The sequence below is a fragment of the Aphis gossypii genome, chromosome 3 (assembly GCF_020184175.1).
Source record: "Aphis gossypii isolate Hap1 chromosome 3, ASM2018417v2, whole genome shotgun sequence".
In the NCBI taxonomy this organism is placed as follows: Eukaryota; Metazoa; Arthropoda; class Insecta; order Hemiptera; family Aphididae; genus Aphis; species Aphis gossypii.
Window position 1 is genome coordinate 41,331,771 of NC_065532.1, and position 72,089 is coordinate 41,403,859.

At 27.8% G+C, this 72,089-nt stretch overlaps 1 protein-coding gene and 1 long non-coding RNA gene across 2 annotated transcripts; one reads left to right on the top strand and one right to left on the bottom strand.

Moving 5' to 3' along the window:
* Positions 1–3,367: 3,367 nt before the first annotated feature.
* Positions 3,368–14,309, top strand: LOC126550882 (uncharacterized). The gene is made up of 5 exons (XR_007604938.1): positions 3,368–3,433; positions 6,333–6,426; positions 7,234–7,443; positions 13,908–14,135; positions 14,192–14,309. It is a non-coding gene; the product is annotated as an uncharacterized LOC126550882 (long non-coding RNA).
* Positions 14,310–16,785: 2,476 nt separating this feature from the next.
* LOC114123427 (uncharacterized) lies at positions 16,786–55,230 on the bottom strand. The gene is made up of 6 exons (XM_050203425.1): positions 54,529–55,230; positions 28,389–28,600; positions 26,763–26,898; positions 25,950–26,083; positions 18,786–19,029; positions 16,786–17,578 (listed from the first exon to the last, which is right to left on the bottom strand). The coding sequence occupies exons 1-6, from the start codon at positions 54,617–54,619 to the stop codon at positions 17,478–17,480; spliced, it is 918 nt and encodes a 305-aa protein (XP_050059382.1). The 5' UTR covers positions 54,620–55,230; the 3' UTR covers positions 16,786–17,477.
* Positions 55,231–72,089: the final 16,859 nt, after the last annotated feature.

Consider the following 72,089-nt stretch of genomic DNA (forward strand, 5'->3'; position numbering starts at 1 on the left):
ATTTTTTTTTAAGTACCTAAAAAAAATACCCAATACTCAAATTATACAGAAAATTGTATTTTTGAGAGCATATTCAATTAACATAACTTAACCTAACCTATCATATTATCAATTATTTGTCTCAAAATAATGTAATTCAATTTTATTTTTTAGGTTAAACTAATAAATGATGATACCAATATGCTGATCTCTTAAAAATATTATTCAATATAATTTTTTCAAAAGGTGATTTTTCTATAAGATTATTCATAAATCATCAAAAACGATTTTAATTTTAACGCTTTTATCGTTGTTGCGCTTGGGCTTGAGAGAAAACACATATAGTATGATAATATCATCTTTACTATAGTAACTTCATAAGCATTATTCATTCTTTCAACTGTGAATCTGAAATATTTTAAAGTACAACACTTGTTATTATTGTTTGTATATAGTATCTTGGCCTGTAATCAAAAAAAAAAAAAAGTGTTTGTTCAGTGCCGCCAATTGGGCCTAATTCGAATTACTCTATAAACTTTCTAATATAATATAATAATATAATATGACTTTCTAATAGTCTCTAAAATTTGCATTAAAAATTTGTCGAGTTGTTTTTGATTCTATCAAATACAAAAAGTCTCTTTCTCACGCACACATTCCACATTATGTTCTATTAAACATAACAATTATAGTATCATTATTATGCCATCAAATGTCGTGCGTAAATTAAGACGGCATCTTGTCGGATGCTGTATAATATGCGGAATGATTAGATCCGTACTATATCCTTTACGTAATATACGCCTACCTCCAACGTACCGCGCTCGCCGATGGCCATTACCGACCAGCGAACACATAAAGTGTACAACAACGGTATAACATAAAGTATTTCGGCTCTAAACACTATAATGTAATATAATAATATATATGTGTATAGTTTGACACGATAATTAACTCGGTCATAAAACAGCGGAGAGTCAGTGGCGGCAGCACTGCAATCGGTTAATGGTCAACCCTTTCTCAAATGTGCGCCCGAGCAAGTATATTGTACACCACCGCCCGCGTCAAAGAGATGATCTCTCATCCGCGCTTGCGACCCACTCGACCACACCCCTGCCACGTGCGTGACAGCTCTGTATAATGATTATAGCATTACTCAATGCCGTTTTAAACCGTTTTGCACGTCAATATAACGATAGGTATACCTTAAACGAATAATAGCGCGTTAACAAAATATAATCAGACATCGCGAAATAATACATATTAAACACAACACGCGTCTTTGTATTTAAATAATATAGTATTACAATTATTTGTCATTCATATTTTAATGATACACACAACTTACGTTCTGCGTTATACTAATACTCGTATATAGTGATGAATAATAATACGTCGACCTGATCTCGATCATTTTTTAAATACTGTGTAATGTTTTTCACTCGGTATTTGCGGTTGTTTACGAAATAACGATCTATTAAAATACGATAATAAAATAAAATTCGTATAATAAATGCATACATCACTCGATTACCGGAAGTATGAACCGCGGTAGGTTATAGTATGTGTTATGGATTATAATTTATACCGTGGTATGATCATCGATACCGAATTCGATGTCGACCAGTTTAACTCGTATATTTGTATAATATACGTACGTCCCTATAATAATTGTTTTAACTTTTGAGTTTAGTTTTAGTTAGACAACTATTAAGGATTGTTGACGGTTTAATTTCACGATAGGATCTATTATAGATATATCGTGTAAAGAGTGTTACATTATGAAAATAATATACTTAACTACCATTTGTACACGAGTCTCAAATCCCGATGTACACGTTCACATTTCATATAATTACCATCCATCATTCGATCCTGTAACTCTATAATTTATTTGGATGGACAGATTTTAATTAAACTTCAGTTTTCACTAAAACTTCGCGACCGACAAAGATTAATTTACGTTCTACATCTCTGTCCAATTAGTCGATTAATGTCAGCAATTTTAGTTGCTTCTGCTACTCGCGCTACGCTCTTTTCCTACTCAGTTGTTTATAAATACGCACAGACTCGTTACGTCAAAAAAAAACATTTAACATTTTTCTTCACTTTCAGTCGGCTTAAAATATTTATTAACTACCGTACACTTAATTAGTACCTATACTTTGTAGTTATAAAATAACTAGTTCATATACACACAAACATAAAAATAAACTGTATTATAAATGTGGATAATTAATTGTTAATTACTATTTAATTAAATATATTGAATATGAAACAAAAAAAAAACAGTTCTGATTTTGAGACGATTTATGGAACGAACGGTGAAAACTACTTCAGTGTTTAAAAATCTAATATTGGTTTATAAAAAATAATTCTATCTCCAATTGGGTAGTTTTTCGCAGTTATTACCTAGTACCTACACACATTTCATTACAAAGTAGTAAACAAAAATCTAACATGAACCATTTTAAGGTTTGATTTACATCAAGTCAATATATTCTCCGTCGAATCAAAACTATTGTGTGAAACGCAAAAATTGTATGATCGCTATATTGGATCTGCAAGCGGTAGAGGTCCTGCAGGACGAACGGCCCTGCTGGGTGTCTAGGTCACCCCGAGAGATTTACGTTTCAAAAACAACTTTTGTCCCAAATCTTGTTATATATACGTATATGTTGTGCACGCTCGCGGCGTATGTATATAATGGAATTTATTGCCTCCTTCTCGCCAATCCTCTGACCTCGCCAAAGTGAATTCAGTGGCTCTCGCGTGATTTACTGTGACCACTCTATATATATATATATATGCACAAATGGAGTGTCAGGGGTGGTGAAAAAAAACTCATTACCCGAAACGTCGTCGTTCCCCGAGCGTCGAAAAAATAAAATGTCGTTTGCCTTTTTACGCGCTTTTATAGTCGCCACAGCTTGCGTAGTGGATGTATATTATAATATATTGTGTATATTATGACAGTATATATACCCGAATATAACGTATTTAATGTCCAGTTATAGGATGTAAGTCGCCGCTGGTCCAGTTGTAACTTGTACCGCGCGATGGTTACAATTATATCATAACTGTAATAATTGTAAGTGACGACCGAGTTTATTTAGTGCACAAGCGTACACCGAATACAAAAATGGTCGTACGATTTGTTTTATTGTTTTCGTAATATTTCGGCAAACAATTTCAATGATAATAATTATTAATTATACGTTATTTTAATAGGGTTCCTAAGCATTAATGTCAGCCGAACAAAATATTACAAAATCATTGCAATAATTGAAGACTGCGATCGAAAAAGTAAAAAAAAATCATAATAATTTTTAATGTCATCGTAATTGTCCAGTTATAAATTGTTTTAAATTTAAATGTATTTTTGTAGATATAACACATTTTCAAGCCAATAATAAATGTCCATAATACGAAATTATTATAGGTGATAATCGCGGTAAGTTATTAATTTATCGTTTATTAGGAAATTTATTTTTCATAATATTATCTTCGACGATTTTCTTTTAAACTCTGCACATACAATTAATGCTCATATTTTTTTTTATATACCGTTATTGGGAAATAACCTCGGGAAATAATAAAGATGCCAATATTTTACCAACCATGTATGTTTAACGTTAACGTTACCTAAAGCGCCTGTATAGGCTTCAATAGGATAATTATATTTGTTTTCGATATATATAACATTTATTTTGCAATAACCATTGAATTTTCACTCGGCTTAGTATAATAACACTTTGCCACAGTAGACGACACTGTCTGTTTTGATTACCTCCAAACTAGTTATTTATCTCATTCCTTATCCGACAGTTGAGCGTTATTCAATTTACACGCCAATAACATAATATCATTATTTAATGTATTACGTACACGATCCGATCTCGTGACTTTGGATTGTTTAGGTGGAGCTTTGTACTTTGGTGGCTGGCGGAGGCTGCACCTGTTAAATATTATAATAATCGCTTCACAATAATTTCCCGTGTTATTATGATCGAATCACTTACACAATGTTCGGGCATTGATTGATAACGTGAAACTTCCATTAGACATTCAGACTATGTACATTCTTTGTGACGACGCGTCTCAAAATTATGCACACTTATCATCGATATTTTAAATTAAGACAAAAACTATTAATATTAAGAGTCTCGTTTTCACATTTATTGCGATCCCGAGAACGAGCTTTATTCGTTTACCGTGTCTGATCGATTTTCGTTTAGAATTATTGAAATTTTATTACGTTTTTTCGGCGATCGATCAATTCCACATAAAATATTAAATCGTATTACACAAAATTTAAATTTGAAAACTTACGTACACTTAATTATTGTCTCATCCATAATCATACGTCCTGAGCAATGTGATGCTGTACATCGTTATATTTATCATTATCGAATATTCTTAGTAAAAGTGGCATATTATATATAGTTGGTTTTTACACCGATGTTTTTGCGTCTTTTTTTTCTGTTTATGATCGCGTTTTTAGATCTACGTACGGGATATATAGGGCACTTTAAAAAACTTTTATATATAATAAATAGACAGATAGCCACTCTATCAATTGGAAATTGGACACATGTGGTTCAAGTGGGTAGGTTTTAGAATTTCTGAGTTATTTTCTATGAAATTGAACGGCTAAAAAAAAATACTGTAAAATATACCACTAATCTGTTTTAGATTCTGAGCGTAGCGATTAATGTATTGATTTTACAATGGAGGTTTTTTTTTTGTATGAGTAAAATGGTTCCATTTTTAACTTTGAGAGTGGATTCGATTAACAAATTTAATCTAGTTTCTATATTTTAAATATAAAAATATAATATAATTCTACTACTTTTTTTTTTTTTTTTTTGTAAATGGAATAAACAAACAAAAAAATTAAAGAAAATAGGGCATTTTTACACTTAATCAAATTTTGATTAAACTGATTTCTTTATTCTATTTAAAAACGAATAATAACAGAAACCTGCAATTTTCACCAATTATTTTTATTGTAATTTTTTATACTTATATGGCGTAGGTATAATGTATATTTTAAAATGCTTTACCTTGAAAATTGAATATAAAGTTCTTTATAAGTTTCTGAACATAAATAAAAAAAAATACTACCTAAAAGCCAATTATTTTTTCTGTAACTCAAGAACATTTTACCGTAGATATTTGAAATTTTCACCAAGTATTTAACACGTTCAATGCCGCGGCCTATTCGCCGTACGTTACCGCGTCGCCGCAACAAATTTCCACCCGGTCGACTATTCTAGTATATTATGTTATTTGTCATATATTCCTGTTACACTCTGTATATCATTTTAGAACCTACACATATATTTTCTTATACTTTATAACTAATAATATTATTTAACTAATAACATCTAATAATACGTATTAACCGATAATATGCATTATATATATATATAGGTATATTAGAATTATACTAATAGTAATAAAAGCCACTCTGTCTCTACATCCGGGAAAAATTGAATTTTATAAATAATATCTTTAATTAAAATGTCAAGTAATATTTATTACTTTATTAGACGACGATATGCAATATATGTTGGTATTAAACAAATAAAAGGAGCTCCGTCTCTACATTCCGGGAAAAGTTGAAATAACAGGTGTATTTTTAGACCAAATATAAAACCAAATACACCATTCAATTAGTAATGTAATCACAAATGGCCAGAAGAAAAATTCAATACAATCAAACAACTCCAGCAAAAGTTATGAGACATTAAAGTCAATAACTAATTTGTCGACTACGTGTCGACAGCGGCGTCCGGGGCAATGCATATTTTGTCGACTACGTGTCGACCGCGGCATTGAACGTGTTAAATAGTATTTATAGATTGTATCATTTATTATAAAAGTATAGATAGTTTAAATTTCAAAATATTTTTACTTTTTTTGAGTTATTTATATGCATGCAAAATCTTAATTTTTTTTTTTTATAAATTATTTACGGGGTCAAAATTCTTGAAAGTTTACTACAAAATTCCACATAAGATGATTTTATATCAGTATATATTATCTTTTTTTATAATATGCATTTAAATAATATATCCTGGAATAGTTTCAATGTTTATACTGTGATACACAACCATATACGTAGACTTTTTTTTATTCGCTTGATGAACAATTTGTATGCATACACGCCGAGCGTCGCTTGACGTGCATACCATAAAATTATATTATAATACCGCCTAAATTAAACTTACTGTGTAAGTTTGAATAAAGTAAGACAATGATTAAAGTTTATTAGATTTTTTCGCACGAAGAAGTTTTTAATATTTTTGTTTTGTTAATTTCGTTTTTTTTTTTTTTTTTTTTTTAAGATCGCAAATTTGTCATTATACCACAAGATGTTATTGTGATCCAAAATCTAAGAACTCAACGACTTGGAGAGATGATAAATCGTACACTGTTTTGGTAAAAATATTGTAGTTGCTATATTATTTATCATAATATTAAATATAAAAAAAAAATATAAAAACGATAGTAAAAATAACGTTTTTTAATCAAACTTATATTGTTATTAGATTTGTTATTTATTTATCTAATTTATCAAATGTGACGTGTTATGGGTAAATATAAAAAAAAAAAACAATTTTTTTTAATACAATCCCTTGATGGTATATGAAATATATATATATATATTATGTTATTGTACATTTGTACGATTCTAATCAATCAATGAGAAAAAAAAAGTGATACTATTGATTTTATAAAATCAATATTAGATATTGATACTGGTACTTATCTATAAATAACATAATGCATTTTACCTATAATCTATAATGTTACACAGATATATGAACGCAAAATGTCTATCCGAGAGTTTTGCGAAAAAAAAAATTGATGTTTGACTCGATATTTATTATTTATACATATTTTATATATAAATAATAATAACATCGATACTGTCATTACGTTGAGAAATCTCCGGTATCCCATACAATATTTTGTCGTTTCTTTATATAGCAATATTATAATGGATTATGTATATTTTTGGCGTAAGTACTCGAGATCACTCGTTTGGGCGTAAAAAATGACGTCTTGACGGACCATGTTATTATCATTGTGAATTTTTTTTCCTTAACCGTCAAACGTGTAAATATTATATATAAACCACCGGTAAAACAATATTTTAATCATAAAATATTACACGGTTTTTTGCAGTATACATTCGGCAATTTTGGTAAATTTGATAAAGTTCTTCGCTTTTATTGTGTATAGGTACGATGAAACACGCCGAGGCGAGATCCAACTACTGGGAGGACTTATATACTTATAGGACTTACATTATCATCATCAGCGGTGATACTCAGCACGGCTTGAACACCAATGCATTATACCAATATCGATTTATTTTAAATAATAATTCATACACGTTTATGGTAATATGCAGGCGTTAAGGGCATACAATATTGATACGCTACTGGAGAAGTGAGTCTTTTTTTCAGTTATTTTTATATTTACGATTATTATATAATCGTTATACTGTTATTAAATGATTACGATAATATTGGTTGTTAAATATTAAGAAGTCGTCGGAGAACTTCAGCTATAAATTACTCGTATACTCGTCTAAATATATACCTATAATAATATGAAAAATATAAATCGCAGTGATTATTGTCATATTATTTTATATACTCATCTCGGTTTTATGTTTCTCCGACTAGGTACAGCACTATAAAAACAAACTTTATAATTGTACCTTTAAAACGCATAATACATTGCGAAAATTCGATCACAATATAGAAGACGACTGTTGGCGAATTTTTATATTTTACATTATGACACGAGTATAAAATATTAACATCAGTCTAAAACATTGTTATGACCGTGGTCAAAATTGGGGTTATATTTTATCGTCGACAAAATATTATGCGTAGTATATCATAGTATGGTATTTACATAATTCGACTGGTAGGTAGGTAAAAATACCCGAAGCGGGTAAACACCAAAAATATTATTGCATACCTGGTGTGTGTTATATTTACCCACAGAAAATTTCTATCCGAGAAATAAATAATAGTTTCAAGCTTCATAAAGCTATATTTTTTTCACGTGAGTTAGTATTTTCAGACTATAAACAGTGAGGGATGTACCGTATACACGATTTACATTACTATGTGACTGTACGACCAAAAAAAGTGTCTCAAATCTTTCATATTTGAGGTGATTAATGGTAGTAGAATTCATTTAATTACTAAATTGCTATTTATGGGAGATAAAAGTTATAAAAAATTACTGGTATTTATTTTTCAATTATAAAATAAACTAAATATTGATTTCGATATTTATTAATTGGAAACTGAACCACTTACTAGGAACCTTGTATTCAATTTCAAGCCAAAATACTTTAAAATGTATATCATATATAAGTGTAGAAATACTAACGAAAAACACAAAGAAACAGAAATATTTACATAACAGCTGTTTTCAATGAAATCGAATCTTTATTGAAATCTCCAAAAACATTTTACTTTTTTACTAAAACTTGTGTTAACATTTTATAAATAAAATACAATTTACAATTTACAATTTCTGAGATGTTTATAAACATTTAGATAGGTAATAATATAAATAACATGATAAGTATTTTTAGTAAGAAAAAAATTAAAATATTTATTACGAAGTTCATCATAAGCGGAACTATCAACAGTTAAAAAAATACACACACACAGTCCTAAGTTGTTAAATAAACGTTTGGAAGTTATATCACATTTAATCATGAAAATGTACAAATTGTATTAAAACTGAAAATTCTTAATATTTTTATTTTTGATAGATACCTAAAGCTGAGAGCTTTTTTAATAATTTCTAATTTTCCGGCATTTTTATGAAACTCTAATACTATTATAGAATACAGTAAGAATCATTATTGTTTTAAAACTGGTTGTAATAATTATTTTTAACGTTGTGTATTAAAGGATGTGGTAACAAATAAACTGGTAACGTATAGTAATAAAGGGTTGTAAACAGTTAAATGATAGGCATGAACGATCGAGCAGTATAGTAATTGACGTAGACGGTAGGAGAGTAGTGTCAATAGTAAGATTGCTACGAGAGGGGTAGTAGTCAAACTCTATAAGGAAGAGTTATGTTATTGGTATTAATTTAAGTTAAGTAGTTGCTATTAATTTAAACAAATTATAAGTTTAATAGTTTGTTTACGTATTTCAATCATTATTTCATTTGTGGCCATACCAAGTTGATGAACAACGTTATCATCTATTTCATAAGGTTTATTAGATAGAGCTGCAGGGGTCTCCAAAATTTTTTATTCAAGAGCCACAAAAAATATCATCATCTCTTAGCGGGCCAAAAGTTTATACACATACATTATAACAATTAACACATACAATTTTGAATTTTTAAATGTTAGATATATATCATCTCGCATATTTATTATCCTATGAGAGCCGCGGGCCGGTTAAAATTTGTTCGAGTGCCGTAGTTTGGAGATCCTTGAGATAGAGAAACAGACTATATTTTATTGGAACCGTTATCCTAACTGTTAGCGAGTGAGGAAACATTTTTGTATATAGTATATATATATATATAAAAAAAAAAAAAAAACATTAATATTAATATAAAATAGACATATTATCAGAACACAAATATTATTTATACAAATAATTATTTAATAATTACTACCTAAAAACTGTCTCAAAAATTTCTTGATACCATAAATATTCCTTTGAGACACAGCAACACACCAAAATATTAATTAAATATCATTCTTAGCATGTATTGTATATTATGTAGAACATAAACGTATTCGCCATGTTTTCAATTAATTTTACTTTGTCATTAAATTCTTTGAGTGGTTAATGAATAAATATTTTACAAGACACAGACGGTAATTGTAAATAAATTCTTGGTGCAATTAATACTGTTTGGTCTATATTACAGCGTATTGAGTATAGAAACCGAAATTTTTCTTCGTTATCGATTTCGATATTTTATGAGTGTAATATATTATGTGATGACATAATATTATGGTAGTGGTTTATACATGTTGGCTACTACATGATTTATGGCAGCGGTTCTGAACCTTTATTGGGTCACGGACCCTTTTAAGATATAAAACTATACGGGCTATCTAAGAAAAACAACCTTTGTTTTCGATTATTATTTAATATTAATAAAAAAAAGAAATCTTGGAAACACGCTCTGATGTATAGTGGGTTTCAGATGTACCTCTTCATTCGGTCATATTGAATAGGTAATGGATAATATTATATTATGTTAAATTATTCGATTTCAATGATGAATCAACGAAAACAGTTTTAGGAGAAAATGGTGAGTTGAAGTTGAACTTATTTTTTAATATTTGTCTTTTGAACAAAATCAACACAAAATATATGATTATTATTAACTTATAACTTAAACGTAAATATACCAAGGTAAATAATATACTGTAGAGTGTAGATAGTAGATAAGTAGTATAAATTGATTAAAATTAGTCTAAAACTTTTGAAAATAGGTATCATTATATATATAAAATAGTGTAAAAAAAAAAAATTGAACTTTAAACATTTATACGTAATATATGCAATATATTTTTGAATTGTGATTAAAGTAACAAATGTACTAGTAACTTTGCTATTATGTATTCAGACATATTATATTTTTTGAAAAATAAAAATGTTTTATTAAAGAAATTTTGAAAATTACTATCACACTTATACATTAAAACTGGTCTCGAATTTTAAATATTGATTATGTCATGCATGTACTTATATATTATTATATTATAGTATTTTTATGAGAGGTAACTAAAATTAATATATTATATAATATGAATCCATGTAATGCACCATCGATATCTACGTAATGTTTACTATAAAAATGGTATGCATTTTCAACTCCGGTGGTAGCTGATCTTTAGGGGTCCATGATATTATTTTAAATGAAAAAATTGAAAAAAAAACGCATTTAACTATTATATTTTATTAATCTAAAGTAGTCACATAGTCAAAATCGGAGGTTTTTAGATCACTTTCAAGTTTCAATGATTCAAATCCTCTGATCAGTCCATCAATTAATATTTCTTATTTGATTAAATTAATTATTATGTTTCTCTTATTAGAATATAATATAACTATAGTCTATACATTATGTATTTTAGTATTTTTATGTTTTCCCATTATATTTTATTTCGTCACGTGAGTCAATGAATCTCGACGATAATAATCGAATCGAAAAACATAGAATGTTTTACAATTTTAGTTATCGGAGTAAGCTACCGTGTGTTCATACATTTATGTATGCCATTTAAATACAATTAACACAAAAATTTGTGTATTAAAAAAAAAATAAACAACTGTTATTAAATTTTTCACTAACAGAATTACATAATATCTATGCATAAAAAAAACGGGGTTTTTACAACCAAAACGGTAAACAATACTATACTCCATTTTCCATTTTACATGTATTATAATATTATTATTATGTTCAAAACAGTTTAATTATTGTTCTTATAATCATGCGCCATTAAACGATTGAACAATACTAAGCGGGTTTATTTCAAATGAAAATTATATTGTTATTGTTTTCATTATTTTATTTTTTTATCCCGTTTTACTATTAATAAAACATCATCAAAAATCGAATATTACATTTATTATTATTATAATTTTTTTTTCGGTACACCAGCCGTATTTATTATTAATAAATAAATGTTTTTACCGAATTTATAATATTATCAATTCTATCAAGCCTCACAATTTATTAATTTTTTTTTTTTTAACATTCTTCTATTCTCTCGAGTTTAAATATATATGATATTGTATGTGAATGTGACGAATAGTAAACGGTCTGTGAGGTGTATTATGTTTTATTCTTATAAAATATTATAATAGCTTACATATATTATACGTAAATGTAATAATATATTTGTACAAAAACATAAAAACGCTTTTTAAAAAAACGGATTACTATAAATTGTATTCTATTAAACAGTCATTAAAAAAACTTCATCATTTAAGGTAACTCACTTAACAAACTCAACGCGTTTTATCATCGACTCCTACAATCATTAAAATTCTGAATTCAAGTATACTTACAAGACCAAATTTTTGAATTATCATATTTTTCATAAAATTCATTAAGTACTCACTACTGTCTTGTTTTTAATCGAACAAAAACTTCCTTCTATAATAATTACTGTTTTTAATCTGCCAGATGACACTGATGTATTTAAACAAAAATTTTAATTACCTGGTTGATTTTGAGATGTTGAACTTAACGTTCTTAAGATAATAGTTATTATCAATAAAACTATTCGGTTCTAAATTTAAACTGGTAAATACTTATCGATCCTATAAATTCAACCATAATTTTATAATTTTTATAAACACTAATAATCGTCTGTGAATAATAAGTAATTGATAAAAATATTTGGAATAGCATATATATGTCTTCATATCTTTCTAAAGCTTTTTATCGAGTTATACTATTCTTAGTATGTTTTGTTGAATTTACTTTTAAACTATGTAGGTATTTTTTTTTCATCTATATTATTTTATCAAAAACAATTTAAATATTGATTGTCATATTATGCCTGTCAGATACCCAAATCAGTTCGGGGAGTGTACGCCACATTAATTGTTCATAGTTGATTGTAAATGTTTACTTTTATCAAACTAGCTATAGTTGTTTGATTTTGATAAAATTAATATTTTTAAGCTTAAACCAGTTTAATAAATACAATATCAAATAAGGAAAATTGCTCGGATTATGTGACTATCTCGTGCTAAATTTAACAAAAATGATATTTTTTTTCTACTGGTTCGTACAAGTCTTCTCTGTAATATTTCTTTTCATAAAAATCCATACAATTTTATTAACATTTTTATATTTTTAAATCACTTACCTTTTAATTTTTCTTGAAAATCTCATATTCATTGTTTAAATTAAGTTTTAGTTGTATAATTTCTTTTTAAGACGTATCACTAAGGTAAGAAAATAATTATTCATTAAAAAATATACATAAACCTGGATAAATAATCACAGTAAGTGAATCGATGATACCTATTAATCTTGGTAGTATCAAACAAAGCATATTTATATTATAAATATTTTATAAAACTGTTCAAAGTATGAGAATTTAATGGATATAATAATGTTATATGTATATAATATATATAATATATATGTACAATTATTACTTAAAAGGAAAACCATTTAAACACGGAAAAGCGTCGGGTGAAACAATATTAACTGCTTCGTGTAGAAATTATTTGAATAAATGACGTACCATATTCTGCTTCATGACTGATAATTTGTATATGTCTGTGCGCCACTAATACAACAACTGTTGTATCAAAACACCTTTTTGATCTGAGCTCTTAGAACAAATTAACGATTATAGTATTAAAAAATACTTATAGGTAAGAATATTATTTCTAAGTAATAACATGGATTTTTATTAATATTACAATTTTGTAGTGAGTAGTGAGTTATAAGCGTTTTACTTAAAGCTTACACAAAGACAAATACTTAGAAAAAAATGAGAATCTTTGAGATACAGACAAATCGGATAGGTATTATATATTATTATTCTATGATTCTGTGAAAATCAGAATAGATTTATCAGACAAATTATAGCGTCGTATTCCTCTCTTGTGAGAAAACGCATTTTTTGATATCATAGAAATGTCAACTTCATTGAATAGATCATTATTGACAATAAAAAAGTTCAGTCACTAGTTGTTAATATATATAAAAATATGAGAATATTATGATGGCTATGTTTATTTGAAAATCAGTTATTTATAACATTAATATATTGTTATTAATATTTTATGACTTATAAGAATTTTGCGAGTATAAAATAAATACTAAACTCAAATATCATATCTATTTTACATTTAATACGTAAAATGTTTCAGGTTAAAATCTGCTCGTTAGAATTTCCATTTAATTGTAACCACAGTTTCAAAAAAAAAAAAAATCCTTTACTAAACAATTTTGTCAAAAGAGAAAGAACTCACAAAAGAATAGCTCACCTTGGAACAAAACTAGTAGTTGATCGTCACAAGATACAAAACACTCCTAGCCTTACCTTGTTTGGGTTTAACTTATACAAATGTCTATGTATCTAAAAATGCAGTTTTAAAGTAAGTATACTTTAAAATTTCAAAACTTACACTTTTAAAAAAATGAAATGTTACAGAAGAATAGGTGGTGGGTACGTTTGGTGAATCACCCACAGTAATATTATTATCGTTACACCGCTGAATGTAAGACGAGTTGTATGGGTACTCACCGAAATTCACGTACCTAATGCACTTAGCACTTCACTGCGAAACGCGTTTGTTGTACTCTTAGAATTCAACAAAGGCGTCCTCGTTGGACCACATGTTATATTATACTTACCTACTGGAGGTAATGGGTACGTATAAACTATTCCAGCATTGTTGTTAGCGATTTAATCATAATAATAATTGAAAAATGGCTGATAATGCAGTAACAAACAATTCAATAAGTGTCACACAAAGTCTCATATACGCTCAACAATATACCTTATAATAAAGAAATTCGTATCAAGTGGAGCATTGATAAGGTTAGGATAGATTTCTTTTATATATATAAAAAAAAATAAATGGTTTCTGCGAACAGATATTCCTTATTTTTAAAACTTTAATTTCAGTGAAACGTTTTTATTTTTTAACTATGAAATTGATTATCGTATTTCTTAGATTTGCTTACTAATTAAATATTATTCCTTTACGTTTTACTACGATTAAAAACCTATTTTTAGCTCTCATAAAGAGTTTCAATATCTAAAAAAAATAATATGAAAATTTGTTTGTACGAGTACCTATATATATATAAGAATATAACAGTATTAGAAATTAATTAAAATTATTACAATTTTCAATCGTAATATTTATAAATAAATATCATCACCACTCAACTACGAGAAAAAAATACACTGTTTTTTTTTTGCGTTAAGTCGATCAATTGCAAATATATATATATATATTTTATATTTTTTTATATTAATCATATTATATAAAACTAAATAAACAATTGTTTTTTTTTTATTTTGGCAGTTATATAACAGTTTAAACTAATTTCGTATAGCATGATACGATATTATAATGTAAAAAAAAAACCAACATACATAAGATATCCTTTTGCATTCTAAATCGTATAAAATATAAAGTAGCATGTCATGATAGTATTATTCATGTCCGTTTAGGGTATTAAGAATATATTTTGTCATGGGATGATACGGAAAAAATTTCAACCATCGGAATAGAAAAAAAATAATACTCCCTAATTTGATGCCGGACAAATCAAAATAAATCGACAACTAGAGATGTGAACACAGCACTCTGACGAACGGTCAATATTTGTTCATCTTTTCGGCGTCACTTAACTGTACGGTAATATACTGATGCTGTATCATTATTTATGAAGTGTTACGATGTATATTTTAAGTATGGATTTTTAAATCCTTTCACATACTTATTCACATTATATAATCATACAATTTTTATAATGTTCATCTTAAAATCAACACGTAAAGATGTGAAAACTATATGCAGTGTGCATTTGCATTTTATACATCCAAAGTGTCTATTGTTAGACAAAATATGAGTTTTTATTTCTCGAAGACGTGTACACTCGATGTTTTTTTAGATTTTGTAAAGAATTCGATTTCACTAAGTGACTACTATGCCATATAAAATATATAACTTAATTGAATATATCGTATAACGTGTAATATAATATTTTATTTTCGTCGTTGAACGTACACGGTAGTGTTTAATAAAATATGACGCAGAAGATTATTTTATCGTTAACCCTGTGGTATTGCAAGAGATATTGAACTTTGAGTCTTAAGAAACTATAAGGTCATGGTTATAAACTTAAATATATAATTTAAAAATTTCTTGTATTTCCTTATAAATTAATTAGTTAATCTGGGTCACCTTTATTATTTATCATATTAGACTTTAACCCAAGCACTTACTATCCGATAGTTTTTGTCTTTCCTGAACATTATCTTGAGCTATTAAAACCCGTTAAATCGTTTTTGTAGAGTACAAAAATGTATTCGTATCATTTAAATTTTAAATAAAATATACTAAAAACGCTATTTTTAATTTATTATTTCTAATAATGTATGACAACATATGTTTTTTGTAAATACTTAAAAATTCTTAGAAATTCAAGTTTGTATTACCAACAAATATATATATTTATGTATAGCTTTTTATTATACCGATTATATCTTGAGATAAATATTTTTTATCTGGAAATTAAAATTAAACGTAAAATATTAATCAAATGTCTAAAATAAACTCCTTATAAGCATTATAACTCAAGATAAGTGTTTTACTATGATGTGTCAGCTGATAAAAAATCCTTCAGTATGAAGTTTCACTAACCTCTTTAATAACGTTTAACAAAATAACTATTATATTATTTATCTACAAGAAATCAATAGATCGGTGTTCAATATTATTTAGGGTACATATTGATCCGATCAACATTAAATATGTGTATAACTATATATTATATACATTGTATCAAACGATATTATATTACGACACGAGTAGATTATATTGTTTAAAAAAACAGTAAAAAACATTAATATCTAAACGCTCATTAAAATGTATTATTTGTAACAAAACTACCTACTCTGCGTGTTCCCATCAGTCGAGTTTCACGGTTTATGTACGCAACAGCATTTAGGATACAGCAATGACACACAGGTAACATAGGTAATATATTATGATATATAATTCAAAATCATTTAAAAACATCAATTAATTGGTTTTTATTTCAGAAAAAACTTGAATAAAACACGAACATTAAATAATGTATATATTTTTACAATATATACTGTTACACAATTAAATGGTTTTTTGGAAAATACAATATCGCGGTTAAATCCTATATCAAATGTATAAATCTTAATACAGTTTAATGTTTTTGCAATCACGTATTATTATGTTTATATCGTATAATTTTTGTTATAAAGAAATGCACGTCGTTTTCGTATTTATTTTTATTACCGATTATGGATGGTTATGGGGGATGGTGGGGTGGTAGAGGGGAGGCGAAAGCTCGCTATCGCTTCAGCGCTTGGCCTTGCTTTAGTTCAATCGCGCTGTGAAAGAGAAGAAAACATTTTAAACAAATAATTAATATACTTTCGATTGATACGGTTGAATAGAATAAAGTCCAATTCACGAGACCTTCTAGGCATCCACTCCGATACAAACATAATAACATCGCAAACGATTGACCGTGTTCATATATATATATATATATTATATATTATATATATATATATTACAATCATAATATATAAAATCGTTACTCTTGTAAAATACTTATCAAACACGACGACGACAACGACGACAAAATAAATCGTCCGTTATAACATGACGTAATAATAATAATGTCGGTGTGTTTGGCTATTGCGTGTAAGAATCTTAAAGCTATCTTAATAGAGATGGTGCTATTCGAATGGCTACATAGGCGACCAATACGAACACACGTCCGGTAGCGAAACGATCAGCTGAACTCGCCTGTGGTCCACCTAAAAACGTTACACAAGGTGTAAGTATATGAAATAAAAAAATAAACAAAATATATTATGTACAAATCGATTTATGGGAAATCATTTTAATTGAGTTGTCGCGATGTTAGATTGATAAATCGATTGTAGGGATTTATATAATATGTATATTTTATAATTTTTTATATTATTACGAGTTAAATTATTATGATATGACTGCAAAGCATAGACAGTTATTACTTATTAGTAATGAACAGAAAATAAAAGTCTTTCGCGTTTGTTTTTCTATTGAAAAATGTTTTAAAATGAAACAAATCATGATAAACGTGGATAAAAATAATTATATAAATTTTAAGGAAAAATGGAAGATTGGAAAATATCACCAAACCAATGAAGTGATTGAAGACAAATAGAACAAGGAGACATATGAAAATATGTGTAGACCCTCAGACGTACGGTAAGAATTTTAGGTTAATAACCACTTTGTTGAATTTTCAATCACAGACATCCCAGATTGTCTGTAAATAATTTGATTTTATAATATTTTGAAAAAATTTCCATCTCTCCGAAATTCTAGTACGCGCATGTTTTAATTTGTCAATAATTATTAAATAAAATGTAATACCTAACCTTTATTTTCTATAGATTTTCATTTATCATAAAAATATTATTTACTATAATATCACAATTTCTATAGAAGAAAAATGTATCAAGTATTAATATTCAAAACAAAATACATTTCAGTGCGATGACTGTTAATGTTTAGATGGAATGATTGCATTGAAATTTGAAGATTTTTGCCTTAAAAAACATTTAAATAAAATACAGTAAACGAGTTAAATTTGATTATAAATAAAAATTATCATTAACCGATAATTATCAAATAATTATTAAAAATGTATATGGAAAAAACAAAAAGTTTTTCTTTGATATCTTTGGGGTTTACGGTCCATCGATTATGAACTACAGTTTCACAGTGTATATATAATCTGATAAATATCTTTTAAAAACGTATTTGCGTACATCGAGTATCGATTCGTGACACGTTTAGTTGTAATCGAAATATTCGGTATCATCCAAACATATCGATATAATTTAATAATAAAAATGATATTTTTTATTATCTCGTCAAATATAATTGTCCCAATCATTACAACAGACTTTCATATCTCTGTCCTATGGTTGTTAGTCAGGCAAGGTGGATAGGGGTAGAAAGTATACCACTTACCCGATCTCAGCACTGAAGTAGGACTAATCATCTGGGCCAGTCTGGGCGAGTCATCCATCAGCTCAATAACTGAGTACTTTTTGTACAACATAAATTGATTGGACTCGCAGCGAACCGTCATCCGACCACCCGGGAAGTATTCGCCGTGGGTCGACAACTCCAGCCGTGATCTGCTGGTTTGTAGTCCGTCATCTTCGTTTGTAACCCAAGCCGTCGTCTTGGCGTATTTCGTAGAATTCGTCACCTGAAATGAAACCACGATTTGAAACAAATTGCTCTATATGTTGATATACATCTATTGTTTTTTTTTTTATATATAATATTATCATTCGTCGTCGTTTTTACTACATTTTACACCGTTTATATAATATCGTGACAATGTATATTGTGTGGTATATTGTTATATTTAAAAAGCAAAAGCGTTAACATTTTCAACCACTCGTTGTCGTTAAAAAAAAGACGTTAATCGTTTTATGGCTCTTGAGATGAACTTCATAACAAAACAAAAAATGTCTGTGCACTTATATAACAATATACAATGCGTATAATCAAAATCGGCTACCCTAGTACCCCAAGTACAATTATGGGGGGGAGATGTAAGACGGCCATAATTCAAACAGAATAAAAACTAACGAAATATTACGAGTAAAGCATAACTTTGGTAGTTTCGGATTATGAAATTTCAGAAAATATTGCACATTACGAAAAATCAACGTTAATATTGATTAAAACAAACTAGTAGAAAAAAATAAATTATTTTAAGAGAAGAAAACAAAAATTACGTAGAGGTAAAATATATGTTGTATGAGCCATGAAATAAATAAATCAGTTTTTATATTATAGTGATCCGTATTAGGAAATTGTGGTGGTAAAAGTTTAAAAGTTTAAACATTGTCCATAAAATGTGATGATGGTGCAATATACCGTTCTGGAAGTTCGGATAAAATTTGTTTACAATATTAACAATCACGGAGTTTCTCTTAATAAACACGTATATATTAATACGAATATTCTGATTATATTTTATACAAAATTATTTTTCAAAATTATCAGTATGGTTTTGATAGGAAGTAGAAAATAGAAAATATCGATTATTCGGAACCCATGTGATTCAAATGAGCGTCATAAACGTTTTGACGTGTATATTTTATGAAAATTGATCGTTTTTGTTTTTTATCTGCAAAACTTTCTCGTATTTATAAGTCACGTACTACACATAATCATAGATTATTTAATGATATTCCTCTTGATTACATTATAGAATATAGATAAATAGTGAATATACGACTAATGGATGAAAATACGAATGAATTGATGTGGGTTCAATATAACTCACTCGTCTTGATATATAAATGTACTTTACTTGTTTTTAATCGACCAGAATTGTCAGAGTGTTCCATGTAAGATCTGAAATTTCCATTATGATTTGATTCTATATCTGTTATGGGGCAATGGGGAATATATATATGTCTATCATGTCAATATATAGTCAGTATCTTTACAAACACTAAGAAAATAATTTTGTCGCATATCATTAATTTTTGATTTGCATTTTCGTATTTTCAAATATATTTTACATTGACGCTTTGCAATTCGTATGAATAAACTTCACCACTGTATACTTTTTTAATAATTTCATTCATTGATCAGATTTTCGCTAAATAAATATGTAACTTTCGACGTCTGTTACTAAAAAAGTAATTTCAGTTTAAAGTTAAAACGAAATTTTGACATTTAGCAATAAGATTAAATGTAATTTATTATTTGATTTTTAATAAGCTACAATAATATATCATTATATGGGTACTTCACTTTATTTTGAAATATAAAATAATAAAATATCACCTGTATTAAGTGATTATTTTAGTGTATTTAACTTTGATACATTTAATGATTGATAAGCTTAATATTTACTTCACAACGGCAATTTATGACCAATAATAGTTATACTTCAAATTATTTTTGTACCTTAAGTTGTTTTCTATCATTATTATATTAGTTTTTGGAATACATTATCAATTATAAATGTATTTTATAAACGATAATTTTAATAATTAAAAATATGAAATACTGTATAATAAGCTTTTAGTTAGGATTGGTTAGTTCCTAGAATAAGTCGGACGTATCGTAAAAAAATAATTTAATAGAAATGATTATATTATAATATCTAATACGTACATAACCTAACGAGGGAAAAATAAGTTAGTTTTAAAAATAAGATAAGATTTATAACGAACAAATGAAAACAAAATATTATGTATGGTATATTATGATACTCTTATAGATACAAATATATAATAATAAGTATGTTCATAAAACTTTGTTGGAGCTGTTAAAATAACATCAAAATATACAACCATGCACTTAAATGGCATTACGGAAACAGAAAATGCATATATGTATCATGATGTGTGTACACTTGTAAACTTAAGATGATGATACAAAATATTAAGTTTTAAAACATTAAAACGAGAGACGAAACAAACGTTCGTTGTTAATTATTGAAAACTGTTAAATTCTAACAATCTAATGGTGCTTATCATAGTGTTTATAGCGTTTTTATCAAATAATTATATTTGATCTGTGGTTATGCATTGATACAGTATTATTTGTAGTTTATAATAATAAACGCTTACTCAGTTTAACAGTACTAATAGTCGAATTTTACAATATTGGAATGAATTACACTTACGTGATTTATAAGTTAAATGACTAATACATTTATTTTGACAAGAATGCCGTTTCTCTATTGTAACAACTTGTAATTAGCTTATAATATTTTAACATAAAATTATTATTAAAAAAAAACACTTAAAAAAATATAGGTAAATATTATAAGTAATATTTTCTACTCCCGGAAAGATACCGTTTCCTCGACCCTCCAGAAATTTTTAGAAATTGTCATCTCTCACCACGTACGATATACAAATAAATTCCTAAGCATTTTAATTATAATTACTACAAACCGTACCCAGTAGTATCGCAACTACTGTTTTTTATTTGACATTTATTATAATCGAATTTTTGTTCCGACTCGAATAAATCGCACGACCTCTATCTATGTAATCATATCGTTTTCCGTGATTTCAAATCACGCCTTTTAATATTAATGTTCTCTGTGCTCCGGACAGTATAGTTTTAAACGAAATGTTTAAAACAAAACGTTTCGCGAAAAATTCCAACGCGATAACACATTTACACCGCGAGCGTCAAAAGCAGATTGAGACAGATGAGTCTCTAAAGTGTGGTACCAGATGAATATTGAGTTCACGGTTTTCCGTGTGCCCGCGTATATAATATACACCGCGCGGGGTCAGTTTTAGGATTATTATTACTGTAATATGTGTTGTGCGTGCCAGCATTAGAATAACAATTAGTTCGCGGGGGCAAAAAAAAATAAAAAAAAATCCCGACTCGCGTTATACGCTATAATATACGCGCGTGTACACGATAATAATAATAATAATAAAAAAAAATATGAATGCGTTTTTCGCACAAAAACGTTTCGTATAATATTTAAGCCCCCATTATTATTATATTATTCGAGAATATTTTTTATGATTCACGATAGGAAGAAAAAAAAACATAAAAATACTATTATTATGTCCCCATAACCGTGGTATATACACGCGTATTATGGGTAATTTATTCCGAAATGTTTTACAATGGTTTGTCCGGGTATACGCCGAACGTTGTTGCCCGAGCTTTTTCTCTTTTTAGTGTAATGACTTCCTTCAATTGCGACGACCACGATATTATATAATACATTATACACGTACATATTTACAGTTACCTATAATAATATTATGTACGTACCTATATACAATAAATTATACATACATTATGTAAACCGCACACAGTCTTGCGGCCAGTTTTAATCAAAAGTCTATGATTTTTTCATAAGAAAAACACTCGTTTATATTAATGAAGTACGCAATATAGTTTTGATGCATAAAAAAGGTACGTGTGTTACGACCGGGCGGTCGAATTTCGAGTCTTTTTAAACTGTGTTATAATTTTATATATTAGAGATGCCCACACAAAATCATAATATAGTATTATTAATTATGGAACGAAAATGTGAAACGACAATATTAATATAATGATATAATATGATTTTACACAGTCTCACACCGTTAACGACGGTTTACAACGGTACAGTCGTGATAATATTATCTCACAGATAATCTTTTTTGAAAATGTTTGGGGCGCATATCATAATATTATCGAATATATCCAAAATATCTATGAATATATCTATATTGTACGATAACAATAATTGCACAATCTGTTGAACTGATTACAACGATTTTCCAGTTTAATTTTGTACTTTGAAAAAAAAATTTTTACGAAGTTCAAATACTTACTAAGTGTCTAATACGTATTTATAAAAAAACTAAACAAAATTCTTTTTATCATAGAGATTTTTTTAATTATTATTTTTTTTACTACCTTTTTTTTTATTTTAAGTATTCTGTATGTAACATAAGAATACTTATCTGAAGACTTTAATAGTTTGATGTATTAATTATTATAACTAGTTATCGAGTAAATAGTGTTTTATTAATAAGCATATCTTAAAGTTTAGATGAATGGATCCACAACTTGAGCACGAAATCCATTTACGAGGTCTCCGTTTTACTACGCTTGAGTAAACTTTAAATGCTCAAATATTAATAAAACACTGTTTACTTGGTTACTTGGTATCCTATATTAGAATACATAAACACGCTTCTAGTTATGAAATTAAAAATATTTAACGTGCCGTGCCTTACTAAAAAAAAAAAGTTTAAATTACCTGACAAGTGACAATCCACGACGATAAAAAGTACTTAAAAAATAAAATAAAAACAAAACTGAAAATACAGACATTTAAATAGAAAACTAACTATGTATAGCATAGTCGGTAAAACATACAATAATAATAATAATATAGCGTGTAATAAAAAGAAACAATATAATAAAACATTAATAACATTAACACCTTTATTACAATAAACTCGTTTTTATCACGCCATAAATATATTTATATATAATATTTTTAGGACTACAGGGGATTTCACGTATAATAATAATAATAATGTGTAGCGGATACGGATGAGTTGCATCGTTGTTCCGGCGACGGATCGACACGTTAAATATTTACTCGCAGGAGCTAGTAGAGTGCAACCAAACGAGAAACGATTTATTAAACGCAGCGGGACACCGGAAGCGAACGTTTCGCGTGTATTTTCGCGTGTAAAACCCGTTAAACGTCGATGGCGTTAAATATTAAGTATTTCGATGTATTCTATACCTATATACCGCGATATCGCAGAGTATAGAATTATTTTGATTAATAAAGCGAGACTTTCGTTTATGGTTTTTACCGCACGCACGATTGGGAAAGGGTAAAGATTCGATGGAAATTCATAGATGCAAATGAATTTAAAACTTGCAATATTTCATTCAAGCGCAACAGATTGATCGATTAAAACCGTTTAGCGGTAGTTTTTATGTTTGTATAATTTATAAAAGCAACAACGAAATAGTTTAAAGTTTTTATTTTTTTAGTTTAATACTTTAGTGGTATTACGATTTAACATTTCTGACATCTCCACGAATTGAACGATAAAATATTATGTATTTTCTATTTTAGTTTTAATTTAATTTTTTTTTTTATATATATATAATTATTATAACTATTTAAAAAGGTATTTACAATATAATATACTTAAAGCACACTAAATAAATTTTATTTTTTTACAATAAAAAGTAAATTATTATACACGTGTTAAATTAATTTTACATAAATATATAATTTGGTTTTTCAAGCACGTATCCCATCGCTAATTAATAATTATAGTGCTACCAACTATACTTTTATATTGGTGGGTATATTTATATTTTCGTTTAAGTGTATTAGAATATTATCTCGATTTCAGTTTTATAATTTAAACATTTTTTCTTTGTAATATTTTAATAGTGACAAAAAGGTACAGAATTTGGTACACAATACTAATTCTTTACAGCAATTGTTTTGAGTTATTTTGGGTTCCAGGATAATGTAGGTTTTAAATTAATTTGTAGACGTATTATATACGTAAATGTAATCGAGTTGTTGCACTTTCGTTTCATAAAAAAAAAATAAAAAAAAAAAAAAAATGTTAATACTGTCTATTTATTAAAAACCGACAGGCGTACTGGGTAGTAGCAGTAACGTTGAATTTGATTAATCGTTTTAACGCTTAACCGTCGCATTTGACACGGTCGACTATAACCGTGCAGCCTGCGTATAGACCTTTAGACTAATATAATTATGATTACAATAGAATAAATAATATTCCACTTTTTTTTTTTAATACAGTTGAAAAAGTGTTGGATTGGTCGACGGTCGTCTCCGAATTAAGACTCGTGAATTGGAATCATGATACTTGTTTTTTTAGTTTATTCCATATACATATATATTATAATTCAATTTATTTGTAGTATAGGATGGTTTAGGGTTATACTCGCATTTAAAAGGTCGTATTTTTATTTAACAAAGATCACACATAGAAACAATATTAAAAAATTTAAATTCAAATCAATCAAAATAATATGTGCTTAAAAATTGATTTTATTCGATTTTAAAGTGAGTATCAGTTTGCTAAACAGTATAGGTGTCGAGTGGGTTACTTTATTGGTTGTACTTAATTTTAGTTTAATGATATAATATCTTGTAAACGAAAAAAATGATTTTGAGTGGAGAGGGTTTATCGACCTATAGAATATTTTATTATATTATATGGTTTGTTATCGCTACTATTGACGTGATTGATATTACTATTAGTATTAAAATAGATTTATATAACTTTTTTTTTTTGGAAACACTGAATTTATAATTATTATTAATATTGAATTAGGTATTACTATTGATACTTATACATTATATCATTAAAATTAATTTTTTAGTAAAATCCATCTTACTGACTAGTTATGATGAACTTTGTATAAAATGTCTAATTAAATATTCAACTGCCTTATTAGCTATTTAAATTGAGTGCTTTGTACATTTTCAACAGCAAAACAATTTACAAGTTTTCGTGATTTTGACGATCTTTGTTAACATTTAAAATAATTAGTACTTATACTTATTACTTATATATTTTAAATATTGTTTTTATAACTATATTTTTCACTTACCTTTTTGTCGTTTATGAACCACGTGAGATTGGTGGCTGGGAACGCCGAGTAAGAAGTGCAATTTATTTTTACCGGTTCATCTTTGATGTACTTAAGTTTACCGGCAAACATGAGTGGTTGCGTCTGTGGTTCTTCTGCAAAGACAATTATGACATTAAATGAGAAATATTTTTAATTTTGTTGAGTTATTAACGTGACATAATACATTTTAATATAACTATATCATCATAATTGCCTGTATGGTCAGTATTGTCAATTCTTTATTTTTTTTTCCTGTTCTGATTCAATAGTTTAGGCAATCAACACTATTTGCAAATAAATAATGACAAGTAAAATAGGTATCGTAAAAATGACTACCTATTGTTATTTGAATTTAAATGTATGACAATAAAAACAACTGTTCATTAATTTTATACTATGATATGATATTTATTTTAGTTTTAAAATAACTAACATTCAAATGATTTTTTTTTTTAACTTACCCAAAATAAATAAATTAATGACTCATCATAATCAATAATTTATTATTAATCATATTACAATGTTTGTGTAATTAACTATCAACATTTTGTGAATTATTGAAATGATTAAATTGAAATAACTACACAATAAATAAATAAAATAGTAAAGAAGTTTTTATTGCTATAGAGGAACGTATATTAACAGTAGTACTGGATTAGATTTCTGAGAAAGTTAAACAATAGTGATAATTAGGTTTGTTTTGAGAATTTCAAAAATTTTACAGTTCTAACATTGGTATTTCACTATTAAGGTTCCAATAAGACTTTGTATTAATAACGGAATAGCACTTACCAATTATAGTTATGTACGACTCTTTGATTTGCGTGTGAAAAAGTGGAGCATCCGTAGAAACTTCGCATTTGTAGTGGCCTGACATGTCTCGAGGCAGATTAGTCAATGTGACTGCGTGGTCATCTGACTCAGATATCTAAATATGCGCGTTTCACAAAAAAAAAAAAAAAAAAAAAAAACAATATAATATAATATATTGTCAACATCGAAAACGAATTGGCTTAGAATTTTTCGTTCAAACTAATGAGATCAACTGCCCAGTCAAAAATCACAAATTATCAAATTAAATCTTATTATCTAGACGCTTAATATGACGACGATATATTTAGGTCATGATGAACGAATTCATAATTATTTATCAAAATTATTTTATAAAATAAAAAACGCCATATTATAATATAGTACACGTTATACACCATGTCGTAAAATATTTTAGTAAGTTATAATAATATAATATTATAGTGAGTGTGTCTATAACAGTTTGTATAAATTGTATTGTATAGTCAATTAAAAAACTCTGATTAGCTTAGTAAATATATTTTTTTATCGGCTAGTGGGCCAATGTATCTACTTTGTTTAGGAATTTATAAAAAGTTTATTCAGTTGTCGTAATGAATATTAATGGAATATAACAACCGATGTCCGTACTTATTTGCAATTTGATTATATGAAAACGGTGAGAGGTCCGGCCAATGCATTTAATTTAAAACGTTACGAGAAACACAAGCGGTGGCAGGATATTTGTTAGTCACGTTGAAAGATTCACAAGAATAATATCAAATAATATTATCATGCACGGAAAATAACCCGAAACAGCCGTAACTGAAGGTTCACGTATAACCATCCTTGGGGGACTGTATATGAGATGGATAAACTTTGCTGTAATTCGTGTCGAGTCAAACATTCATTCTTCCGAGGGACCAAAGTTTCATTCGTTGTACGATATTATGTAATTTACGATTAGTATTATATAATAGTCATTGTGTACACTTATATATTTATATATATGTGTATTTTTTTTTACACGTGAATAATTCTATGGTCATATAAAAAATATATGTGTGTGTAGTCATCGTTATACTGATTTTCGCTTATTAATTCGGTATTATTATTCTATATGTGTCCAGTGTTTTTATAAAGCTGAGTATTAGTGAGTGAGGTAGTTAAGCCTGCTGATCTATAGACTGTGATTGGCCACCAGCTGTCGAATTTTCGGAAGGGATTTCGGAAACAAAATATCGGGACTATTGAAATATAGCAAAATAATAACGTGTACAACGAAGTAATGTAAACGACGTATATTTTAATTAATTAAATAATTATTACTTATATAGTGAGTTATATTGGTTTAACTTTTCAAAATCTGACATCATTAATATAAATGAGATTTGTTTAAATGAAATTTTTTTTTTGTTTTAAGAATATCAGTGAATTTCAAATATTTATTTTTTTAATCCACTCATCCTCCATAATATTATAATAATATACTCTAAGTTTTAAATGATTAGCATAATATAATTGATTTATTTATTTATCATGAATCAAGAATTAATACGATTTTTTTTTTGTAGATGCGTTGTCAGTATATATACTCATTGATTGTACAAAATATAATATTGAACTCACATCAACCGACGTGGTGCCAGATAGCGGAAAAACCCTGGTCGGTGGCGATTCTTTTGGCACAAATCTGTAGAATTCTTGGTCGCCAAAGTACCATTTTATCGAGTACAATGGTACGCCCTCAAGATCATAATCGCAAGAAAGCCGCAACAGCTCACCTGCTCGGATAGCTTCGGGGTTCCAAATTCGGACTCCCTTCAGACCAAACACCGCGTCTGTAAACGAAAAAAAAACGATTATGAAACATTTACTATAGATTTAATACTCTATCATCGTATACTTGATTAATTTTTAAAAAATTATTCTATGTTATTTAGCATAAAAATTTTTCCATTCAATACTGTTGACTGAATATGCCGATGACAAGAGGAATATCATTACTTTTTACGCGTATGCATATCACGTGTCTACCAAAGTTGAAAACACTTTATAACTGTAAGTTTGTAGAACACTGACTTAAATAATATTTAATATGTAGATTCTGTGAATGGCTATTATAGGTACCTACTACCTCTCTTTTTTTTTTTTTTTGAATATAAGAGCCACTAAATTCACATTTTCCTAAACGTTTCAAGTAATTTCTATGTATCCCGTTTAGAGCCAATTCTATTTTGTTTTTTTTTTTGTTTGAAAACTTTATATTAAAAAAAAAAAAAAAACGATAATTCTACTTAAATAAATTGTTTCTTTAATAGTATCATGTGTAATTCAATTTAGTAATATTGAACATCGTTATCATATTGCGACGGCTAATAATACACTGAATACATTACAAATAGCTTTTTCGACAAATAAAATCGCAAAAATTCAATAAATAATATATTATAATATATATTAATAGACTAACAATATAATTTAGTTAAATAAATAATACTATACAAATAAGTATTAGGTATAAAAAATAAAATATAAGAAAAACATTATTTTCTCAAAATTATTAGATAAATAATTTTATTCAAGCTAGACAATTGTTTACCCTGAGTGTCCGACACAAAAATATATAAATGTAAAAAAACAAGGGTTTTTCAAATTCAAATTTAACAAAAATTACTTTTATTTATCTGAAATATATAATAAATAACTGTATTTTATATGATACACATATTGTGACGGGAATACGTTTTCGAAAAAAACAAAAGGTCGACAAAACAAAACAAATTCGATATAATATAATATGCAGCCATTCGTATACATCATATTCATAATATAATATATGTGTACAATTCACCGTACATTTTTATGTATCGTATGTATATATATATATATATATATACATATATAGTGTTATTGTACACATTGTAATATCAAAACTTTGAAATATTAGTCGGTTGTTTATTATTATATCCATTCCGCATATATATATTATACGTACCGCGAGTTTCTATAATATATCGTACGCTTGATACAACGGTTTAAGTTTAAAGTGATTATTTTATTGCAGAACATGTCGATAACCCTAAACTTAAATTTAGAACCTGACTGATGGTTTAAGTAAATTGAAGGATTCACATAATAGTAAACGCTCGGAGTTCATTTTTATGATAATTCGTCTTTTGTTAAAACAATTAATCAAATGTTTTAGTCTGTCGTATATTGTATTTTTCTGGCGTACATAGTTTTAAGATTCTAAAAATATTTTAGCACAAACAATTTTCCCACAATATCAGATTAAATTTTAACTGCAATAATTGTCATGTTAAAAATATCACAAGTTCGATGACATAAATTGATACGTAAAATGTAAGTTTAATAAGTAGTGCTCGGATTTTAAAGCATATTATTATGCTTCCCTTTTTATATATGAGATATAAATCTAATTTTTATACATAAATTCCTTTCACATCATTTCGATTCCAAATAAACCAATTTTATTTTTGGATTTTTTTTTATGTAAGTTAATGATTTTTATGCTTTTTTATTGATTTTTTGAAAATTATTCCAGCTGAAGATTTTTTATATGTTTATTATGATATTGTATTAAAAATAAATAAATTAATAAGAAATGTAAAAACCCAAAATGCTAACTAAATAGTTATATTGGGTTATTATTGTTTTCGTTATCGGCATAATTATTTAATGTATAAAACATATATAGATTATCGATCTACATAATATAATAAATAACCCTCAGTATCTATACGGTCATTATGCTTTTAACATCGATATCGTATATTTCAAAATTTAAGATTTAGAGTTGTAATTTGAAATATCTTGAATGAAATATGCACCGATTACTTCAGTGGATGTAGAGAGTTCGTTTTGAATGCATAAAAATATTCTCAGACAATATTCTCAGTTTCATTACTGCAAATCTAAGGAAACACGCGGTATGTAGTTAATTCTTTTTTTTTAATTTAAATTCATTTTTCAAATTTTCTTATTTATTTTTATAAATCGTTCATGTTATTTTTTGGGTTTTTTTTTAATAAGAAATATGCTTCCATTTTGCTTTTTTAAAATAATTAAGAAACGCTGGCTAATATTTTTAGTTTGGATTTACAGAAAAAAAAAATAATTTGTAATGAAAAACAAAACAGTATAAAAAAAATTGCTCTTACAAAAGAAGAATTTAAAAAACAAAATGATGTGGTCCACGATGTAGCATTAAACTATTTATTATTGGTGGTATTCCCCCTTTTCCCCATTTTACAAATTTGATCGTCTACAGTCTGCTTATTATAAATTTATAAAAAAATTGTTTATAAGTAACTTAAATACAAATAAATAAAAATATATCCTTCAATATTTTAATGTGAATAGTTAAAATGTTCATGTAATCTGCACTGTTAGTAAGTTATTCTCTTATTAATACTATTTTTTTTCTTTCAAAAACACCTTTATTTTCAGTTGATAGATGAAAGATAATGTAAATTAATATATTTTGGGAAAATGTAATTTGGGAATCACTGCACTCTTTACGACAGTATATTATATTCATTAATTAAACTGTTAGTGAGTAAAATTGGAAGTTTGACAGTGATTAACATCGGTTTAATAATATTATTAACAAGGGTTTTATTATCACATTGATATTCTGGCGAACAATAATAATACACATATGGTGTAATAAATTATTATTTTTGGAGTTGGTGTTGTGTGTCCGCAATAGAGTTTATTATAAGAGTCCTGAGAGGACGGGTTTTATTTTGTAGGTCCTTTGTACCCATAATATGATATTGTATTTTATTTAACGAGAAAATAATATGTGCATGATATATCTGTAGCAGCGGTTCTGACAAGGATTTCTTCTTTGCTAGGGAAATTAAGTGAAAATTTTATTTTTTAAAAATACATTTTTATGAAAAGTTAAATGGTTCGTTAACCAATTCTATCTCTGCGGGATATTGTTCAAAAGACACCTACACGTCTATGTACCGAAATTGCCTATATGATGTGCCGGTCAATGAATATACACAAATTGACGAAGACAAGACGTGTGGTCTTATAATATCCTTTTGTATACTTCATAAACAGTACTCGTTATTAAAGTTTATTGTTTATTTAATGGTCATAAGGCTCAATATAGCACAATTAAACAATACTGATTGAAAATATTGAATTAAATAATAAATAAATGTAATAGGGTAATAAGTAATAACGTGAATACGCTTAATTAGGTAAATTGTAATAATATATAAAAATAAAAATTATATATAAGCCCATATATCCACTTATGTAGAAATATTATGTTATCCTCATCTGTTCAATCCATCTATCGTCTGAATGTTGAGATCAAGCTTAAACATGAATGGAAGTAGGGCATTAGGCGTGTGGTTTATTGTGGTCAATTTTTTGGACGAAGAATGTTGAATTCAGAAATCGTTTTTGTACAAGCTCGATATGGGAAAATTCAACAGCTGTAAAAAAGTTCCATAGGACTAATGTATATTCTAAAAAAGAATCTAAAAAAATAACTGTAAATAGCTTTAAGTGAGTCGAAGAATTTGTAATTCATTGTACAAGCACATTACATAGCTTAAGATTTCAGAGCTTGACCACAAATCACTTCAATATGGCAGTGAAAGTTCAAACCAGAGATGAAAGTAAGACTTTTAATATTATTAACTAATTCTAAACTCAAGCCATTAGTTTGTGTATTTGATTAAAAGCCAAAATCTAGTAAATGATATTATAGAGTGACAGGTTTCTGCATTAAATTTCAATCCGATTGAATTATACCACGGCACTCGTACAGTTAACCATCATAAATCATTAAATTATCAGTAAGCATAAATTATTTACAAGAAGATACAGACGTTTTTATACCATAAAAACGTATATAAAAAAATCAAAGTAATATTTACCTTGCTAGTGGAACGTATTAGATTTATATCACAGTGGTTTCAAGTGGGCTTATCATTATTAATACATCATATTTTTTATTAAAATTAAAAATATCATATTATATTATAAAAAACGATGGATATAATGAAAATTTAAATGAATATTATTTTTATTTTTAACTTCAAACTAACCGCACTTGACTCATCTTCAAAACTGTGGATAAGGATTTTTACATTTAATTTTATCTATGCCTATGCATTGTTACAGTGATCATGATATGTTATCGATTTTTTAGCCTTCTTAAATATTCTAGATTTTTTATTCCAGCGGATACAAAAGTGACTTACACACGCAAGGTGTTGGAATGAATATGGTTTCAGCTTAAGAAAATTATTAATGGCATTTTAATAAAAAAAAAAAAAATATTATTTTTTTATCATAAGCAATATTCGACCGATTAATTTCTACTTATGGATAGTGTCTATACACTATACAATATAACATCATATATTACATGGTATACAGTGTATGGCACATGCATATACATATTACCGTAGCCTACTTAATAAATTCTAAACACAAAATGTATATAATATATTATAATATATTTAGCTTAAGATAAACTTTTCGTGAGTCATGGGAATTTAAGAAAACCGCAATCCCTATAAAAAGTTTTGCTGCAAGAAATATGATTTTTAGTTTGTGAATATTGAATAGACGGCGGTGGTCTGGCCAAAAGCTCACAATTCTTTCATGTTAAACTCTACAGTATAATAGACGCTAAGTGAACATAGTATTTCTTCACAAATTATTACGAGAAAAATTGTTTGTATTTGGCGATGTTATCTTTGTAACATTACAATATGCCAATACCGTAGACTAAAATTAATAATAGGTAAATAAAAACATAAAAATATCATACTATTTATTTAATAATAATAAATTACCAAATGAAAATATTATAATTATACACTTAATTCATAAAATATATCTGTGATATTATTATGATTAGGTATATATAGATTCTTTAAAAACTGGCCAATGGCCAAATTTATTATTTTCTCGGAGACTTTTGTTTATACACTCATCATAGGCTTTTACAAGTTAAGTTTTTCTTTTGTGTTTTAACCAATTTGATTAAGTATACTTCCTATATTTTATGTTAATTAATATTGATGTTTTAACTATAATATTATTAATATTTAAAATAAAGTTTAAACCTTTCAAATAAGATATAGAGAGCAACCAGGAACCGGTTGTGAAAATTGTCATTCCATTATTTTAAACAACAATAATTATTATCCTGGATTAAATATATTATGTTACTTAATGTCAATTTAAAAATTAAACAAACACGAATTATATTATAGAGCAATAATTATATAATATGATGTATAGTGTATACAATATATTATATCAATAACCACGTTTGTAATTTGTGCTTGGTGGTATTAATAGACAAAAAGAAAATGGATCACAAGAATAAATTTCAACTTTTAAAAACCAGTATTAAAAAAAATCCAACGAAACTTAATATATATGTACATTCAATAAAAAAAATACGTAACATACTAGGAAGCAATCTCACATTTAGTGAATTTTGTATTGGAAAACTCTGGCCTACGTTTGAACATTGAGAAAAGTAAATACAAGATTTATAATTGGGCTCAAACCCGTTTACTATCTTATAGAAGAGCAACTTCGTTAAAAATAAATATATACATAGACCCTAATAGAAAAATTCCCAGTACACTTAAAAAACTTTAACGACGCATCTATTGATTTATGAAATTTAATTAAACTTTTAGAAACGCTAATCAAAGAAGTAAATTTATTTGACAAAATCACTTTAAATAATCGAGTTTTATTTCATTAAAAATAAATGAATTAAATGTACTGCAATATTTAATGCCAAACTTACTGATATAACCAATTTGGATTCAATAACCAATTTCATTTCATTAAATAACTACCTATCTCATTTCAAATATTTCTTTGTAAAATAAATAATGTTTTGTGCATATTTTTTGATAATTGGCTTCAACTCGCTACTTATTTATTATAAATATATTCATCATATAATAATGTATACCTACATAATAAAAATAAAATAATTATTTAAGACATTATTTGACATCATATTGAAAACTATAGGTAGTATTGCAGTTAAAAAATCAGAATTTTTGTTCAGATTTTTGTTAATTTCACTTATCTACCACTGTCATATTTTACATAACTCATATTTTTTTAATCGTAGTATAATATTATTTTTAAAACCAGTAGTTCAGATAATAGTATCACTAGTTGATGTTACATTAATATTAAAATTCTAGGTCACTTTTATTATTTGATAAAGAAATATTTAAATTTTTTAAGCTGTGATTTTAAATTTTGTAGTAAGTTACTCAATTGTTTACCCCAACTTTAACATTCAAGCTTTGTTATAGTTACTATATTTAAATATTTAAATATATCAAGTGAGTATATCTTTTATAATTTACAAGTCAGTGCACTTGAGAATTGATAACATTTTATCAATAAATATTATATCAAAATATTATGTCGAGAAGACGAAATTGATATAATATGTATTATTGTCTGTAGCTAATCTTTTGTTGTTGAACTTTTTGAGCTTTTTAAAATAACTATTTAATATTCTAGTATATATTTATTTTTTATTTTTATTTTATACCTAACTAATATTATATTATTGGTTCATGGATATTGACACTGTTCGTGGATATATGTTTTTTCTAGGAGCACAAAACGGTGGTTAATTATTCGTTTATCAGTTTTAATTATAGATTTATAAATTTTCATAGTGAAAAATATGATTGGTACTCATTACACGGCCATACGAACACCTACAAAATATGCCGATGCATTCACTTTTCATATTCCGTGTTGGGTGTGTTAAATGCAAAAAAAAAATTGGCAAGTGGGTAACGCTCTGAAGTACATTAGATGTCGAGTGGGTCACTATTGTGAATGTGTTCAATTTGAATTCAACAATATATCATTGCATACGAAAAATGGTTCAGAGTGAAAACGTTCCGTCGTCCTATATCACTAAGTGTAATTTCACATAGTAATATGTTATTTTTTATATAACTATTAAAGTCATTTATTTTACTATTAATATATGTTGATATAATTTATTATTTTCGAAAATATTACATTTATTATACTATCGATATATTATTATTATAATAATATTATATACATTCAAATATTCCATATTATCATATTAACTTTAAGCCCGAGATTTAATATTATTATATTTTTGTAATATCAATATAATGTAAGGGCCCACTACTACTTGAACTACCTGTTAGACACGCTTTCCACATACTTATAGCACTATTTCTACATAACATATTATGTATGTATATTGTACATAAAGTTTTTAATTTTAAAATATTAAAATATGGTGTTTTATTCTAGTCTTAATAATTGGAGAAGCGCATCGTAAATGTTGAGATGTTGGATTATTGAAGTGTACTTTCGCGGAGATTCGAATTGGAAAGTGAATCTGTACGATTTAATTATGGACGTGTAAGTAGTTTTCATTCACGTATAACCCCTTGCGTGAGTTTTTATGATTTTAAAAATTAAAAGTTAACGTTGAGATGCGATTAACCTACTGGTTTAATACTGACTATTCATTTACCAATCAAAGGAAATTTTGTGAACGATGTCATAACATATTGTACGCGTATATATCGTCTCATAGAGCGACAGATTACATTAAACCCAGCAAGTTTTTGAATTATTATATTTATGCACTGAATAATAGTTATAACGCTGGCATACTATACTTGCGGAAAACACGATCTACGTGCCATACATCTATATATTATGGGTGTGTGCCAAGGAGCGTTAAGGATTAAGATAAAATTATAATATAATTATACACGTAAAAACGCTTTTACAACACGTTGTAAATTTTGTACACGGTACGTTCAAAATTTAACTGGTCACGCCGTTTATTTGTTTGTCAATGACACAATATATTTTAATTCGTTATCAGAATAAATACACTTTTATGCACGATATTATTTCGACTCGTGCGTATCGGACGAATATAGGTAGTTTTTATTTTAATATTATTATTATCGTCATCACGAATTTTACATATTGTACAGTTTAGACGTTTTAACGTAACTACGAGTATATATACAATACGGTACACATTTGACCTCCCCCCATATAGTATTAATATACTCCTGATGATCGAATTCTAACTAGAAAATATTTTGTCGTCGTATAAAATTAAATAACCATCACGACGAGAACACTCATAGTTTTTTGCGAAAATATTGTCGTAAAAAGCTAAATAACACGTCAAAACGTCTTAGGGAACGAGTGTTGCCCGTTTAAATAATATGGGTAACTATACCTACTCTGCACTGTATTTTACAGGCATAACTATGCTTATACCGAAAATTCACAATTATCATTATATTCTAATATACGTGTACGGCGAACAGCTTGTAATAACGACGTGAGTTAAATCATTATTATTATTATTATTATTATTATTATTCGCGAAATCTAATCGTCTTTGACGGCGCGCTATGCCTGCAAATCTGTATATAGTCTTTGAAGTCGGCCGAAACTTTTGACTTTGTGTAGGTATGTATATAAAAACTACGAATAACAATTATAATAACAAAGACGGCGATGAGGCGAAATAATAATAATAAAACTAAATTACAGCGCACGCGCGCGCGCGCGTATAGGTAATAATAATGCGCCAGCAGTAGGTACCTACGCTTGCGCGTGTCGTACCTACGCATCGACATTCAATTTTGCGTTAATATGATTTCGCCATAGTTTTCGCGTGTCAGTGTATTCTAAAGTATAAGTGCAAATAATAATAATAATATTATAATAATAAACGTATAATATAATTAGCCGGCAGAGCAAATATTCACAAGGGTTAGGCGGTTAACCAACACGCGTGTGTGCAGCCAAAGTTTTCAATCATAATCCATAATATACGATATAAAGACCCGAAATTTGGGGTAATAGCAAGTTACGTTTACCCCGAGTGAACGGTCTGATGAATAATTAATTCCATCATTGGAATATTGTAATATTGTTATTATTATTATTATTATTATTATCGGCATCGTCGTTCGTGTTACGCGTGTAATCGAAAACTCGACGAATGGGTCTTAGGTGAATTATTTGAGATGTGCGAGCTAATCAAAGCGGAATTGTTGTGTGTATTTATACTCATAATAGATACGTAAATAACGTATCCACAATCACGTATAGTATTAAAATGTGTAGAATATATCTCAAACAGTGTTCAGTACTGATTCGAATCGAAACGTACGTTGTGCATATAAATCCTATACTCGCGGTATGATATTATTATTACAATATTGGGTCATTATCGGGCACAAAGTCTATTTCATCTAACGCGAAATAGGATTCGTGATTTATAGACGATTGTACATTATTGATGTTATTATAATTCAATTATCTATACAATAACGTATAATATTATGTTACAGGTGAGGAAGGAAATAGGACACTGTGCACAATGTTCGATTTTAATAGTAAATGTAGATAGGACAAAGTCTGTATTGAATAATGACCAAATAAATATGAACAAAGTAGATATCAAATGTTAAAGTCAGTAATAAGTGTATAAACTTGATCAAATAAAACAGTATTTATTTTTAGTTAAAAAAAAAAAAAATAATAATAATATATATATTATTTTAAGCACATACTATCTTATATCTATAATATATATTATTATTTTGTATAATTTAATGAAAACGTATACTGTCCTGTCCAGTATTATAATATGATACAGTTAATAATCATAATATTAAAACAATTATTAACGTATATTATATCTGTTGGTTGTTTTTTGTTTAATAATAACGTTCAATTAAATTTGCATTGCAAACAAATGATTTTGACTAGAGTAAAATACTTTGCCTAGAAATTTTCTCACTATTCATCGTATGTAATACGATTGACGTTGACAAATTATTATTTTAAAATCGTCTAAATTTATCAGATATTGTGAACAATAACAGAACTTTTTATTTTACTCGTAATAGGTACTACATGGAATATAGATATGATATAACGACGGTTCATCTGTTATTATATAGCTTCGAAAAATATTGCGTATAGGTATTGTTCGAGTTGTACACGTGTTATTGTAACGTAGAATGATTCAAATCGTTACAGACTTAATTTATTCGTTTAATTTTAAAGTCTTTGTCATTGTTTTTAAACAGTCGATTTCTCGGGTTTTGTCGGAATGGAACATATTATTATAGTATTAGCTTACATTAGTTTAAATAAACAAACAACATAATATAATTTGTATTCGACAAGTTAAAATGTAATTGCAGATATGTATACATTATTAAAATATTATAATAATATGCTAATCATTGTTATTATAAACAATAATGTCTTATATTTACACAGCCGACGCACTTATGATCAGTTATGTACCAAAAGTTAGCATTAACCGTTTGTCGTGAAGGATTTCACAAGTATCGACATTACAGACGTTCCAGCGGATCGTCTTAAAAATATTATATAATATACAAAAATTGACTGTTTATAAAAAGCGTTTTAATCTAAAAATATCCTTCTGCAGTAAGTAAGTTCTTAGCAACCGCGCGTAGTTAAGAAATGTAAGAAAAAAAGCAGAGGATAAGCTAAATTGAATAAAAGACTAATCATCTTTTTTTTCTTGTTAATAGTGATAAATAAATCAATAAATGATAATAATAATAAAAATACCCATAAATTATTTATTATTTTTTCAATGTATACTTTAATGTTTGTTACAGAACTGTGGGCAGTAAAATACTAAAAATGTAATTTTTGTGTAAATATATGTATGTATTCTATTCATACAAGACGAGGCTATTATAAAAACATTTAAACATATAACAGGAAAGTAAATTTCACGAATAGAAATCATCGGTATATGTTACATTGTCGCGAAACATTTATATTATCATCGTAGAAAAATGACAAACATTGTAATTCTATACAAAAAAAAAAAAAAAAAGTCTTTATAAATTAGTGCCAGCTATAAATTGCGTGTATTCGAGAGTATTGTCGCTATAATATACGTTTTTATATTATAAATGGTTTTTATTTTGTACAAAAGATAAGGTGTAATGAAGTGTCTTTTGTTGTAATTTATATACTATGTACCTACATTATACAAATGTATGTTTGCGCTTTTTATTTCATTTCACATTTCATTGCGATTTGCAACGAAAATGATTGTTGATACAGATAAATAGTATTTTAACAAAGTATTTCATTTATATCTGATATTGAAATACAATAATTGCGAACGTTATGCCTATCATACATGGCTATTTTAAATACGACCAAAGGTTATGTATTGTACGTTTTGTAGTTAAATCGTCTCAGATAACCAGAAAAAGAACAACTTTGAATATATTTTCAAATTTTGAATCTTTTGTATGAATACAATATAAAATGCTTGTGGCTTTCATTTTTTTTTTACATATATCGAAAATTTACTTAAGGTTCAGAATACAACATAAGTCTTTTCAACTGTTATACGTAATAACATAATACTAGTAAAAACAAATCATACAAATATAAATAGAATGAAAATTCCGAATAGCAAAAAAAAAACTGTTAAACCCCTTAGTTGACATAACCACTAAACAAAGATAAGAAGAAAATTAATAGGATTTTTTGTTTAAAAATTTTAATTTATATCGTTCAAAAGCGTTATAAATTCGACCAATAAATCGTGCTTGTAGGTTTATAATATTAACATCAGTTTATGTTTTTTTAATTATACTTTATATTTATCATTGACAATTTATAGTACTTACTACCAAATGTATAAGGTACTAAGTTATAAAAAATATTTATACTTTTATACCTAATACAGTAATACTTCCATAACCTTAGTATTATTTTATATTGACCAAATATTATTATATTGGTAGTTGGAACTTAAGTCATACATTAAATATACATTTTTTTTAGTTTGTATTCATATTATATTGGATTTTTTCGTTTCTAAACACGGAAACAAAACGTCAATAATATTAATTTATACAAAAATATATTATAATGGTATCGTGTAGGTGTATCGTATGTTTTATTCGATTTCAATGATATACGAGACGCCTAATGCGGTATAATGTACTGTCAAAACCGTAACTTCGTCATCATTTTTGTCGTCGAACGTTCACAGTAAATACAATTATTGTTATTTAATCGTCATTCCGTTCGAGAGGACGCGATGTCAATGTTTAAACGACATTTTACAAATATACATATTAACCGATTCGGACACACGCGAATATGTTTTCCGACTTGTTCTTAGTGTGTCTATATTACTATTCACTCTCGACGGTGCTCTTGAAACTCGTAACGCAGTCGCGTAGCACTTAGTACGAGCTTACCCCAAAAGTTCCATTCGGTTTAAATAGGGTCGTTAATCCACCTTGCGACGGCTCCGGCGAGGAGGGTTACGCGAACGGGCAAATTGGCACCCTCGATCGCCGTGCGGCACGCGTGAAGCTATATCAAAAGCTGAACGCGGCGCTTATATTATAATATAATCATTCGAAATAAAATATTCACTATACGCTATTGCGCATGTAATGCCATTTATTATTGATATTTAATGTACGCAGCGAATGTGTAAACGTTGTAAATTTTAATTATTAGCGATTACGAGACCATGAGTAGGCGTAGTTGAGCTAGGTTGATAATACATATTATACACATTATTATCATAAGACAACGTTTTCGGTCGTGATACAGTAAGAGTTATAACACAAACAAACGACTTGATCCTTCAAATCCGGATAAATCACTCGATGTACACAATAGGTTTTAAGAGTACTCCGTCATTGAGTAAACCACTGAAAAATATATAATATAATTAAATGTTAAACATGAATTCGATGATAAATCGTTTATTAAAAAAAAAAAAAACGATTCTGAATAAGAACACTCCGTTCAATATATTTCATTATTAGTATTATAAGTAAGTAGTTTGAGCTTATTTTTCTCTAGAACATCGCATATATTACAATATAAATATGATAATTATCTTTTGTGCTATTTAATTGTCATTATGAATCAATACCATAGAACTGCGTAAATATTTTAGTGATATAAATAACTGAAAATTATTAGTCTAAATAGTTTCAAAACAGCGCATTGTGTATTGAAAATAATGATTTAAGCTATGGTGGAATGTTTAAAGTTTCTATAATTAACACATTTTGATTTACAGGTTAATAAACATCGCTTTAGAAAAATAAAATACAATGTTATCGACATGAAAACATGCCTATCCAGTACGAGTGTGTTTATATTTTATGTGACACAAATTATAACGATAGTTTGAATCTTTTATTAGTCACAATATTTTAATGCTGTTACGTGGAAAAATACATAAAAAAAAAAAAATTATTCAATTTTACGATCTTCAAGCAAATATAATACACAGGTAATAGGTATGTATACTATAATATGGAAAATATGTTAACAAATATCGTTTTTCAATGGACTATTGTGGCAAAACATGAATCGTAAAATGTATATTTGTAATATCTATACAAAAATGTGTATATTTATACTGAAATTACATAAACGATGGCTTATGATAATATTATATTATGAAGTCGTTAATATTGAGACGAAAAACACGCATAGTCAAAATTGGCCACAATCACACTATAATTAAGCTTGTTATAACATAATTATAAAACATATTATATGCGTGTATACAAATTAAGAACTAATCAATCATCACACTTTAATATTGTGTTATTTCGAGTAGAATATGTGTCTAATTTAATTTTTGGCTATGGTTTATGTTAATGTATTAATGTTTGAGGTTATACCGAACAGAAGACATTATTGTCGTGCAATTTTAATTTCGTTTAATTAATTGCTATTATCGTCTGCTGATGTTAAATTCATTTTTTAATATCAAATAATTATTGTGTGTTTAATATTGTTAATTCATATAATCATATATTTATATATAATATCATGGGCATAATTACTATAGATTATAATAATATATTTTGTTCTAGGTAGTTTAGGGTGTGAATAATAAAGTAAAAGGAAATTGCTATGGGGGTAGATTTAAGATAGTTAAATGTATATTATGTTAAAAGTGTGCTATTTTCACAATTTTGAAAACAACCCTAACATTAATAATATAAATCCAGACCATAACATTATTGTATTTTGTAAATTGTATGGTTTTCAAATTTTTATAACGGAGTAGGTACCTATTTATGATCAATTTAAAATTACTTCAACACGTCAAATTGATTTTTATAACTTTGAAATTATAAAATTCGTTTATTCGTGGAAAGTTTTTTTAACGTGATTGATGACTTGTAGCGTTGTATACTATAAGATTAATAATATTGTCTGAATTGTTAGTTAAATTAACTCTGAGTGAGAATAATAAAATTTAAATGAAATTGGCACCGTTCAAGTGGGTACTTTGAAAACAAAAAACTTTTGAATAAAACACAATTGTTTATTCTATCATTGATTATTTGTAATAATATTAAGTCACTACAAAATCTACGTAAAGTTCGTTATTCGGCTTTCTTTATTTTCAAGTTATATTATAAGAATATAGTCATTAGGAAAAACGAAGGTTATTTTTAAAAACGGATTATAATACTATAAAAATATAATTATGTCTATTGCCTATATACATTAGTAATAGTCTTTCTATGGGGTTTTTTTTTTTGAGCAACTACTAAAAAATTCGAAAAATTAATTTAATCGTGTAAATGTCACATAATTTCATTTGTGTACAGTTTTCAATCTTTATTATATACATACGTACTATAACGTCAAACTTTTATCTAATCTTCGCTAACCTAAAATATATTTTCTGGAAAAAATAAAATTATACTCAGACATTCACTCGATTCACTATATTATTATCATATGATTATCTAAAATATTGTGTACACAACTTGTCATGCACTTAAATCATGTGTATAAAGTAAAGAAGCTTTATAATATAATTTAGAGGTTTTTGGAGATAGCTAATGCGCATAGCAGAGGTCTAAGCAACTGCTCCCCTCACCCCCCCCCCCCTAGACTGTCCATTTGGAAAAAAACTAAAATCTCGGCTAGCTAGAAAAACGCATTTCAACGAATAAATTATTTTTTTATAATATTATAATACACATAGTCGTGTGTGTATTATAATATATATATATATATACATTATTAAAATAGCACTATACACACATACGAATATTATATTTATATACAATATATAATAACGCTGAAAAATGTAAATGGCTATATTGTATATTTCACGAGTGCTTACGGATAGAAGGAGTTAGTGAGAAAGAGAAAAATGAAGAAGACGGTGGGTTAAAAATCTCTTAAGCGCATCAACCCGCATTCTTATCATTTCGCGTATCTAGCTGTGGTTAAATGGATTCACATTCATCCCGCTGCCACCCCGCCGCTGTACAGTTCTCTCTTTCCGAGATCCGTTAATCTCCGGTCCGTGATCCGACCTATCCCGTTCCCCTACTCCTCACGTCCTTTTTATCCTTCTCCACCCCCACCACCACCAACATTACTACCACCCCCACAACCGACTCCGTCTTACGTTCGCCTTGTACCCGTCTCCGTCGTCGTCTTCGTCGTCGTCGTCGTCGTCTCCATAATATCCTCACCCGTACTCCATTGGGTGTCATTCTTATCTGCCATTTTTAAGACTTAGCCAAACTAAGCCACAGGATACCACCGGTTCCCACACCTTGGGTAAATATTATATGTACTGCGTGCCCGCAGTCGCGGAGAGATGACTAGTTTATATCGTCGTCATCATCATCATCATCATTACCATCATCATCATCAACACCATCAATTCAGTTATAGTTTAGTAGTGGTGGAATCGGCAGGATAAACAAAAATAATATAATACACTAACTGACTAGAATTTTATTCCTCAAATAACTGATGGATAACAGTATGCGATAACTGATAAAACTTTCACCCTATGGACTTAGTAAATTTTATCAACAGATATCTTATATTGTTATGAATCAATACGTCATTAATTGATAGTTGTGGAACATGCGCGTTCATCATAGTGTTTAATATACGCAATCAACTCTGTTCAGGTCATCCGTTGATCGATAAAACATTACAATCGTAGAAAGTGTTCCAAAAACATCATTACATTTATGTTTAATAATTGGTAGTTTGTATATTATGACAGTATATCGTACAAAAGAAAACGTTTTTAATTCCCAGCCACAGTGCACTTAAATTGCAGGTTTCCACTTTACGGTTTTAGTTTTCTCTTCCACGTATCCAAAGATCATTTCGCAACACATTTCATGTACAATACATAGGTACGTTATACATATTATGTGCGTACAACAATATGAAATGTTATTTTTTCTTATAGGTCTATGCATGTCACCAACTGCATACGTTATTTTATGGTCCGTAACTTTGTGAACGTTTATAGATTTCCAACGAAACTTTCCGTTTTTCCCGGACCATATATAAAATATAATGTGTCACGTCGAGTTCATTGTAAAATCGACAAAGGGATAAAGAAATATACAGAATTTACCTTAGTAACTCGAAAAAAATGCAAATATTAGAAAATAAAATAATGAAGTGTTCAAATTTTCTATAACATAAAAGGTTTCCTTTGAACTGTGTTAATGTGCATACAATGAAACTGCAGTTGCTTGTAATTAACTATACAAATATAGCAAAAAGTTCAATTTATTATGATACACAAGCTGTAAGCTGTATATTACGTACATAATATGTTTATGTGTGATGGCGTTTTTTATATGTATATATTATATCATATTATAGGTATAAAATATAATAATATAAACATTATGGAATTCTTTCAGTCAAAGTTATTTGTTTACGGAGCGTACTTGTTGTGTTGTAAAAACGTAATAAATAATAATTTTTCCACTCAAAACACATTGTTATTTTGAAATCTCATATTTCGTTAGAAAAATAATTTTCCAAGATGTACACAGATATATTATATTAAATGCATTTTGCGTCTATAAAACGTTTCGAAACTTGTATATTTTACTTATATATTTTAATATGTTATTTATACGCTCTAAGAATGATTTTATAAACACGGTCTATAAGAACTTTGGATTGTGTTCACCGTACCGACACTAGAATCGTATATAAATTGAATATTATTTTTTTCGATCGTTATTACTTCGTAAATTGTTTGAATTTCAACGTCATAATATGTCTTTTGCTTCCCTAATTATTGTGAATTATTAAAATACGATTATCTATTTATTTAAAATTAACAAAACTTATTACACCGTATAAAACCGTATAGTTTCTATGAAATATAAATTTTTATCATGCGATCGATATAAATCTGATGTTTTTATTATTATTATTATTATTATTATGGAAGACTTAAACTTAAGTATTATAACTATACCGCAGTATGCGAAGAAATTTTGTAAACCTTCAACACAATTATTGAATGCGATTATAAGCGCACGAATTACGCATTGGGACTGTGCTCAACGAGACTATTAATTTAAATTAATATATGAATATATAGTATTATATTATTAGGTAAATAATATATCATATGGTTATCGTAACAAAGTGAATAATTCCGTTAAGCCACAGTGTTTTAAATTAAAGTTAATATATAACCAAAGGGCGGAACACTCTGTACACGTCAGTTGGCTCCAGACCGATTACCGCTCACACTCGCTCACACTCGATACTGATATTAAATAAATACGCATACACGATTTAATATGGCCATACACATGTAAGCATACACAATATATTGTATTTTATTACTTTATGCTAATATCGAGTAAATTGAAAAATGTACTTCACCTTAGAGAACGTTCGTTTATTTTATTTTTTTTAACAATTTCTTGACTCGTGTCTGTACCTATAAATTATGTACAAAATATAATATACAAGCTGAAGTTGTCGAATAACACCCAATAAAAGAATATAAAAACGAAATAATAATAATGTACACAACGTTGTGTAATATAATACGAGTACGGTGAAGTGAGAAAAATATTTTAAATTACACATAACAGTACCTATAATATAATACCATAGGTACTCGTCTGAATGAAATTTATTAAATTTATATTGACAATAAGACATCAACTGCGTTGTTATTACTTATTAGCTAAATATTAGTATGTTATACAATTTAGAATCATAAAAAAAAATTAACATTTTTGTTTTTGCTTTTTTTATAATATTCTTATACATAAATCTCTTTGAAGTTTTATTTCCTCCTGAAAGATTTTTATTTTAAAATAATATGGTGTTTACCAAACAAATATTACGATTTATTGGATTTATGTCTACCTACGCTGAGTTTTGGATAATTTGAAGAATTAGTTCGGATGGTAGTAAGTAGGTACATTAGTTTTCTTTCATACAAATTATTTATAACTTAAATTGATTTGTAATAAATTTGAAGAAAATAGTTCTTATGTTCAACATGAAACGATGATCGAAACGTTGCAGCGTGATTTGTAAGAAGAGGTTATGTTTTATGAGTGACATTTATTTTTGTTTTTAAATAATATGTTAGCATTGCTGTGTTAATAATTTTGCTTAATATATTATAACGTTACATTTTTAAAAATCTATAGTAAATCGTAAAAAGCTCGTTAACGGTGTATTCTCAAGTAGGTTTTTTTTTTCAAATTTTACGTACAACGTAAACGAGAATGTTTACCAGTACCAGTTTCGTAGAGTAGGTTAAAAAAATAAGCCTGCATTGAAGATGAAAAACACTCAACATTGTTCGGAAAAGTCGTGAGTGAATAATCTACACCATAATGATTTTATTTTATTTTAGAGAAATAGTAATATATATTTTTAATATCATTGTAACTTAATAAAATAAAATCAATGAAATCGCCTAGATTAATGCAAGAAGGTCGATCGCATACATCGACGTAATTGAAAGCATTTGCGCTAATCAAACCAACCGTAAGTTTTTATTTTAAGCGAACGTTTTACATTTATATTTTATATAACAATAATATTACTTCAATTTTCACTAGCTACAAACGAATAAGTGATTGTAATTGTTTCTTATTTTGAACGTTGTACCTATTTTGTTGTCAGTAATTTTTCCCGTTTACTCGTATCGTACAAGTCTAATAATGTATTTGTCGTCGAGTAATAGTTACATATATTGGTCGTTCACTGATCGTGATAAGTACTAACATTGATTCTCAACGACTGAAACAAGCTTTATACAATGAACTGTGTAATTTTCTTTATATATATACGTATAAAGTCCAATGGAATTCGTTTGATAATAAAGCCCGGAATCGATTACCTGCATTTTACGGTTTTGGCAATGTGCTGCAGATTGGCGTTACTCTGCAGGTTAATTAAATGTTCGAGAGTTGATGTTTTTACATATAAAAATATATAATATAATATAATATATATTTTATATAAATATATATTTGTATATTACATTATGTGGCAAGAGCTTGTGAGTAGTTTGTTTGTGACGTTTGTGTGTTTTATTTCCGTAAAAATATCATTACCTATAAATATTCGATAATTGTGGTTTTAAAACTGTATCGTTCACTCTGATTTACTATAATATTATGTAAAGCTTAGGCCTTGATCAACGTTATTATATTTTTTAAATCATTTTGTTAATAAATAATATTAAACAAATAAATATAATAACATTATAAATACATTAGTATTTTAAAGAATATATGAAATACAACAATACTTACTACAATTTTTTTGGTAACGTTAGATCATTATTTTAATTGCATATCGTGTGCACTGATACACTATACATAGTTGTATATTGAATCGGTGTATATAGTAAATAATCTGTTGTTCAAGTATATAGTTGGATTATTGATAAGTGAATAATGCAGATATCGTAGTATATATTATGGATCGAGAAATATTTTTTAATTAACAATGCGTCAATAGTTGGTTGATCCCAATATTAATCAATCCAATATAGACCATAGACAGCCAGACAGTTGTGAAAATAAATAAAGTCTGAGAGTAAAAATAACTTTCTATAGGTTTGTTTTTTATTATTTTATTTCGAAACCCCATTAATATTGATTCTTAAAATAAATACCAATATTATTTTAATACTAAAAACAGTTACTAAAAAAATGTTGTAAATACAATTTTGTTTTTAATGCGAGTCACGACAACTAGATTAATAGAAATAATAAGTGTCGTCATTTATTTATTCTTTTGGTTCGTTACACTCGATTCAGAGTAGGTATAACAACAAGATCGAATTTTATGTTCAAAATAAACGACGTGATTTCAAATAGTATGATTGATGAATACGATTAATAATATCATGCTGACGACGTTTCGTTTACCGTAATGCATTGTACGCAACAGTAAATAAATATAGAATAATATTATGTGTACAAGAAATTACACGGAAAAAAAACATTTGGAAATGTCGTTCCAAATCAAGTAGATTTGACTATTGTACGGATCGCGCATTATTCAACATTTAAACGGCACATGAGTTATTATTGTATTCATATAGCATATGTAGATATATGTGATATAAGCTGACGTTTCGAGTTATTTTAATGTCAACCAAAAACGTATTACCGCGAATTCGAGAAACAAGAGAAAAGCGAGATAGAAACAGTCGAGAGAATTAAATACGTTTTTCTTTGAAAATAATACGTTCCATACTTTTAGAGTATTAGTTCTAAAACGGAATAAATTTTAATGCATGTTTCAACGGCACCTATACATTTTGTTATATAAACATTGTTTAAAAACATGAAATTAACGTTAAAATATTAGGTATGTTTAGTAGATCTTATCATGCACAGTGCGTAAAAAAAATATTAACTTTATAATTTGTGTATTGAAGATAAACTGCTAATAATCATAATAATAATAATAAAAAAATGATAAAAATTTAGAAACAATTTATTATGACACAATAGCTAATAAACAATATTCTACACAGACGGGCAATCGGTCAGTTAACGTTCATTATCCATACATCGGAGATGAGCTACATACTCAAGTTGTACTATCGTCGTGACCATTTTATGTCCATGTATAAATAATTCTTCTATTATTTTCTACTTCATGAATACACGATTATGAAGATATTTTTCGTTCGTATCACATTTACAGTTAAAAAAGTAAATAATTTATAATAATATATGTTCAATAATTATTGTCACTAATGTAATTATTTCTCTTATTTCCATCTATTACTATAAAATATCAAATATATAACATATTATTATTGAATTATAAAATAAAACAAAAATATTTAAAAACCAAAAATGATTTATAGACAGTATCAGAAAAGATTATATACACAAGTTTATACACCAAAGCATATTACGTTATGTGTATTAATATTGACTCTGCACTCAAGCTTATCCCGAAATTGTGAAAGTGAGTGATAGTGATACTGGTGTGTGTGTGTGTATGAGAGAGCTTTGACAAAACAATAATAATTTAAACGATAATCCTTATACGCAGTAACAGACGTATAAGCTAAGAAAAGGGACACTAGATAACTAATATAATAACTCAAAACTCATTTGACATAATATAAGGTTTTTACCGTTCAACTGTAGTTTATCCTCGTGTAGGTACGCTTATCTATATTTATCTGGAAACAATTATAAATTCCATTCAGATTTGCTCAAATTTTCCATAAACACGAAAACAAATAACTATGTTTATACCTTTTGATTTCAATCGACAAAAAACTAATAGATATAATATATTTTAGGAATAATTTGGCGCCCTAAATATATAAAATAACCCGATTGTTTTCCAAAAATATTATTAAAAACGTTTTTAAAAATACGGATACCGCAATAATTATATAGTTATAATAACGATAATAATACGATGATTTTAATTATCCGACAAAGCGATAGATAATAATTTCCGTATCTATTCGATAAAACGTATATACCATTACTAAACCGAAGTATATTTACTGATCGGTTCATAGTTGACTGTTCTGGATTTTGTTTTTCATGTCACAAATCAACCATCACAGTACTATAATTATAATTCCTCTATTATACCATAGAATAGTATATTATTATTAAATTAAAATACGCTATTGTTGAAGCGGCCCCTAACCTAACACATTTGTATACACGATAAATTTATAATAATGGGATAACGAACTTTTCTATTAAGTGCCTACACATTATTATATAATATGCAGCTTATTCGTCCGTATAATAATAAATTAAAATATATTGGTTATCGCCATAATCTGCCCTGTATTTTTTATTGTTATTATTATTATTTTTCAATATTAAAACGTTCAATAATAATATTCATTTTTTTATAGTTAGTTATTTGTTTCGGCGTGTATGTTACGGTTTATCGTTTCATATACAACGATTCACGTGTATAATAATACTATGGTCGTTATGTTTTGAATCTCTCAACTATAGATAGTACAAAATATTATATAGGTACCTACGTCGTAAAATTGAACACATCAGTGCAAACTAGCTCTTGCTGTACGCAACACAACGGCATTTTTAAATAAGATAACTAAAAAACGGTGAGTCGTAGTCTGAATAATGTTGCATGTATTATAGTTATTTTAATGTTTTTTTTTTCTGACGTTTTCACTTGTGAATATGCTGTGATTTACAACGAAAGATAATAATATATGTTATTGTTGTACCGTGTTATGTTTAACTCGCGCACACGTTAAAATTATTTACTTAACGTCGATGTGCTGTACAAAATGAATATTTTTAGTGTACGCACCCGATGAACGACGGACGAAGGTATATATACGTTTCACATAATAAATAATGTTGATAAGACTGGCGATCGTTTAAAAACGATTTCTGCATTGCTGAGAAAAAAATTATACGACAAAATGTATATTATATTATTACCCCGTAGATAGAAATAATATTATAATATCAGATTATTACATTAAATTGTAACGTTGTACAAAGTCTAAAATTAAAAAAAAATATGTATAAAATATTATTCAAAAAAATAAAAATAATACAGCATGTGGTTATAATGCAACTATAATCTAATACGCCTAAAGAGAAATAATAATATAATTTTAAAATCCTTGTTAAAATTTACACCACACCCTCTGTATATACTTGAACGAATTTTGTAAAAAATATTTACAGAGGGAAAAAATATTGTAATATTAAAATATTTTAGCGAGGAGTTTTTATTTTCATAATATTATATATTTGAACCAGCGACGACGATTAAATTGGATTCTGTAAAGCGGACAGACGAGACTACATATATATACGTATATTATATTATAATATATAATGCGTATAGAATTATTTCAGTATTTTCATAAAATTTTAATTTTTGATAAATAGATTTTTCAGTAAGTATAGTTGTCCATGAAATCGCTAAGTGGATTGCCGAATAAATAATAACTCATAATACTATGATTTCTTCTTTTTTTTTTTTTTTTGTTTAAATATTTGTGATTTAAACTTTTAAATAAAGACACTTATTATTTGCAATTTTGTATATATGTAGTGTTACGCTCAAGTTTCAACGCACGTTGTATGTATTTTATTTATCCATTCGACAATTAATACAAAACAAATAATTTTTAAACCATTTCAAAGAAATAAAACTGATGACGTAATAATATTTTATAATAATAAATATATAGATACAGAGATGATAAATGTATTTATCTTTGAACAACCATTGTATCAATGAACTGTAAAAATGTATAGTATACATATTATAATACATACCATAATATTATCATGTTAATTTGTATCTTTCCTTTGTTTATATTTTAAACGCTAATTTTTTTCTTCGTAGATTTATTTCTAGATATTTATTTTGTATTTATAATTTGCGTTTTTGAGGAAACTTATTTATTTTATTTTTTTTAAATTTCAAGCGGTAAGAAAATTAAAAAAAAAAAAAAACTATATAATTCAATAATTAATACAATTTCAACCAGTCTGTGAAGTGTAACGTTTATTTAATAACTGACAAAAAGAAAAAAATAATATAATAACGTTCTAATATTTTAATTAAGTCGTGAAAAATGTTTATCTTTTATATATTTTAATTTCTATTATTATGCAGCTATTAAATGTAAGTATTTCATACCAGAGAAAAATAGCTCACTTTTCATCTAAAACAGATTTAACAATAGTAAAAAGATAAAAATATAGTAGTTATATATAATAATATAATATCGTATCCCTATATGGTGCAACTGCATATATTACGTTATTAACATAAAGTGTTGAAGTGCACACAAAACGATTCAGATTGTCTACGACTACCTATAATGCTCGTCCCTCAGATGTGTCCACTTGAGCTCGTCTGTAATAAATGCCCTTAAAGCACCCACTATAACCGAGAAGAGCGTACTAATCGTGACGTACGAAAGTGGAAAATTTATCGTGAAAAGTGGTTATTATGAGCCAAGATACGCATAATAATATAATAATAATGTGTGATAAAATTATATATGTATAGGCACTTAGCACGTGTGTATATTTATATATGTATATTATTTAAAAGTGTGATTTTCCTGAATCGGCTGAAGTCTTCGTGGTACGACATAGCATAAAATCTAGTCTTACTAAAATGGTATAATATTATATTCGTTTATTCATTTTTTTTAAATATATAATATGAAATCGATATTTATTTATTTTTAATAATATTATAATATTGTTAGTTTTCAGATATTATAAACTGGCTTAATCTTTGAAGTCGTCGAAATTATTTCGTTATCGGATAGCCACGGTATGTGTCCTAAAATATAAATGAATACCCGTATAGGCGTATACCAACATACATACTTTATATTATACCATTATGATATTTTATTAAGTTGTAGTGTTTTATCATTTCAAAATTCAAATTTTTACTTTAACATAGGGGCGGGTTCTGAAAGTCATTACTTTCTTTTACCTAGATGATAATAATATGTTCGTTATCGTTATGACACATTACGTCTTATATACAATATATTTACGTATAACTATGTCACGTAAACGTAAAGCAGGTACCTAAAAGAAGGTGTCTATAGGGTTATACTCGCATGGTCAAGCCATTGAGGGGAGTCGATTAATGTAATATTATTAATTCAAGTTGATCAGACTACCTATAAGAATATATTTCGAAAAAAAAAATCACGGTGAACAAGAATGTATATAAAAACCTAGGTACCTACTTATATTATTTTGTGTAAACTTATTTTAAGTTGTTTTAAAATTACAGTGTATGGATGTCACTATTAATATTATGACAGCCAAAACTGATAGTCATAGGCATATGGAAAATTATAAAATACACACCTGATTTTTTTTTTTTTTTTAATACTAGATAGATAATGAGCTTAAGTGAACATGTAATATCGATAATATTGAAAATTACTTAGATCAGAAACAAAATTATCATTAGTCAAATTTATGAATTTAAATTTGACGACATATTGGGTATAGACAGTTGTAGGTCTACTCTTCTATACGACATTCGGTTTATAATAATAAAATTCACAATTTTTGTCGACAAGTTGTTAAAAATAATAATATTATGTTGTCTGAATTAATTATAATAACAACTGTAATTTAATTTATCGATTTTAGTTTTTAACGAAAGCTATTTTGTTCTTATCAGGTTTATTTTGATCGTAAATATACGAATTATATTTGTCATTTTCAGACTTTGATGATCGATCGGTCCCATTCGTCTCGCGGAGGTCTAAACAGAGGTAGATCGTTTCGAGCACAAAATAAATGACACTCACCCGAAACCAGAGCCAACAGCACTGCGATCAGACAAATCAAGGCGACGGGCCGAGGTCTCCTGGCCGTCGGGGTCGTCCGAGGCGGCTCCATCCGAGGCGGCCGGTTTCCGCGCGGCAGACACCACCGCTCGAGTGTGTTCGGTCACCGCGACAGACACCGGGCGGACGCGTCAACACTCAACTATTTTAGTTATACGATAACGGACGCGACCGACCACCATATACCGGGTATTCGGTCGCCTCTATGCGGTACGGTCGCGCGAAACGTAATCGAAAACGGAGACGAAAATCAAAAAATAAAAAAAAATTTAAAAAAACAAACAGACACCACACAACTATAAATCTCGATGGTCGTGCGGCACGTTACGCGGAGATATTTTTGGGTATGCGGTGCATGTGCGAACGCGATCGTACTCCGTTCGCGTACCGGCACAGTCGGTGTTAACGCCGTTTGCGCTTTCAGTACGGTCGCCGACGTGGTACTGACACTGAAGCAGCAGCGGCAGTGGCAATTCGAGCGCACCGCGTCTGTGCGCTCCGCTCCGGCCGGACGGTGTTGGGCGAGAGGCGAGCGCCGGAGGGAAAACGTCGACGCCGCCGCTGACAGACGGAGACGAGAAAAAACGAGATCGGCGGACCGAGCACACGCGTAGTCACGTCATTATATGTATCATCGTCTATACGCTCGTAATATATTAAATAGTCGTGCGTCGGTCGCGTCGACGTCGGAAAAACTGCCGGTCGGTCTTTTCTTCTGTTTCGCATCGCGACGGGTGACTTTTATAATATGCACGCAGCGCTCGCGTACGTTAGTTGTTCATCTCAACGATTCGATTTCACCCCCTCCCGATTTTTCTTCCATCGACCCGGCGATTTAATGTTATAATACACTATACACGACATGATTATGATGCCCTTCGCCGGAATTAATATCGTATTAATATTATTAATGGGCCACAATACGCAGTACAGCACCGTTGCAATAATATTGCCGTGTTATACCTAATGCTTATATAGTCTTGAAAATTTCAGTCGTACTTTAATATAAATATAATATTATAATATGATTAATCGAGAGATTAATCGTACGCGTTTCCATATTATGTATATTTATCTACATGTGCTGATTTACTGGATAATACAGTAAAAATGTATGATGTATAACCAAAGTAAATCAAACGATATATATGTAATAATTATGTAACTTATATTGTATCCTATTCTTAGTGAGTTATAACTTATTTTCGAGTTCCTATAAAAGTAGTTTATTATAGGTTTTTTAAAGGTATGCTTTTTTTTTTACACGCAGTTAATCTATATCTAAGTCGATTTCTTTAAAACGAAAATATTTTCAAAACATTATATATTATATTCTTTAAATGCTTTATAGTGTATTATTTAGAACAGGTGTCCCAACCTTTTGTAGTTGACAAACCAATTTACACATTTATAGGGATCCACCAAAAGACAAAAAAAAATTTTTTTTTTCGTTTTTTTTTTTTATAACTAACATATCATGATATATTTTATTAAGTAAATATTATTAATTTGAAATAGCAGTGTGATTTCCGTCGCTTATATTTATTTCTATTTTTCGTCATACTCTATAGGTTAAAAAAAAATAAAAGCATGAAACTATAGACTTTTTCCTGGACGTAACTTGTATTAATACTGAATGGCTTGGTTCATTATGTGTTTATTTTTTCTCAACGAATTTGTTTAGTATAATAACAATTAATAACATAACCTATAATGCGGTTCAACATATATTCTACTCGTATATTATATATACACTTTTCATATAACATAAAGTAGTTACTAGTTACCCCTCCACTGTTTAAAATTGTCACGGCTATATATACATAGAACGAAAACGAAGTTTTTTAGACGGTTATTATACGATATAGTGTGTTAAAGAATTAGAGCAATCGTCGCACAAAACTTAAATCAAAGTTATTACGTGGTTGGTGACATCTTATACTCGTGTTGTTAACTTAAGCGGACGTCATAAATGTCATCGCGGTTGTAGAACTATAATTATGACTATCATTGTTATTATATTTAATGTGGCGTGTGTCACAGGCGCGTTCAGCAACACTTTTAGACTGACCCAAAAAAATGAAAAATCTCATGGCATACGACTTCCTCATTATTATTAAAATACCACGGAATAAATATATATATATGTATATATTTAAATCTGGAAAACGAAAATAGAAAGTAAATTCTTGATCGATTTCAATAAGTTTCTCCGCAAGCAAGTGGTATCCAGGAGTAATATTATTAAGGACTAAAATAATATTTATTTTATTTTCTTTAGCGATTAAAAATAAAATCAACTGTAGTCGAAAGAAACACTAAAAACATATTTTAGTTTCAGTTTGGTATAATTATCTGATTTCATGTTCCATATTCGTATAAAAAAAATGCATTAATAATTTTATTTTCGATCCGTCTCATTAAAACCGAAATTCAGGAAATCATTATGAATATTGAATAGTGCATAATGTAAATATGCATTAAAGGTACCTACATCATTATAGAATACCATCATTATTTTAAATTTATCGGTTAAGTTATCATAGCTAAGTATTCTTAAATACGTCTGAGTTCCGATAACGAATAATTTACTCAATACTCATTACACAAATTACATAATAATCTACGGTATATTAAATTATATGCGTTTGTGAATTGAAAATTTCGAGCACTAAAAATAATTATGTAACTGTAAAATGTATTAAACCTAGAATCATATAAAGATATATTATAATGGTACCTACACATAGCATGATTTAATGATTTAAAACCACTTGATTCTTTAAACATAAAAGCATCCTTGTTCATAAATTCTAGTTAACAATCATTTTTTTTTTTGTATTCATTACCCACAGTATAATTTTGAATAAAAATAAAGAGGACGTTTTCGGTTTTTTATACTGCGAAGTTGATTATAATTGGATTTTATAATTTATAGTAATATTGTACGATACGTACAAATGTACAATAGATTTTAGCTCCAAAATTAAATAATTTAATTTAAGATTCTTTTTACTATTTTGTTTGAAGGGATTCAATAACCATATTTTCCTGAAATAATCTAGAACAAAATTATATTTTTGTTAAGTACATATTTTAAATATTTTCATATTCATAAAAAGATAGCAGATTCGAAAAAAAAAGCGGGTAAATGGGTACCGCTTTGCTGTATATACGGTGAGTTGTGGATCACTATTATATACTATAGGACTGTTAAATTTTAATCCAATGATAGGTATCATTGTATACGAAAAATGATTCTGAACGAAGATGATTTTTCAGCCTAGAATATAATTTCCAATGGTTGGTGAAAAAGGTAGTTATTTAATTATTCAAAATTAATTATTTTATTTACAACTTGAGTGATGTAAAATTAATATTACTTTAGATCTCTCTTTATCACAAAGTAGGTATATTTTTATTTTAAGAAAATTAATATGTTTGCTATGCATAAGCCATGGTAGATTATAGAGGTATACGCACAGGCACAACCATACATTCATAATGCAAACAATTGTCCCAGTGGAAGTGTTTGGCTCAAGGATTAACCAGTAGACTAATCTAACTTTCAATTTTTTTTTAAATTATTATAAACCAAACTTATGGACAATTTTGTATTAAATTTTCAATTTTTAGCTACTTACACAACATTTTTTATACATTTTTAACTACAAAATAATTTCCAAACATTCATGGTTTTGACGAATTTTATTAATATTTTAACTTTAAACGCAGATAAAAAAAATTGTGACAAACGATTTTTTTAACTACAATAAGAACATCTTATAACTAACTTTGTATTAAATTTTCAAGTTTTTTTTGAACACCCAAATTTTTTTTTTTTTATCGACACTTGTAGCGAGCTGGTCTCGGTAGAAATTGATCCAACACGTCTTAACGACAAAGTCCACTAAGAAGTGGTAGGAAGTTTGTAGTAAATAAATGGACACTTGGTAAGTTTAATATAAGTTTATTTACTGAGACAAAATTTAGCTATTCCGATAAGTCGTTTGGTTAGAACAACTATACCGGTCTGTGCATTATGTCGATAAGTTATGCTATGCTGTACAAAAACAAAAAAAAAAACACACACACATCATTGTAAAATCAAAACATTCATCACTCCATTCAGAATCTAAAAACAGTATTTGATTTATTAGTTAGACATAAGTGTTTTGTTAGTTACAGTTTACATATTATTAAATTATCTTTTTTGTTTATATTTAGCTAATTTGCACTCGTAGGAGTACCATCAAAGAGTAGCAAAATTGTATACTTATATCGTAATATAATATTATATACTTATTATTATATTGATCTACAACGATATAACCAATAGTGTACATACAACGGTTACAAAAATCAATTATTAAAATAATAAATTTATATTTCAATTATTATAATATAAGGCAACATGGCGCTATAGATAGGCATTTTAGGTACACCGCTTCGTCGTGCTCTCCGTCTTACGTTAAAGCATGCTACTCAAGCATTAAATTATAATATATTAATGGTAATATTATCATGACGGAGTGAAGATAAATATGAAACAAGCGTTTCTATAATACAGTGTAATACTGTAATATAAGATACTATTAGGACCGAATGCAATTCCTGCAGCTAATGGTAACCGAGAATGTGAAACCATATTGGCAAAATAATGTACAGTCTCATTGTTTTTAATGACAAACCGTAAAATGTAATATATGATTATCATTTTATCGTCGTCGCCGCCGCCGCCGCCGTCTCCGCAAAAACGTAGTTTCGTCAAATTTGATAATAATTATTATTATTATCAGCTGCGAAACCATTATACAGAGTGATTCAACACCGCCAATCGTGCTCACCCCGTTTTTTCATCAACATTGAAGTTATTCAAAATCTGATTTTTTAATTTTTTAATGTATACACGATTAGGTACCTACAACAAAAACTCATATAGAGTAGCTTTTTAAGCACTTATAAATGCAATTTCCAAAAATTAGAATTCGATTAATTTCTCGTTAAAATAAGGGACAATTTTAAAGAACACGCACTGTGCGAATCACTCGGTACATAAAATGCGCCGTTACCGTGTACGTCGAACGGCCGACGAAACGAGTGGTCTCTCGTTCGAGTGTACCACGACGAACGTTATTACGATGTATAATAGTACGCGCATTTCTATACGGCATGTAATACACTAATATATTATATTAATATGCATTACACCGTAATCGATCGGATTATAATAATACAATACTAGTGTAGCCACTACCGGATACGGCGTTGTCGGGATGTACAATGTACCTACATTGTACATAATAGTGTACGTTTATTGTGTAATTAATAATTATATGATTGAATCTGTCGGTTATTATTGTAGTACAAATAGCTCATATTGTGTGCACCGCGATTACGCGTTTCGATAATTGATCTTGGAATTCGTTTCTTGTCGTTTCATCGATGACAATATCACTAATTCTGGAAAATGGAAGACGGAGATTCGTTTGTGTGTATTAAACATTATACGGTATATTGGTATATACGTGTAGGTAGACGTGACCTATTACCACGTAGACGGTAAACATAGGTTTAATCTGTCCAACAAGTTGTACTTATTATAGTGCACAATAATAAAAATCCATTGTTATTTTTATTTAGAAGTATTTAGGTATTTCTTAAAAACGCCATCGTATTCGATCTGAAATGACGTTACAACCATAACGATTTGGTTTGATTTTTATTATTATTATGCATCGTCATTATTATGATATTACTATACGTATATTTTTTTTAGATTCTAGATGGTGTGATATAAATTAGGTCACAGAACTTTTCAAAACCATTGATAACAAATAAAACGATAATATGGGAATTTAAACGCAAAACAATACGTCGACTAAATCGAAATTATTTATTTTGTAATAATTCAAAAACAACTAATTTAGTTGTTATTTTTTTTTTCTAAGATGTTTATAAATTCTCATAAATATACTTATAGATAATAAAAACAATTTTTTCTCACATTAATATTATTAAAGCCGAGAAATATATTATATAATAATATTATAACGTTGTTAAATGAATAACAATGATAAAAATTATTAAACAACAACATTGGGTAGGGCGTTCTGTGGGGCTTCACATCATACAGCCAATCAGCGCACTACTGGCTTATCATACTACTTTTCCATTGGTTATTATTATCGGATGCGTTTTAACCTATTTTAACTATTCGAGTCTCGAAATTAAGTACATCAGTCGTAGTTAGATCGAAGTGATCTATACTTCAAACTCCGTGGAACCGTAGTTCAAAGCACCAAGTCGTTGTAACGTCATCTTATATATACGTCGAAAATAATAATTGATTCATCGTCGATTCTACGTACACATTCTAAGGTTAGTCGTAGACAATTGCTTAACTATACGCTTTAAACAATTATTTCAATATAATATATAATACATTTACGTAGAAATTCAAATTTTACAGTAGAAACACAAATCTTACTTTGTGTAGATAACTTATCGTGTTCCCTTTTCGAAATAAATGAATTAAAGATAAACACATTGTTACTATAGAAACACGTAGATATATTTCGTTTTCACAACAAATATTGTGTTTAGATATAAATAACATATTTTTCTAAAAATCTGAAAATATCAAAATATAGGTCATGTTCCCAAACAAAAGTGGTTTTAAAACCTTCAGCAAACAGTCAGGTTTAACAGTAAAAAGTTTGGTGACCATACGTTAAACGGTGTGGATTTTTATGCGTGAAAAAAATCGGTACATGCTTTTACAGCAGTGGCGTAGTTATGGGGGGGGATATGGGGATAGATCCCCCCCAGAGCCTTTTTTTTTAATGTTTAAATCATTGACTTATTGAGCCCCCCACTTTATATTTAACCAATAAATTATATATCCCCCCCAGAACAAAATCTTAACTACGCCACTGTTTTACAGTATAGATTTAGAATCTATTTTCAGCTAGTTATGTAGATTTGACAGTTTAAAATTGATACAGCAGAGCGTTACTCACTTGAACACTCTTTTTTTTTTAAGTGGAATACTTTAATTATTATCGATTATGTAAAGATTGCCTAAAAAATAACCTGCAATACAATCTCATGAGTATTTGCTCAGGTACAAATAATTTTAGTTGGTTATGTTAAGTTTTGTTACGTTAACGTTCATCAATAAGTTAATAGTTAACAAACAATAATATATGTGATGTGTGTAAACATATATTAGCACGTTATAATGGCGGATGTATTATACTTGTTCGATGACCTTAGAAATCTTAAATTAATATTTAAGCAGGTAGCTAATATAACAAATAATAGATGATAAAATAATAACAATGTTTTAGTGGTGTAGTAGATAGGTATATTATTCATATTACAACATTTATATAAAATGTTCCTTATTGAGTTGGCCATTCTAACACAGATAAATTATTCTAATAATAATCATTTTTTATTGAAAATATCAAAAAATGTCTCCTCGATAGGAGAAGAAATTATATCTCGATATTTCAAGAAAAATATTATATGTCTATAATGTATATTATATTCTTTTTAATTTCGGTATTACTTACATAGTTTTTAAAACTTTTTTTCTAAAAAAAGTCGTAAAAATAATTCTCTATTAATCGTTCTCATGTACAGTAATTATATACTCAATCGTTGTTTGGGTTACAATAATAAAAATGATTTATTAACTTTGAATTCAATGATATACCTATAATTATTATAAATGAAAAAAGATTCTGACCTTGTTTAACCTCGATTTTAAAACAATTATTTTAATAATTATATTAAAATGTTAACGAATATTTATTTTTTTTCTACGATTATTTTAAAAAGTACTAAGAAATGTTTACTTTGACTCTCTACAAAACAACTAGATCCAATTTTCTTACTACTAGAACTTTCTTTGAAGTTGATAATCGAATTTTTTTTTTCTTATTAGCAAAAATGTCTTCTGACACGAAAATAAGAAAAAAATACACATTATTGTTAAATCAATACATTCATTGCTTTGATAAAAAATTTTAAATTAAATAACTTATTATTTTCAATATTTACATAGTGTGACATTAAATATAAAAATAATTATAGGATTAATCGATAAATTAAACATGACTCTAAATAACGGAATATGTTTATCATAATATGTTAAATAAATTATTATTAGGTTGAGCATTTGATACGAAAATAGTAATACCTGCACACATTATGATTGAAATCTATGACACAAAGTTTAATATTTAATTATTAATTATAATCGTTCTTCAACATTTTTCGAATTAAATTTAACGTAAAAAAAAAAAAAAATTATACATAACAGCTGCTATTTAGTAGCAGCTAATTTATCTGGACAAAATAATTTTTTAGGGAGCATTCACATATGGAAATCTTCGGTTTTTTTATTTTTATATTCCCATGTACAATTAAAAAATTCACAAAAAGGGAAATCGGCGTTACCGCTATTTGAATAATAGGACTTATGACAAGTTAATATCGTCTTTCTTTCACTTCTGTTATTGTTGCTATTTATTTACAACATTAATTGTTTCTTAGTACAAAATGATTTGCGCTGGTTGATTCATAAACCAACAGTTTATATGACGTCGACTATGAATCTATAACCTCAGAGTATAATGGTATTCACGGCATTATATAGACTATCTTGCAGACTGAAGTGTACAACGATGTCGAATTATGTTTGCAATGATTAGTCAACATTATAAACTCTCTATGTAATGTTTAGGTTGGCATGATAAAAGCGATATTAATAAATTTACTGTGTTTGTATTTGCTAATAAGAGGAGACAAATATTATTGTTTATATTATTGCGTATTTAACGTGTATACAAATCTAATTTCGTTTTATCGTTAACTATATTACGATAGGGAATTTGTGGAAACTGAAAATTATACATATTGTAATTATTTGAAAGTTGATATTTATGAATACCGATCAAGTTAAGAGACAATGAGTTTATCTTATTTAAACGCGTATAATATAAGTGTCAAGTGGAAATTTTTACTATCGCTTCTATAAAATTTTTTTTCATTTTTGTTAGTTGAAAAGAATATTTTTAACGCGTGATTATATTTAATGATAATAAAAAAAAATCTTAAGGCCAAAATCCGATAACTATGTACTCATATAATATTAATTAACTTATAAGATATATTACGTTTATATAATAGTATATTGTGGACTTGTGGTTACAAGATTTATGAAACGCATCAATCGGCTTGTCCGGTAATTTAAGAAAATAAAAAAATGGCCGAAACAAAGCACCATCTAGATAACCTTTATCAGTTAAAAATGTACTATTTATAACTGTCAGAGAATTGTCAGACCAAACAAGTAATAACCACGTATAAAAAGGGCCACTGCATTAAGACTATAATAGAATAAACGCTATGATCAGTACTTAAACTTGAGAAAAAAACGAATAGTTCTTATTTTTTATCTGTTGATTATAGTTTGACTCTTTATATTAACCACTTATTCAAGTGACACATGAAAGAAATAATTTTAATTTAATATCGATTTGGTAATTTTGTTTTTTTTTTTGTTTTTAAGTAATTTTATAGATAAAAATATAGGTATAAGTAGTTTAATAATTGAGCTTTACTAATACCAACAAATTGTTAAGAAACATTTGTCTACTTTATCCAGACAAATGTTGAACATGTTTTATTGGAGTCAGACCAGTCTGGCCAAAATTTTTTCCACGATAATTTTTATTCGAATTTATACAATTATATCAATGATAGCATATTTGTTTAAAACAATATACCCTACCAAATATTAGATAAATGTTTAAGCATAAGTCATTATACGGAGTTCTATTAATTTTATGTACGATAAAGTAAGAATATAATCACAATAATACGATATAAATCTAAATGAAAAAATGCACCGTGTGTGATTGGTCACTCACTCATCATCATAATTATTCATTACCGTGTCAAGTGTATTGACAGAACGTTAGTCACACTAAATACAATAACACTATACCCATAAAACCAAAAAAAAAAAAAAACATAACCAAAGTATTTCTAGGTAAAATTCGCCCAAACATTTGACCAGCTTGTGGACAACGCAACATCCGCCACTCTTTTTACTACGATTTAACAATATAATCCTACAATAACTTTACGTGGCTGGTTACGCGAGTTAAGTGCTCGAAGTTGTGAATCGATCGAGTGCATCGAAGCGCTTACAAACAACAAAGTCGTTGGGTAGATGGGCACACGTTGCGTTGAGAGGAAACATAATAAGTATAATTGACGTGGGAATTAAATTATAATTTACGTGGGTCGATAGGGGTGCTTAAAGGGATGTGATGGGAGTGAATATCATCCCCGTTTGTGTGTCGACGGTGGTATTAAATCGTAATATTATAAATCATGTAATAATTATTGTTATTAATTATTAATTACATATTATAATATACAAGTCTATTTTGTTGCAGCGGAACAATTGTAATTTTTTGTTGAACGATTTCCGTTGGTTTTTGCATTTTTTCATGACATAATATTATACTATTTATATTAAAAAAAAATACTCACGTTTAAGCTTACGCAATGCAGTACTTTTATTAGTGTTCCACTATACGTATGGGTAAGAACTCAAATTGTTTACTAAATTGTATAGTGCTAACGGCTAATAGTTTTTAGGTTTGTTAATTAATATTTTATTCTATTTTAAAGAGAAACTCTTAGTTCTATAATAGTAGACTAGCTACGCGTTCTGAATTTATATTCATCGCTCGTTCAGAGAAGGATTTTGCGTTAAAAAGTAAATATATGTTAAAAAAAAAATTACTACAGAATAATATGAAATAACTGGCAATGGGTTCATTACATGTTTTTTTTTTTTTATTGTTGTTGGCACCATTATGGTCAAAGTTTAAGTGGTGTAATATATAGTTATATAGGGTTACATTTTTTTTTAATTGTTTGAGTGACAGTATTACTATTTTTAATACAAAAATTTCGAGTTTTCAAAACTAATATTTCATTTATAACTCGCAACCGTTGTTGTAAATATTAGTGTACTGCTGGTTAAATTCGACGATGATATTATATCTGGTCCAGAAAACGCTGTTTTTATTTTGGCACAAACGATTACGTTAAGTATAGGTCTATACATAAATATTGGATGGAAGAGTAGCAGAATCGAAATTTCATAGGTTTCGCTCATTAACATATCAAAAACAAACTACTTTGGACCTTTTAATTACATGTCACGTAACGCTAATACGCTATACGTTATAATATATTATAATACAACAATAGTGTGTTATTATACGCATAATCGCTGTAAAAATAATATTATTCTCTGTTATATGATAATATCAGATATCTTGACGTTTCATTTAAAATCGAGTGCGTAGAAACCAGTTTTAGATTTACAATCCATATATGTATATGTTTTATTTAATTATTATAAGCAAATGAATAGTACTACTTATTTTATAGAATTTAATTATGTTTTTCGCCAACGGTTACTATTATCTCAGTACTTTCCACGTGATGTCTATTTTATTGTAATAATTTCAATTCGTATTCAAAATAATTCGCGTGAAATGATAGTTTTTCAAAAATATCCCAAAAACCACTATGACTCAAAATTAAATAGTAGAAACTAAATTATCAAACGTTTTAGAAAACAATTATTAGTCTATACGTTAATATTGATCCCCACAATTGAACACAAACAAATAAACAATATAATTCATCAAAACAATACGTTGCGTCTAGCCGACTGTCCATGTTAAAATAATAAAATAATTTTTTCCTTAAATCAATAAGTTTAAATCATATTTCATGAAGTTATTATTTACGCATATTGTACATTCGTAAGTAATTTTTTGGGTTACTAAGTTTTTATTAGTAAAGTTTTTGACAGGCTTAGCTTTTGAGAAAAATCCGTTTAATGATGGTTTTAGATAAACTTTCGTGGTTTATTTTTTTGTTTACTCTTTTTTTACACACAAATCATAATACTTAAAACTTTTAAGTTTTAACACTTAATACTTTTACTGATTTTTCCTCGAATACTTTCAAGACACTTAAATGTGCATTTATTTATATTTCATATGACCTGAAATAACCTTATATTGAACTTTATGCATAGTTGATTTTAATTCTGTATATTAAAAAGAAATTATAAATGTCGAGAATAATGTAACGTATACGTGATGGGCTCCAATAACCGATCCGGTGAATAATATCTGGTGACAAATTATTCACGTCATTAAATCTGGTGCAATATTATTTTATACTCAAAACATCCGGGTTCAAAATATCCGAAATATAGTAAATTGAATTAAAATAATTTAATAGCTGGTTTATTGTCGTATGATATCGGCCTTTACATAAAAACTTCTAGTACATCGTGCAACGCCACACAATTTTATGTTCATATTTTCCATAGATGTTGTATAAATATCCATTAGACGATAAAAGATTATTGCCTTTCTGGTTTTTACAAATGTGAAAGGCATAATAAAAACGGGAAAATATTGAAAAAAAGAGGATTACTAAAGTCAGTGCAAGCGTTGTGTTTAGGACGTAGTTACAAAACGACAAACTAAAAAACTGATTTTGGGTAGTTATCTTTATCACGGGGTACTTTTGATTCCGATTATTTTTACCGAGTAATTTGTCGCTGGATATTATTTATCGGAACAAATTACGTTTTACGTCAATAACTTTGTTATTTTCCATCGGTCCGAGACCATACTGGAGCATAAAAACCTATGGCGAAAGAGTGATTGGTTTATCTTCGATTAATCTCGATATGCTGGACATAATATACTTCGTGGAGTCATAAATTGATTTATGTGTTTTATGTGGATTAATTTGAATGTATTTACCTCCCCCTCATTCACCAGAAATACCATCGTTATTTTAATACCAATTGCAATTTAATCGTAATACCATTAGTGAGTAAACACTGATAATCATTTTACCATTCGAAATGACACGGCTTATATTATTGCGTCATCGCTTATTAGTTATTATTCGTTATTATACTAATTACATTTGTGTTTCCGGATCAATCATCATTGAACCAATTGTTATAGTTAAATGTAAAACAACACATTAAAATGCTATAAAAATAACGTATATTTTACAAGTTTACATCCCACCTTCCGTTACCACAACAAATACAATTAAAAAAAAATATATAGTTTGACATTAGTATGATTTTGTGCGATAGAATACAGTTAAAGCAAACATTTTAAAAATATTTGGAAGGGTTGAGTCGGTTGTGGAATTTTTTGAAACACATCTTAAAAATGTAAGATATTATAATTGTATAATAATTTTTTGTAAACATAGCTGTGCCATCTGATTGATTTGTATCACTGACATAATTTTGCAAATTATAAGAACGCTATTCAAAGTAGAATAATTTGTAAGTCTTATATATAGTAGCACAAATCTACACTTAAGAAATATAAACTAATTAAAAAAATAAAAATTCAAAATTTGGGTTTGTGAGAGGAAGGATATCGAATTGAACGTATCCAAATAATATTATTCCTCAACACTAATCACCTAGTCACGTTCTGGTATTATATTTCTGTAAATTATTTTTAAAGCTCAAACTTTGTTGCATTTACCTACATGACGCTGTGTTTTTTTCACGTGTTAGTTTTATTTATTTATAAATAAACCCCGAATCAATTTGTTTCAAACTGAAATTATTTGGAGTTGTAAACAGTATACCTAATATATTTTTAAAATTTACTTGCGTTTAAAATCTGACTATGTAATTATAAAATCAAGTATTACTATTTTTTTTCGTGCATTCATATACACATATAAATGTTTATTTTAGATATTTCACATCATCCATCTTTCTCTTATTAATATTTATCAATAAAAGTCCTCAGACAAAACTATCATAATATTATCGAATTTTTTTTTTTTTTTTGATCAAATTATTAGTATAAACTACAATCTATTAAATTATAACTTTAATGACATTATATATTATATAAAATCACGGGAAAGACAATTAAAATTGGAATGATTATATATTTTAAATTATAATACCTACCATTATTGTAAATCAAAGAAATAATTATTCTATATACTGAAAAATTTGTTAAAATTATGTTTATTATTAACGTTCAACAAATTAATGTTTATACTTATTACAGTATAACAGACATCTTAAATTGACGTGAAACATGTTTATGTAAATTTCTATTATTATTTATTATAATAAACATATTGTATATAGTTAATCTTGAGTTTTGATCAGATGTGTCATGATAAATGAAACGATTTAAAATATAGTTAATTACAATAATATAACTAAAATTGTCATGCAAATGCTATATATAGGTATATCAGAGGTGGCCAAACCACGGCTCACATCTAATCGTAACATTTTTACAAACAATTTTTTTTAATACCTATGAATTTATGTATTATCTATATTATATAATATGAACTTTTTTTTTTTACATTTTGACTCTTCCATATTTATTAATATATTTGGTGGCTCGCGAGTCTCTTCTCGCTGGCCGCCCTTGATATATACATAAAATATTATAGTACGGTATATATAATAATATATTATGAAACATGAATATTATATTATGTACATAAATATATTATAATTGTAATTCACGAGTCACGATGCAAAAACAATCGATCTTGATTTAATTTTACTCAGCCGTGTATTGTAGAGTTGAATATATTTAACGTAATAATACCAAAACAATGGAAATAATTAAGTAGGCATCGTGCTGATTAGTCAAAAATAAAAATAAAAATAACTAGGCGAGAGAGACTTTAAAATACATATCGCTATGCCGGTAACAATAAATTTATTGCGTGTCAAACTATGCAAGCAACGAGAATAATATTTTAGTGTTATCGACGTACACAATATATCGACATCAGTAGGTACACAGCTAGCTACTTCGTATTATCTATAGTTCTAAAGTTTCTGACACGTTTAACATTGAAACAATCATTGCTAATTAATAGCGTATAATAGTTCCCATACTCAATACTTATTTATATTAGTAAGTATGTAATTAACAAGCATCTTATAATATAAAGACGACATAGACCGCAATATAGAACAATATTCGTTTTGTTGTTTTCAATCATATTATTGTCATATTATATTGAATTATTTTGAAGTTTTTTATTTTCTGTTGATTTTATTATTTTCATAGAATTGTCATTTCTTACACCATTTGGCTACCAATACAGCGCATTTATTTTGAGTAATACACACGTGTTGATTACAGCGGATGTGTTTATTGGCAGATTATTATTGACTAGGTATATTCGGTGTGACTAATTAATAGATGTCACCGCAACGGGAGGCAATAACAGCAAATAACCGAATCGCAAATTGACAGAAATATAAAATCGCTCATCAATATTAAAATTTAGATTAACTAATTAAGCCAAAGTATAAATATTATCCTTTTGTTTTTCACGATAAGAATTTATTGTATGTGTATGCGTAAAAATACGTTTTTGAGTTATATTTAAGCAGTTAAATATAAATTATATAAATTGGTTTTTTTAGATAAATCTTAGCCCTCTAGGATTTAACATATTTTTATTCTTTAGTATTAAATCCACAACATGCCTAATAAACGAATAAAAAGTATAAAAAAGATATTGCAATATTATATAGAATTACGTTAAGCAGAGTAAAAAATAATATGTACACGGAGACTGGGTTAACGTACTTGACATTGTTCTTGAACATTCCAAGTGTTTAAAATACGATAATCGTCTAAAAATACATTACTACTACTAATTTCCAAGAGAACCATATTATAACCTTTAGCTTAATGTTTAACTACGAACAAAAACATTCCTCGGTAAAAAATAAAACTATAACCACTCGCATGGATTAAAATAATTAATTTTTTTTTTTTTTTAAAACATCTCGTATAAAATTAAATTTCGAAGGAAACAAGAAAGCTTAATCTCTTTTCTGGAAGACGGTTATATATTTACTGTAACAATGATTTTACTAGAACAATGATTCGCGTTTTAATGAAAAACTATATACTTTCAACGTCTGTATTCATATACAACTATTTAAAACATCGCCATAAGCTCGTTGCTCATTAATGTTCATAAATCGGGATTACGAAATAACACTTAAGCTTGGGACTACAGATAAAGTACCTACAAATACATATATATATTTATACATAAATATCATTTTCAGAAAAATAGTGAAAAGCAATAGATATTAAAAAAAGTATTAATATACAGTTGATAAAGTTTTCAAATTATTCATTGTTGTTTCGGGAGTGTACTCGAACTCGGGGTCGCAATCAAATCTTTTATGAAGTCCTCTTAGCATGAAAAAAATTAGTATCCGTCACGAGTACCTACTTAATTAATTTCGAGACTAAGTTTACATCTCTATAGTTATATTGTTACAAGTATTATTCAATAACGTAAACAATATATTATATATTTTAATAATTTTGTTATTTCTCGTAGAGATTTATTTTTTAATAATTGTGACATGCGTATTATCACTTTCTTTGAACAGATTTCTGGAGACTGATATTTAGGTGTCATTCAGGATGTTGCGCGAATTCGTCGTTTGTAGTATATTTACGATTGTCTGTAAAGCATATAACCACGTGGCAAACTTTCACGTTTCATCCCACAACACGTCGTGACATGTGACACCGCAAGTACCTATCGTGTACTATTATTATTTAGTATAATGAAAATCTTCCTACTTATATGTATATACATATTATAAAACGTATAGGTGTAGTGCATGCGTACCGAAATAATACCTTCTATTACGATGTGATGTATAGAACAGTTGCCCTCGGGGTTATTATTTGTTGTCGGAAAGACAGAAGTTTCGAGGATCCTTTGGAATTTCGCTTATTATATAATATTATGAAACTCCAAAGAAGATAGAGCAAAAGAGGACGAGAGAGAGAGAGAGAGAGAGAGCTCGAGCGAAAAAACATGCATAGTTCAATCGAATAACTGTAAACTCCTCTTGTCGTCTTACGAGTCTCCTGCTAACAAAGTTCTAGAGTTTCGTCGGCGAAGAGTGAGTTTTCCATCAGTCTTTGATGATTTTCGTCGAAAGACATGCAAGTGGGCGGTAGTGTCGAATATTCTTATTGTGCTTTCGATGAAACCCCCGTCCTCTGTGGACATGCAATCGAACTTCGCTAGCAAACGCTGAGTGCCTTACTTTATTTCTCGCTTCTGCAAGATCAATTTCATTATGATCATAAATTAATAAAGAATGATAGGTATAATGTATAGTGTATATGGCAAAAATCACGAGACGCCGCTGGCAAGAGTAATACTTCAAAATTGCACAATCAAAGCAAATTTTATTATTGAATAAAAACCGTAATGCCTTGTCGCACAGCATCATCATGTATATATAACAGCATCGTCGACAACAATAATATTATTAAGCACAAACTTTATATTTTTTTTCCAAGCACGAAAAACAAATTAACCACATA

What these genes read in the sequence shown, in the direction of transcription:
- LOC114123427 (XM_050203425.1), bottom strand. Translation starts at nt 54,619, where the DNA reads ATGGAGCCGCCTCGGACGACCCCGACGGCCAGGAGACCTCGGCCCGTC. An exon ending in GCTGTTGGCTCTGGTTTCGG is followed by an intron (nt 28,601 to 54,528) that starts GTGAGTGTCATT and finishes TTTCGTTTACAG; the next exon opens with ACGCGGTGTTTGGTCTGAAG. An exon ending in CTGGCACCACGTCGGTTGAT is followed by an intron (nt 26,899 to 28,388) that starts GTGAGTTCAATA and finishes GCGCATATTTAG; the next exon opens with ATATCTGAGTCAGATGACCA.